Raw genomic sequence first — 70,650 nt, forward strand, 5'->3', positions numbered from 1 at the left:
TGCAAGATCTCACCTCGTGGAGCATCACTGATCTTGAGGAAGGTGAGGAATGAGCCCAGAACTACACGGCAGGACCTGGTCAATGACCTGAATAGAGCTGGGACCACAGTCTCAAAGAAACAATCAGTAACACTCTACGCCGTCAAGGATTAAAATCCTGCAGTGCACGCAAGGTGCCCTTCCTCAAGCCAACGCATGTCAAAGCCCATCTGAAGTTTGCAAATGACCATCTGAATGATCCAGAGGAGGAATGGGAGAAGGTCATGTGGTCTGATGAGACAAAAATAGAACTTTTTGGTTTAAACTCCACTCGTCATGTTTGGAGGAAGAAGAAGGATGAGTACAACCCCAAGAACACCATCCCAACCGTGAAGCATGGAGGTGGAAACATCATTCTTTGGGGATGCTTTTCTGCAAAGGGGACAGGACGACTGCACCGTATTGAGGGGAGGATGGATGGGGCCATGTGTCGCGAGATATTGGCCAACAACCTCCTTCCCTCAGTAAGAGCATTGAAGATGGGTTGTGGCTGGGTCTTCCAGCATGACAACGACCCAAAACACACAGCCAGGGCAACTAAGGAGTGGCTCCGTAGGAACATCTTAAGGTCCTGGAGTGGCCTAGCCAGTCTCCAGACCTGAATCCAATAGAAAATCTTTGGAGGGAGCTTAAAGTCCGTGTGGCCCAGCGACAGCAACGAAACCTGAAGGCTCTGGAGAAGATCTGTATGGAGGAGTGGGCCAAAATCCCTGCTGCAGTGTGTGCAAACCTTGTCAAGAACTACAGGAAACGTCTCATCTCTGTAATTGCAAACAAAGGTTTCTGTACCAAATATTAAGTTTCTTTTTCTGGTGTATCAAATACTTATTTCACACAATAAAATGGAAATTAATTATTAAAAATCATACAATGTATTTTTCTGGATTTTTGTTTTAGATTCCATCACTCACAGCTGAAGTGTACATATGATAAAAATTACAGACCTCTACATGCTTTGTAAGTAGGAAAACCTGCAAAATCTGCAGTGTATCAAATACTTGTTCTCCCACTGTATCCAGTTACAGAATGATATCGGTTTTTAATGCAGTGACGCCTGAGGGATCAAAGGTCACGGGCATTCAGTGTTGGTTTTCTGCCTTGCCTATACTTGCAGAGATTTCTCCAGATTCTCTGAATCTTTTGATGATATTATGGGCCGTAAATGATGAAATCCCAAATTCCTTGCAATTGCACGTTGAGAAACGTTGTTCTTAAACTGTTGGACTATTTGCTCACGCAGCTGTTCACAAAGTGGTGAACCTCACCCCATCCTTGCTTGTGAACGACTGAGCCTTTCAGGGATGCTCCCTTTATACCCAATCATGACACTCACCTGTTTCCAATTAACCTGTTCACCTGTGGAATGTTCCAAACAGGTGTTTTTTGTTGTCCCTGTCCCAAACTTCTTTGGAACGTGTTGAAGGCATCAAATTCAAAATGAGTGAATATTTGCAAAAAACAATAAAGTTTATCCGTTTGAACATTAAATATCTTGTCTTTGTAGTGTATTCAATTGAATATAGGGTGAAAAGGATTTGCAAATCATTGTATTCTGTTTTTATTTATGTTTTACACAACGTCCCAACTTCATTGGAATTGGGGTTGCATGTAAAACAGGGAATGTAAACATTACAGAGTGTGGCTAACGACTCCGGCAGATCTGACTATGACATCTTAACTAAAAGGAGAGAACCAGAAGGACACACAGACACGGCAGCACTCTGAAACAGCTTGGCATCCCGCCGCTCCACCGTCTGCAAACCTGAGTGACCGCGTGTGAGCAGCGACAGAGCAGCAGTGACAGCACCAGCGTCTCAGTTTACTATAATTCCCTGTGTCCATGGACCCCTGGATCTGCTGCCTTTAACTAAGGGGGGACATTAACTACCAAAAGCTAAACTGAACAGGTGAGTTTTCAGCCTAGATTTGAAGATTGAGACTGTGTCTGAGTCCCAAACATTTTCTGGGAGATCATTCCAGAGTTTGGGGGCTTTATAAGAAAAGGCTCTTCCCCCAGCTGCAGCCCTGTGAATTCTGGGAACTGTCAGAATTATTGATAAAACATGTCCTTGAGTTATCATTAATAAAAGCTTTGTAGCAATCATTAATTTAGAAATTATTAAAATAAAGGATAAAGTCATTTTTGACTGAGCCAGATAGGCCCAGGCAGGCTTAGTTAGGCCTAATGCTTCCGTGAGAGGGTGTCCATGCCAGGCACTGCTTAGAAAGCCTTGAGAAATAAGTGGACACCTACATGTAAGAAATACTGCCTGTTCAGTAAAAACAAGCTAGATTTTAGTGAGGAGATAGATAAGCAGTGAGCAGGAACAGGTCATAACTCTTAAATAATTAAAAATTCCCATTATGGAGAGTTGTGAAAAATGGTCCTTGTCGACAAAGCATATAGGTGTCAAAAAGTCAATTAATACAGTGAATGTAATGATAGCCAATGGGATTGTCAGAGAGGGAGGAGTGAAGAAATCACCCCAGGGAGGGGCAATAAGCATATTTGAAAAACATTGTAAAAACTGATGTATTTTGTTGGATTTTTGCATTTTTGGCAATCGGATGCCAACTTGGAACTTGGAACTTAATAAAAGCCTTTTCTTCAAAAGAACCAACAGCTGAAACTTGTTTTTTCATCTTCTCCATTCTTGCAAGAAAACCTTTTAAACTTTTTGGCTGAATTACTTTTTGTACTTTGCAAGAACGTTTTTAATGTTTTGATTCAATTACCTTTTTTACATTAGAAAACAGATTCAATTAAATTAGAATATTAATCTAAAAAATAGTAGTGCATTACAGTAGTCTAGCCTGGAAGTAATAAAGGCCTGTACTAGTCTTTCTGCATCATGCAGGGATAGGGCATTTCTTATCTTGGCAAAGTTGCGAAGATGTAAAAAAGTTGTCCTAGTGATGCTGCCTATGTGTTGATCACCTCAGAAAAATACACAATTTGCAGGTGGTTGTGTGCAGTTTGCTTCAGAAAATTGAACATCAATTTCAGACTTAATGTGACATTTGCATTATATCTGCTCATTAACATCCATCCTGCCCCCATTTTATTAACCTGTAATTTGCACAATACAAAAGCTCATGGTCTTTGTCTTTTATAAGAGAAAAAAATGCTAGCTTTTATGCAGTCTGATCATGTTATTTAATTTAATATCTTTTTAAATATGAAGTTATATTTACTTGTAAAATAAACTTTAGCACAATTTTCTGTTGCTATGTGTTGCTTAATAATTCTTCATATGAAGTGATTGACCATATTCAGGAAACTGACCTCTGGAGTAGTAATCGTATTTCGGTGAGCATCCATATATGTAAGATGCTGATTCATTTGCTGAAGACAGGCTGAACAAGGGAGGCTATAGGCAAGATATTGTGTGCTGTTATGGCTCTATGGGCAAAGAGAACATGAGAACCTGAGAAACTAGTTTATCTCCATGTTGTGGAACTCTTTACTCCAACTTTAATCAGGCATCATATTTGGCAAAAATAGCAAAACCAGATCAGTTTAAATTGCTCAAATGTGGTGAGTTTTAAGAGTAAGTAAAGAGTTTCTAAGAGCAATTTGTATTATTCCTCAACTATGTCTTCAAAACGTCCTGCTGAATAGATTACTTAACATCCTTAAGGGCTCCTGTGGGCCTGTAAATTCATTCTCTTTAGTTTCTCAACTTAAATATTTATACTTTCAAATATTATCAAATACTTTATACAAATAAGTGTCTATTAAGTCTTGTTCCATTTTATTTTTGGTTTGTGCTATTTTTAAAAATAATAATAAAAAGACATCTAGAGTTCGAAAGGGGTTAAGATATGTAACGCACACAATACAAATACATATACACACACACACATACACACGCACACACACACACACACACACTATCAAAGTCACCAGGCAAGAATCACCCTGGACAGGTCGGCAGTCCATCACGAGGCACATTACAAACACAGAAATGGCCTGTTGTTGTCAGATGACATTGAAGCTGTCAGCTTAATCACATTTTACTTAGATATATCAGCTCACTTTGGTCCTTTTTATTAATGTGTTATAACTGCTTATTAATGATGTTTTTTAAAAAGTGTTTATAATCTAGCTAATAACCACAAACAAACAAATGTTAAAACACGCATGAACCCTTCATTTTAAAGTCGTACCAAAACACATTACCTAAAATCTGTTTATTCAGAACACAGACATTCAAATATACACTACTCAGATTAGCACTTTACTGACTGACTATTATTTTGTTTTACTGTACCAAGACAACAACACTACTACTTCTATAGCTACTACTAATGATACCAATATGCTAAAAAACACTGCATTAATATCTGTTAGCCAGTTATTCCTCAGTCTGCAATCATCAGCGCAGAAAGGAGAGAAAGTCTTCTAAACTTTATAAAGTTCAGTTTTGTTGGTAATAAATGACTTTAGAGTTCACATCTTCAGTCTTCTGCTGTGGTTCATCTCTGATGAAAGTGTCTGCTGCAAAGTATGAAGCTTCCCCACATGCAGGCTGCAGAAAAACACTGACTTTATTACTCTGTATTTCACTGATTCTTTACATAAAGAGATATTTTTAGCCTCATGATGGAGTTTATCAGAAAAGATGTACAAAGTGAATGAATTACCTGATACGCATGAGCTTCAGCAGCATCTTCAACAAATAACAAGTAAATCATTCAAACATGCAGCATTACACCATTACAGTTCACTGCATTCATACACTAACGTTAGATATTAATAATGATATCAGTTTCAGAGGTTAAACCTACCTTTATGATGACTGCTGTGTTTTCTGCACATAAACAAAGCCACACTCAGAGCGATGATGTTCGACACCACTAACACCACAATGGTTGGGTCCAAAGCACATTTCTCTATAATAAGGAAGAAAAATCATCTTTATGATTTTGTCAAAATTTATGACTCTGATATACCAATAAATACATAAATAATTAATTATAATAATTAAAAATGAGCTCAGAAAAAAAGCTAATAATATTTATATATTATAATATAGATTTCTAAATTGTAAAACAGTTTTTGAAGGCGGTTATGGAGACACAGTGTTTCTCAACACTGCTACACAGCAAAATAAATAAATAAATAAATAAATAAATAAAAACGAGCTTCTTATTGTTTCAGAAAAAGCATCATAATAATATGAATGGATCTAGAATTCTACATTCTAAAATAAATTTTATGGAGACCCAGTTTTTCTCAGCACTGCTACACAACAGAAGTGGGAAAATCTTTAGCTTCACAAAACTGCATAAATCCACATCCTGTGTCATTTGTATCATTAGGAAAAGAGAACAAAGTTTCCAAATGTGACTGTGTGACATATTCTAAGAAAATTACATGGTCAGAACAAACACACTGTACACAGACGCATACAGGCAGAGGGTATGTTTGTAACCAAACCTTCACCGTAAACCTACTGAATTAAATTTGTGTTTACAAAATATAAAATACTTGCTCTTACCTTCAAAGTCCAGTTTAGTTCCATTCCCAAAGATGATCTCTCCACAAATGAGCACAGCACAGTAGTAAGTTCCAGCATCAGAGAGGCTGAGGTTTCTCTTGGGGAGTTTGTAGACGCAGCTCTGTGTAGGAGAATCAGTCTCAGAGCTTTTCTTACACTCATCACTCCTGTTTCCATGAGTGTAAATGATTCCTGGATGGGATTCTCCTGATCCATGTCTGAACCAGTACACACTGTGATCTCCTGCAGACACATCTGTGAGTATTGAACACTGCAAAGTTGTATCTCCTCCCAGTTCAACAGCATCTGATACAGGAGGCTGGAGAACAGCAGAGAGACTAGAAGATGAACCTGAAGAGAGAAACGAAGTGATTATTGATTGAAATGCAGTTGTAGATTTGAGGTTTACAGTGTAGAAGGATTTGTAGCATACTGTTGTAGACTAGCACCTACCTTTGAGGACTAATACTGTGCAGTCTAATAATGTAGCTTCTGTATAATATGCAAATGCACAGTAATATGTAGCTGAATCAGATGGTTCTGCATTTGAGATCCTCAGATTAAAAGCGTCTTTTGTTCTTGCTGAATTAAAGCGGCCACTCTTGTCAAAATCATTGTGATATTTAATTTGTAAATTGCCAAAAGCAGAAACAATGAGAAGAGGCTTTTCTCCTGGAGTCTGTTTGAACCATGCAATCATTCCGGTGTCAGCAGATGAAAAAAAACAATTCAGATGAATATTTTCTCCCCATTGAAGGTACTTCAGTCCATTTAAACACTGAGAGTCAGTCTTCGATGTGCCACCTAACAGACAAAACAATAAGAAAGAGGTAAACTGTACTGCTACTTTAAAAAATCATGAAGAGCTGTAAAGTATGACGAAGTTAGTTAAGTAAACAAATTGAACTTCATTACAAGCATAAAACATTAAAAACATGAAGAAAAGCTTAAACAGTACCTGAAGCTGTTGAGAGGAAAACAAATGCATAAAATGGAATCATTGCCAAACTCTTCAAGTTATGCATCCCCTGAAAAATCGCAATACATCTACTTATAATACTAACATGTGCAATGTTGTGTTGCTGAAATGTAACTAATTCTGAGTTCTCACTCAAGTAAGAGAGTAAGAGAATTTGTAAATATGTGTGTAAAACTTATAGAAGAGCAGCTTTATAACTTTGTGCTGAGAGCTGATTGGCTTCTATAACAGTAGGAGGTAAAATCAGGCCCCACCTACCTGCCCCGCCCAGAAATGTGGAACTTAATATGTAAATCATCATAAATGAACTCTAGTTTTGAATTTTAAATAAGTATATCTTCAAACATCTATTGACATTAGATTCATATATTAAAATAAACATAGTAGTAAAGAAAACTGCCACAACAAAAATATAATTTTGGTAATTTGAATTTTGCTGAAGGTTGATTGTTTAAATGAAGCTGAGGCCCACCAGAAATTTCCTTTCTATGTTCTAAATGGACTGAACTGTATAACACAACAGCATTTCCATAACTCTTAAATAAAGTAATATAACAACATTCTACATAACAATGAATTTCATTTCAGTACATATTTCCAGTTTGAGGATGACACTGTAAACCTGCAGAGCTCAAAAACTACAGAATCCTCTTGTTCTGGTCTCCAGGGGTGGGCATTGGGTCTGAATGGTTCCACGTAGAACTACATACGGCCAAGGATTTTATATGGGATTATATATGTGATTCTTAGATAAGATAAGTGGACTATTGCACATGAGGTACTGTTTTATATCACAAATGGGATGGTGAGGAGAGCTGCTGGAACTTGGAAATAAGTTTACGTATTCATATGTATTTGTAAACTTTTTGTGCAAGGCTTTTCCCAACACAAGGCTTATCTGTTCAGGCATTTGAGCACATCATGTGCTTCTAAGTAAAATGCAACTTTGAAGCCTGATTTCTTTAAAAGCAACAGCACATTACTATTATGACATTATTTTTAATGTAATGTTAAGTCAAATGTTTAGTTTTCTGACTTTCCTCCTGTGAACTACATCCCATATATGACTGTACATTTAGCAGAGATGTAGATGGAACATATTTACTGCAGGAGAGGATGAACTGCTGAAACTTCCAACCACATCAAAAGATTAAACAGAACTTTAACAGCTTCTTTAAAAAAATGGAAACTCTGAAGTGAGATGTGTCTGAACAGCCCGTCTTGCTCTCCTATATACATACCTTACCTAACCATAAACAAACATTTTAGACTCTAAGTAGCTACCAAACATTCACTGGGCGTCTGACTAGTGAAGCCTTAAGATTAATAATTGAATTACAAGCCATCTCAACCTGTGAAGTTTCATCTGAACTAACCTTTAACTGAAACGTTTCATTGACATGCTGCAATGCAGTCATAGTTAATGTGTTTTAGTGTATTTTAAGATTAGTTAGTTTTAGTGTATTTTAAGATTAATTAGTTTATTACTGTTTCTATTTAAAACTTCTAAGAAGTGTTAAAAAGCAATTTGTCCAGATGCAGTAAACTGACCCCTAGAATAGAAGCAGTGTGATGGTGAGGGGTGGAATTCTCCATACAGACCTCTCCACTTTGTAGGAGACAGGTTGTCCAGGGGGCGCTGTAGAGATGTGATTACACAGCTGCTCTGACAAATATCATCATCAAATTGCAGGTTCAGTTGCTCATTGGTTCTCTGTCCCAGAGACGCTGAGCATAACCTGCACATTGAACCTTGCTACTGCCTCTAATGTCAAAACTATGCATGACGTTCACCAGATGACTTTTAAACTAGTTAGCTTCTTATGGGCCGTGTCTACTATAATGTAAAAGAAAGGTTCCAAACCCTGGTCCTGGAGATAACCTGCCCTACACCTTTTGTGTTTTTCTGCTAGAACATACCCTCCTTGGCTTAGGAAGGGCTTGTTGACATCGAGATTATTTGGATCAGGTGTATTTGCATCAGAGGAAGTGCTAAAGTGTGCAGGGTAGGGGCTGCTCCAGGACCAGGGTTGGGAACCCCTGATGTAAAATATTGTAATAAGACAGTGAATAATGACAAGGTGAAGTATGGATTAACCAAACTGGTGCTTTATTTGCTGGTGCTTTATCTAGTTAAGTTGTTCGGCATGGAGGTCCAGCAAAACAGGCTGTGGAACTTGAAGTCAAAGAAGGAAGTCACATTATGAAATGAAGTAAAGCGCAGCTCTGCATGTGTTAAACAGCAGCAGTCCGGGGGGTGGTCTCTTCCTCATATGCAGAAGAGCAGGGGTAGGTGTGGTCACAGTGTTGGGAGGAGTTTTGGTTGAAAAGACAAATGCATTTACACTTTTTAAAACTCAGACCGCAGTCTAAAGCAGTTTAAGTTAGATTTCAATTTTTTTATGTGTATTGAATGCATTTACACCTGCATTTTAATGTATACACCAATCAGGCATAACATCATGACCATCTCCTCGTTTTGTACAGTCATTGTCCATTTTATCAGCTACACTTACTATATAGGTGCACTTTATAGTTCTACTATTACAGACTATAGTCCATCTGTTTCTCTGATACTTTGTTAGCCCCCTTTACCCTGTTCTTCAATAGTCAGGTCCCCCACTGACCATCACATAGCAGGTACTATTTGGGTTATGGATCATTCTCAGTCAGTAACACTGACATTGTGGTGGTGTGTGTTGTGCTGGATCAGACACAGCAGTGCTGCTGGAGTTTCTGGGGGTCCTAACCACTGAAGAACAGAGTAAAAGGGGGCTAACAAAGTATCAGAGAAACAGATGGACTATAGTCTGTAATAGTAGAACTATGAAGTGCACCTATAGAGTAAGTGTAGCTGATAAAATGGACAATGACTGTAAAAAACGAGGAGATGGTCATGATGTTATGCCTGATTGGTGTATATCTCTGACATGATTGATATAATTTTGACGGTAAAAAAAAAAACAGCGTCAAAAAGCAATTGATTCTGTCCACATTCTCAATTTTTTGCTTCGAAAAGTTTAAAGTCATATTTAATGTTAATGATAAAGGTTGGTTTAATAATAAACATCACAGAACTAAAAATAGGCTGATGAATTTCACACTAATGTCAGTCACAGAAGACAGAAAGTACATACCTGATATTATGTAGCACTGACGTACAATTACAATTGGAAATTGACAAGAAATATGTAACATGTGGATAAACAAGGTACAAAACTTTAATCCTCAAATACTTTGTCTTTGGTTGGAAACTTAAAGAAGACTGGATCGCACGGCATCAAACCAAATACCCAAATATCCTCAGTTGATATTTTATGAGTAATCCGCAGTAAAAGGTGAGAGAATTATTTTCTGTTCAGTTGTTCAGTTTTATTGGGGAAATTTGATCTGAGAGTAAACTTCAGTGTCTTTAGGCTTCTGTTGTCTTCTAGTTCTTCTGGATGACGGTGGTTTATTAGTGAAACTCAGTGCTGCGTAGTTCAAAGCTTCATCACATTCACCCTGAATAAGGAAAAAGTGTTTTACAGGTTTTACTGCAAACTAACTGAGCAAAATAAAAGTTTAGCAGAAGAGTTTAGAAGATGTATGTTAATATAATCTTGAACTTTCTTTTACAAATCAAGACTTGGGAGTTTAATTTCGCATTAGAATTTAGCAAAACAGAAAATGAGTAAATCACCTGATTTGCTTGGACTGCATGACCTTCAGCAGCATCTTCAAGAAAAGATAAATGAAACTCAGTCAAAGCCATTTTGTACATTAATGGCTTTAAAATATTTTTAAAATTCAAATATGTTATCAATAGAAATTAAATAATCATATCAATTTCAGAGGTAAATCCTACCTTCATGATGGCTTTGGTGTAATTTTCTATACAGAAATAAAACCACAATTATGGAGATGATGTTTGATGCTGTTAAAGCAAGAATGGCTGGGTCCAAAACACTTTTCTCTACAATAGGAAAGCAGATCTTATTAATATCTTTGTAATGAATGCAATGCAGAAAAAAATGTACAAAGCATAAAAATACTTAAACGTAATTGTGATGTATCTAGAATCCATAATCAAATAAATGACTATGAATTGAGGACAATTAGTGGGCAAATCCATGATTTTTAAAAATCAAGCAATATTTTGGGTTATTTATAATCTCAGTATGTAGTTTTTATTACTGATTACATGTTGTTGTCAGGGATATTGCATTTTCATTGCAAGTGAGGGAGTACATGCAAGTGAAGAAAAGCATTGCTGCATTTAAGATGTATTCCCTCATGTAATTGTTAATTATTGTGGTTAATTATTCCACAAAACATCCACATTTAGAGCGCATGAAAAAATGTACCATCTAAAGAAGCATCATCTCATACAAGAAACTGTTTCTACTTAGTAGTTCATAAAATACTAATATCACTTCGTTCAGAAAGACTGAGTTGTTGATGAGATGCTAGATGTCTGTAAATATTCCGATACTTTTAAAACACTAATTGAAGAGAACCAGAATAGGAAGTCTTAGTTTTGTGCAGTTGTAATTGCCATTGTAACGTTCCTGCATGCATTTTGTAGCCACAGTGTGTTGACAGGGTGTCAGGATGTAAACTTCATTTTTGGCGGTTCAGAAAAGCTTAAAAAACTGCTGTAAATTGCGTGTAATGAATAATATGATCCATGATACCTACAGATATAACTGTGACCTGCTTTCACAAAGTGCATTAACTGTGAGCTAAATATGAATGAAATGTGCAGTTAATGTAACAGAATCCCGAAATGAAGCGCTGACCTGTCCTGCTTTATAAATACAATTTTAGCAACTCTTATTGAACTATAATCATTTTCTGTATTTTTAACATAGCATTAATGTAAAGTCTTTTAAAGAGTTTTTCTAAAATACATTTGTACCATTACAAAAACAGAATACTGTTTCTCTTATTTGAGTTGTTTTTGAAGCTACTTTAAAGGATTCAAAAGATCTGCACTCACGTATAAAGTCCAGTTTAGTTCCGTCTCCAAAGATGATCTCTCCACACATGAGCACAGCACAGTAGTAAGTTCCAGCATCAGAGAGGCTGAGGTTTCTCTTGGGGAGTTTGTAGACGCAGCTCTGTGTAGGAGAATCAGTCTCAGAGCTTTTCTTACACTCATCACTCCTGTTTCCATGAGTGTAAATGATTCCTGGATGAGATTCTCCTGATCCATGTCTGAACCAGTACACACTGTGATCTCCTGCAGACGCATCTGTGAGTATTGAACACTGCAAAGTTGTATCTCCTCCCAGTTCAACAGGATCTGATACAGGAGGCTGGAGAACAGCAGAGAGACTTGAAGATGAACCTAAAGAGAGAAAAAAGTGATTATTGATTGAGATGCAGATGTAGATTTAAGGTTTACAGTGTAGAAGGATTTGTAGTATACTGTAGACTAGCACCTACCTTTGAGGACTAATACTGTGCAGTCTAATACTGTAGCATCTGCATAATATGTAAATACACAGTAATATGTAGCTGAATCAGATGGTTCTGCATTTGAGATACTCAGATTAAAACTGTTTTTCTCTCTAAATGCATTAAAGCGGCCACTTTTGTCAAAATCATTATAATATTTAACTTGTAAAGTGTCAAAAGCAGAAGCAATGAGAAGAGACTTTTCTCCTGGAGTCTGTTTGAACCATGCCGTCGCTGCTGGATCAACGGGTGAAAAAAAGCAATTCAGATTAATATTTTTCCCACGATGAATGTACTTCAGTCCATTTACACATGGGGCATCATTTGAGGTGCCACCTAAAAGGACAAACAAACAAAAAATATTCATCTGTATTGTTATTTAAAATCTCTGCGCTTGCCAAGTAAGATATTAAAGTCCAGTAATGTTGAAAAATAAAGAACCTTAAACAGTACCTAATGCTGTTGAGACAAAAACAAGTGCATACAATTGAATCATTGCCAAACTCCTGCAAAGAAAAAACATATCAATTCTGTTATATTGTAGAAACACTTCTGATAATGACAAAAATATACATACACATACAGCTCACTTACAATTTTCGAAGGCTAAAAGTAACCGTTTGAGATGTCGTTTGCATGCAAAACTTATACAACAGCAGCTTTATAACTCTGGGCTGAAAGCTGATTGGCTCTCAGAAAAGGAGGTAGAATCAGGCCTCATCCACTCACATCAATGTGTAGAAATGTAGAACTTAATATGCAAATCACTACAAATGAACTGTCTCAAGATTTGAATGTTAAATATTTTGCGGTTGTGTGTCACACTTTCTGTATGTGCTGCAGTTTGTTTGTTACAGCTTCTCTTCAAACATTTCTATTAATAGTATGTCACAACACACAGCAGTGTAGAAAACTGAAGGCTTATTTACCGACTGCTAAAGGCTCCTAAAGGCAGATATTAAATACTGCTGAGGCCCACCAGATGGTTCTTTGCAATATTTTACTTGGCTTGAGCAGTATAACACACAATCAAATCCATATCTCCTAAAAGACATCATAGAACCTTCTATATAACATTGAATTGTGTTTCAGTATATAATTCCAGTTTGAGGATGACACTGTAAACACTGATCCTGCAGGTACAGCTGTGGGGAAATTATACAGATGTGCTTAGAGCTCAAAAAAGACACAACTGATTGTTCTGGTCTCCAGGGGTGGGCTGTGGGTTGGAATTGTTCCAGGGTTCCAGAATTACACTAAGCCATGACATTTTTACCTCAGCTTACTTTTACGTTTGTAAACTTTTCCCTGAGGTTCAGGAAGCCTAGCTTTGCTTTTGCCTAAAAGGCTTTTCCCTTCATATAAACTTCCTACTGTGATCTATAATCGTATGTCTGAGTGTATATAGAGCAGAGACCACAGTGTAGATGGCACATATGTCCTGCAGTAGAGGATGAACTGCTGAAACTTCCAACCACATCAAAAGATTAAACAGAACCTTAACAACTATTCTTTTAAAAAAACTCCAAAGTCTGAAGTGAGATGTGGCTGAACAGCCCGTCCTGCTCTCATTACTGCACGTATAAACTAACCATACACTTACATTTTAGATTCTTAGTAGTTACTAAATATTTCACTGTAGTGACCGACTAGTGAAGCCTTAAGATTAATAACTAAACGTTGTCATGTGAAAGTTGAATATGTGAAAACTTTCATCTGAACTAATCTTTAACTGAAGCCTTTTCATTAACATGCTGCACTTCATATTCAATGAAACACAATTCTATTTAGTTTAGTTGTAATGTATATGTCAACATAAATTAGTTTATTCATTTATTTATTTATTATTTAAACCTCTTATACGTGATAAAAGCAGATTCTCCAGATGCAGGAAACTGACCTCTAGAATAGAAGCCGTGTGATGGTGAGGGTGGAATCACCCATACAGGCAGGATGAAGCTCCACTTTGTAGAAGACTGGCTGATTAGGGGGCGCTGTAGGGATATGATTTTGTGGCTGCTCTGAGAAATCACAGGTGTGCAGGGCAGTGTCTGCTCCAGGACCAGGGCAGGGAATGCTTGATGTAATACATTGTGGCAAAACAATGTTTAAGGAGGTGAAGTATAGATCAACCAAACTGGTGCTTTATTTATTGGTGTCTTATTAAGCTTTATTTAAGTTAAATATCTAGACATGCTGGTCCAGCAAAACAGACTGCAGAAGTCATAAGAGAAACTCATATCAGGACCTGAATTAAAAGAGCAGCTCTGTATGTGTTAAATGGCAGCAGTCCAGGGGGTGGTCTCTTTCTCATTTTCAGAAGAGCAGGGGGAGGTGTTGTCACAGTGTTGGGAGGGGTTCAGTTGTCTCACAACTCGGAGATGACAGCCTTTATACTTCTTTTATAACTGACATGTTTTGAAGTATAGATAGATAGATAGATAGATAGATAGATAGATAGATAGATAGATAGATAGATAGATAGATAGATAGATAGATAGATAGATAGATAGATAGATAGGAACAAAACCTCAGATCTCCAAAATGGTAACTTTATAGGACAAGGAAAATATTTGTCTAAACTGAAGAAAAAAATCGTCAAAAACAGAAAAAACTAAAAATGGAGATACTGGGTTTTCTTCCGATAACAGCGATATATATATATATATATATATATATATATATAATGCTCCAAACAAGTAAAAAAGAGGAAATACAATTAAGGAAATAAATCTATATCTATAAGGAATAGATCTAGTATCCCAAATCAAATAAAACTAATTGGCTACATCATAGACCTCAAATGTTTATGTGAAGTGATGTGAAGACAAAACAAAATGTTTGTTCCACAAAATCAGGGGAGTTCCCTCCTACTTTCTGAAATCAATCAACATTTTTGGGCTGCTAATAAAGGCACCACTCCTGTATTATTGATGACACATTATCACTGATTTTGCATTGCCTCTGTAGGTGAGGGTGGCCGTACAAGTGAAGACACGCACCACATACACAGAATTGCACCAGAACTTTCTCATTGTATGCGGTTCTTACATACATTAACAGTATATTCCCATTTGGAGCACTGGCTTGTCAAAAAATCCACCATCTACAGCAGACCATTCAGTTGTCGGAAATGCTTTAAGTTACCTTTAATGTTAATAAGAATGAAGGGTGATTAAATGCAAATCACAGAAAAGCAAAGGGGCCAATTAATTTATCATTAATTACATTCTCATTATCATCAACCCAAATGTCCAACTACCATCAGGTGATGTTATGAGTAAACATCAGCAAAGTGTCAGAAGATTCGTTTCAGTTCAGTAATTCAGCTTATTGGGGATGTTTGATCTGCGAGTAAACTGCAGTGTCTTTCAGCTTCTGTTGTCTTCTAGATGGTTTATTAGTGAAACTCATCAGTGCTGCGTAGTTCAAAGCTTCATCCCATTCACCCTGAAAAACAAAACAGTGTTTAACACGTTTAACTGCAAAAGTGGAGGTTTTACTATTCAACAGTTGAAAGTTTTCAAAGATAATTATTCACCTGATTATTCACCTGATTTACTTGGACTGTGTGACCTTTAGCAGCATCTTCAAGAAACAAGAAAGAAACAAAGTAAATCATTCACAGCTATTAGATCATGGAGATTATAATGAACTTAATCATTAATTAACAATGAAAACTGAACAATCATATCAGTTTTTTACCTTTCTGATGACTGTTGTGTAATTTTCTGTACAGAAATAAAACCACAGCCATGGAGATGATGTTTAATGCTGCTAAACCAAGAATGACTGGCACCAAAACACCTTTTTCTATAGTAAGAAAGCAGATCATTGTAATTTAATCAATTTTTTTTTCTTGAATGTGGTGTTGAAAAAATGTACTGAGCATTAAAAGTAATTTAAGAAAATATAATAATCTAGTATCCCAAATCAAATAAAACTAAATGGCCACATCATAGACCTCAAACGTTTATGTGAAGTGATGTGAAGACAAAACAACATTTTTGTTCCACAAAACTGGGGGAGTTAGCATGCCCCTCCTACTTTCTGAAATCAATCAATCATTTTTGAGCCACTAATAAAGTTACAAATCCTACATTACTGATGACACACTGTTATCACTGATTTTGCATTATTGTTGTAAGTGAGGGGGGCATACAAGTGAAGAAGTGTGCCACATACACAGAATTGCACCAAAGATTTATCAACGTATGCAGTTCTGACATTAATATTCTACAAAATATTCCCATTTGGAGCACTGGCTAGTCAAGAAAGTCTACCATCTACAGCAGACCATTCAGTTACCTCCTAAAGAGGAACTGTCTCTAAGTATTAGTTTAGAAAATATTATAATCGCTTATTTATCACTTATAATAAAGTTCTGTCCTGCTCTGCTTTTCCATCCATCCATCCATTTTCTAAGCCGCTTCTCCGTCAGGGTCACGGGGGGATGCTGGAGCCTATCCCAGCAGTCTTCAGGTGGAAGGAAGGATACACCCTGGACAGGTCACCAGTCCATCACAGGGCAGACAGACACAGACAGTCACTCACACCTATGGGCAATTTAGCACGTCCAATTGGCCTGACTGCATGTCTTTGGACTGTGGGAGGAAACCCACGCAGACACAGGGAGAACATGCAAACTCCACACAGAGAGGACCCTACCCACCACGCCATCGTGCCGCCTGCTCTGCCTGCTCGGAAATTTTTCATCATTTATAAATTGTTTTCTGTATTTTTACCACGAAGTCTACCACAACATTACTGTAATATACTATGGAATATACACTATATTTCCAAATGTATTCACTCACCCATCCAAACCATTAAAATCAGGTGTTCCAATCACTTCCATGGCCACAGGTGTATAAAACCAAGCACCTAGGCCTGCAGACTGCTTCTACAAACATTAGAGAAAGAATGGGTCGCTCTCAGGAGCTCAGTGAATTCCAGCGTGGTACCATGATAAGATGCCACCTGTGCAGCAAGTCCAGTTGTGAAATTTCCTCTCTACTAAATATTCCACAGTCAACTGTCAGTGGTATTATAACAAAGTGGAAGTGATTGGGAACAACAGTAATTCAGCCACTAACTGGTAGGCCACGAAAAAGGATAGAGCATGGTCAGTGGATGCTGAGGCGCGTACTGCGCAGAGGTTGCCGACTTGTGGGCCAACGTCATTTTAAACCCTATGGATTAAGAATTTGATGTCACTCAACTGCATATGCATCTGAAGGCAGACAAGCGAATATGTTTGGCAATATAATGTATGTGGTTAAGAACAAAAATGATAAAAATAATTTCAATGTGTTTCAATGACAGACAACAGAACAAACCTGTCTTTGCAGTGGGAAGCTGATTTTTACTTGCTCTTCTAACTAATTCTATACTGAATATATATCACAGAGCACAGGACACTATTCTTCGTCCCCTTACATTGTCCCGTCTCTTACCAGAACAACTTTTACACACAACGCTTCGTAAATCTACATCGACATCAATTGTATTCTGTATGCGGTAATTCATTTTCAATAGAAATTACGTTTTCTCAGACATTTTCCAAAAAAGATTCGTATATGTTTTTTTATCTTGATGCTGTTTTAGGGGATTGGAAGTATCTGTTCTTACCTTCAAAGTCCAGTTTAGTTCCATTCCCAAAGATGATCTCTCCACACATGAGCACAGCACAGTAGTAAGTTCCAGCATCAGAGAGGCTGAGGATTCTCTTGGGGAGTTTGTAGACGCAGCTCTGTGTAGGAGAATCAGTCTCAGAGCTTTTCTCACACTCATCACTCCTGTTTCCATGAGTGTAAATGATTCTTGGATGGGATTCTCCTGATCCATGTCTGAACCAGTACACACTGTGTTCTCCTGCAGACACATCTGTGAGTATTGAACACTGCAAAGTTGTATCTCCTCCCAGTTCAACAGGATCTGATACAGGAGGCTGGAGAACAGCAGAGACACTTAAAGATGAACCTAAAAAGATGAAAGTAATTGATGATTGATGCTGAATGAGATGTACATTAATGTTTGAATTGTAGAAAAATGTAGATTTCAAAATGATGTTACTTAAAAGTGGATCATAGTAGACTAACACCTACCTTTGAGGACTAAGACTGTGCAGCCTAATAATGCAACTTCTGTGTAATACATAACAGAACAGTAATATGTGGCTGAATCAGATGGTTCTGCATTTGAGATATTCAGAGTAAAACTGCTTTGTTCTCTCGCTGCAATAAAGCGTCCACTCTTGTCAAAATCATTGTGATATTGTGGAGTAGAATCAAGAGCAGAAGCAATGAGAAGAGCTTTTTCTCCTGGAGTCTGTTTGAACCAGGCAATCGCTGTCACATAGGAATTTGAAGAAGCACAAGTTATACTAATATTTTCCCCACTCTGAATAACCTTCAGCCCATCTAGACAGGAAGAAATGTCTACATTTGATGTACATCCTAAAAAATAAATAAAATAAAGTTAGAATCTTTACTGTTATGCATCTGTGTCCTTTTCAAGTAAACCACAGAAAATGAACTTAAATAACAAACAAACAAATAACAAAACACATTTAAGCAGTACCTAATGCGGTAGAGAGCAAAACTCTTACAAAAAGTTGAATCATTGCCAAATTTCACCTGATGAAAAACATAAAAAGTATTAGTTTTAGGATTAGGATTCAGTTATATGTTCAGTTTTATACATACATATATATTGATTTGTTTTTTTCACTTACAGTTTTTGTAGGAAGTAGTCATTTGAGATGCATGCATCACTCTGTACTTAAACCTCTTCAAGAGCAGCTTTATAACTCTCTGCTGAAAGCTAACGGGCTCCCATAACAGGAAGTTGAACTGGGACCTGTCCATTCACATCAGTGTGTAAAAATAGAGCTTATTGTGCAAATCACTACTGTTGGGTTACACACCTGGCTTATCCAAACAAACCACTCAAATCAATTTGGAAATGAAATTTTTGTTACATTTGGCAATCATTTCATTTCACTGCTTCAGGGTTTCAATAACAAAAACAACAATACAAACAGGATATCAAAACCTCTTAGAAAAAAGGCTATTGGATGCCAAAAGTAGACCCATCTTCAAAATGACAGCAACAGCTATGATAGTGTTTTACTGCTGCACCATAGATAGTGTTCTGACTGGATTCATCAAAGTGTGGTTTGGCAACCTATCAAGGATCTTAGACTTCTGCATAAACACCGTTACAACAACTTCAAAAGGTATCTGCACTGCATTGTTCTCCACTCTCTCCTAAACATTTTCATAGCTTCACAGTGTACACCACCTGCTTTAAAACCAGCTTCTGTCCACAGGCCATGAGGACTCTACTGCTGTGTAGTTTATAGTATCACTCTGGTTTTTGAATAATGTCTTCCAGACTGACCTTATATATATTGAGTTCTATATATATTGAGTTTAATTGTATCTATTACACGATATAGTATTGTACTGTTTTATACTACTCCCTTTAAAATGTGTTTCTTCAAGGTTATTTAGGAAAAAAAAGTACTATATAAAACCATGAAATTTCAAAGAACCCTTCACATAATTAAAGGGTTATTTGCAATTTCAAACTTGTTCTCGCCATTGAACAGCAGAGTAAAACTGGGTTAAAAGTATGCATAGAAACAGATGGACTACAGTCTGTAACTGTAGTCCTACAAACTGCATATGGTAAGACCAAATGCTAAAGTGGGCAGTGAATGTAGAGACAAGGAGGTGTACTGAATAAAGTGCCCAATGAGTGTATATTGTTGGAAAAAGAATGAAAAAAAAAAATTTTTTCTGACTTATTGACATTTTAAGCATTTTATTTCCAATTGTAAAATGTAGCAAGTAAACAGATTATACAGCTTTGTTAATCTCAGAAAAATTGCAAAGCTCTGCAACACTTTGTTTCTTATTACTTTTTAATGTTAAAAGCTGCTCCATTGTGTTCTAATTCATATTTTATTTGAAATACTGAGTTTAACTGTTTACAAATTGACTGATAACCCTAACTCTAACCCTATTGACCCAGCTGAAATGTGTATAAATACAACATTACAACATTACTAACAATATCTCATTTTAGGTAATAGTTTAGTTTAGAAGTAGTTTAGTTAATAGTTAATAAATGCAAACAAAACTTTTTTATGGGAACACATACTATGTCAGATTTTTTTCTTTGAATTTTCTCATGGAAATCTGTGATGTGACTGGTCATGCAATGATACATATTATAGTTTGATTTAGTCATGATCTTAAACTTTTGAAAAAGGACATAAAATTCAGTCCAGTGCTCAATCAGAATGATTAGCATTTGTAACAAAAACGAAAAATTATGATGGGTTACTATGAAGCATTGGTTGCATTCAATTCAATTCAAATCAACTTTATTGTCATTATACAATACAGGGTAGTACAGTATAACAGAACACTATCGGGTGTTACTACTTTTCCAATGCAGTAATAAAAGATAAATAGCAAACAGTGCAAAGACAAAAGACAGTAAAAGACTAGACAAAATGTGCAGTCAGATATTCAAGTGTATCAAATATATAGACAGAAATGTGCTGGTGAATTGCAGTACAGTACAGTAAATGCAGAAGTACTAGTGGTGCAAAAAGAGATGTAAACAGTGATCTATATATAAAGTGTACAGTGCAGGTAGAGAGTAGATTGTATCACCTGATTGTTTTAATTTAAAAAAATGTAATATTAATGTTATAATTACTACAAATGCAAATAAAACTACATATGTTTGACACGTTGAAATAAGTTCAATTCAGTAAGTATATTGTGGCCTTCTGCATTACCCCCTTCTTGTGTTTTGTGTAGGGGTAGTGCTGGGCTGGGCATTTCTCTGTCTCTTCAAAATAAAAGAGCATTAACCTGTATGCACAATCTTTCCATGTCTTCTGCGCCCTCCACTACACTGGTGTCAGAAGTGGGATGTGGACACCAGGTTTGATGAAATCTTGTAACACTTTAACAAACTCAAAGGTGTGCGGCGAAGAAGAGAGGAAGCTTAAAGCACTTAAAGCAGTTTAAGCACTGTTAGTGTTTCTAGCCCCTTTTTCCTCTGTAACAGCACTCTTCAATCCTAATCTAACTTTTGGTTTATAATTTGATTATTTAACTATCCTAATTTCTAATTGATTTAATAATTTACTCTCTTTCATTTATTGTTTTAATTATGATTTTAATGTTGTTTTTAATTATGGAGCTCTTTCTCTTTCTCACCTGGAGAAGCCTGGGGGCACTGTAAGAATCATGTTCTTTGATTTCTCCAGTGCTTTCAACACCATACAGCCTGGGCTCCTGAAGGACAAGCTGGAACAGGCAGGGGTGGGCCATCACTTAACACACTGGATCCTGGACTACCTCACCAACCATCCACAGTATGTGAGGACAAGGGACTGTGTGTCTGACATGGTGGTCAGTAACACAGGGGCCCCACAGGGGACAGTGTTAGCACTGTTCCTCTTCACCCTGTACACTGCAGACTTCATGTACAACTCACCAAACTGCCACCTACAGAAGTTCTCTGATGACTCAGCGATCGTCGGCCGCATCACAAATGAGGACGACGGAGAGTACAGAGAACTGATTCAGGACTTTGTGGACTGGTGTCTGCGGAATCACCTACAGATCAATGCGACAACACAGCTGCACCTAACAGGAAGGGACAGAGCAGACTCTACCTGCTCAGGAGACTGAGGTCATTTGGAGTGCAGGGGCCACTCCTGAGGACCTTTTTTGACACAGTGGTGGCATCAGCCATCTTCTGTGGAGTGGTCTGCTGGGGCGGCAGCATCTCCACTGCAGACAGGAAGAAACTGAACAAACTGATCCGGAGGGCCGGCTCGGTCCTAGGGACTCCTCTAGACCCAGTGCAGGCGGTGGGAGAAAGGAGGATGCTGAACAAGCTAGCATCCATGCTGGAGAACGACTCCCACCCCATGCGTGAGACTCTGGTAGCACTGGGCAGGTCCTTTAGTGACCGGCTCCTTCACCCCAAGTGTGTGAAGGAGCGCTATCGCAGGTCCTTCCTTCCTGCTGCTGTGAGACTGTACAACCAGCACTGCTCCCAGTAGACCACATACAATACAATATACACTTACATTCAGAATGCGAACATTTTTCATTGTGCAATATGCTAAGTGCAATACAGATTCCTATGCAACTCTTATTTTATTTTATTATTATCCTTATTTTGTTGTAAATAGTCTAGATATTTAGCTTTAATTTTTATTATTTATAATGTTGATAAGGTTTACACTGTTTCCCGTTTCTACTACTGAGTGCCTTACTCCTGTTACTCTGCTGCTGCTGTAATACTGTGAATTTCCCCGCTGTGGGACTAATAAAGGATTATCTTATCTTATCTTACCTTAATTATCCTAGTCATGGCAGGGGGCCTGAGCCAAGTGCTCGCTGCAGAGCTGAGGCAGAGAGCCAGACCTCCCTGGCAGTGTGGCCTTTGTTCCCCATGGGAGAAGCTGCCAGCAGGGTGTGCTGTGTGCTGTCGAGTTAACAGCTTTCGTGAGTGAAGTGCCAGTGCCTGTGGATGGATCCCCAACTGCCGTGGACTGCAATAGCACCAGGTGCAACAGACTCTGGATACACCAGAAGATGCTGTGTATCATGTGTGGGAGAAGCCAGTGCCTGAGAAGTGTGACAGCTGCTGGTGCATCTGAAAGGGCTTTCTGATGTTCTTAACATTATAAAGCAGCATTCCAATAGAAATAGCTACAGAGCCTTAGCAAAGACCTTAAACTTCCCTGTCAATGAAACATGTCAAAAAAACAAGTGCATCTAAAACTTGCTCACAATCATTTAGACAAATCAGAACTCTTTTGAAAAAATGTTATTTGGTCAGACAAAATACAGTTAAAGCCCACTAGACATTTCTTTGCTACAGTCTATATGGATTGAGCACTGCAACACAAAAGTAATTTTCAGGATGGCACTGTAAACACAGGACCTGTCAATCCAATTGTGATTAAAGTATGTAAGAGAGGGGTTGCAGCTCATAAACTACAGAAACAAATATTTTGATCTCTGAGGGGTTCTGTGTGGTTCCAGGGTTCCTGAACTATGGATTACACAAAGGATCACATACACCATTTATACAAGAAGAATTTTTAGTGGTTATTTTTCAGCTTAACTCTGAAGGATTCAGGACATCTACCTTTGCTTTTGTTTGCAAGACTTTTTCCAACAAATGGCATGTATCTTATCTGTCAAGTGTTTGTCTTTTGAATCATGTTCCAGTAAAATGCAACTTTTTACCCAGTCTAGCAACAGCACTTTACTATCATGATTTCCTGAAAAAGAGTTGCTGTGAATGTCTTCTTCTCTTTCTTTCTGCCTGTGAACTATATCCTATATATGAGTGTATACTTAGCAGTGACCGCAATGATGTCACATATGCAGTCGAGGGTGGACTGCTTAAACGTCCAACCACATCAAAAGATTAAACAGAACTTTTACAGCTTTTTAAAAACGGAAATAAACAACAAAACCTTCTAACTCCAAAGTTAGATCAGTCTGAATGTCCCTTCCTCACTCTCATTCATACCTTACACGTTAGATTACAGTAGTTAACTCCAAGACTAATAACTGAATTATAGGTGATCTATAGGTTCAACCTGTGAATACTTTCATCCGAACTAGTCTTTGGCTCAAACCTTTTCCTTGACATGCTGCACAGCTTCATATTAAAACAAATGCAATAACATTCAACTTCAAATGTAACATTATTTACTGATTTTCTGTTTCTATTTAAAACGTCTAAGAAGTGATAAAAGCATGTTGTCCAGATACATCAAACTGACTCCTAGAAAAGAAGCAGTGTGATGGTGAGGGTGGAATTCTCCATACAGACAGAATGCTTCTCCACTTTGTAGAAGATGGGCTGAACAGGGGGCGCTTTAGGGATGTGATTACATAGGTGTTGTGGCCCCAGCTGCTTTGAGAAATCATGTCATTACCTTGCAGGTTCAGATGCCCATTGATTCTCTGCCTCAGAGGAGCTGAGGAATGCTGCCAACAAGAGAGATACTGTTCACATGGGAAATCAATCAAATTTGCATGCTATTTACAAGAAGAGCCACATCTACTACAATGTAATGTATAGTGCAATGGTAACCAGTGACAAGGTGGAGTAAAATGTTATTCAAGTAGTGTGGCATGCAGGTCCAGCAAAACACTCTTTTGAAGTTAAGGTCATAGGAGAAACAGGTAATGAACTGAAAGCGCAGCTCTGCATGTGTTAAACGGCAGCAGTCCAGGGGGTGGTCTCTTTCTCATCTTCAGAAGAGCGGGGGAGGTGTCATCACAGTGTTGGGAGGAGCTTCGGTTGTCAAACTTGGCTTAGAACAACAAATGCATTTACACTTTAATAATTCAGACCATGTCCTTTTTAGAAACTAACGCTGCAAAGCGCTTTTTCGAAACGTGAAGTTTTCTTTAATGTTTAGAAGAACGCTTGGTGAGAAATATAAACATGTTGATTTACAGTACAAAATGTTCCAGACATTAGTTTAAGAATAGACAATGTAACACACACATAAACAAGTTATAAAGCGTTCGTAAGCAAAACATTTTGCATTGTGCTCTGACTGTCTTTGGCTAGAAACTAAACTGAGACTGGATCACGCTGCATCAAAACAAGGAACCAAATATCATGAGTTGATATTTTATGAGTAATCCGCAGTAAAAGGTGAGAGGATTATTAACTGTTCAGTTATTCCGTTTTATTGTGGAAATTTGATCTGAGAGTAAACTTCAGTGTCTTTAGGCTTCTGTTGTCTTCTAGTTCTTCTGGATGACGGTGGTTTATTAGTGAAACTCAGTGCTGCGTAGTTCAAAGTTTCATCACATTCACCCTGAAGAAGGAAAAAGTGTTTAACAGGTTTTACTGCAAACTAACTGAGCAAAATAAAAGTTTAGCCGAAGAGTTTAGAAGATCCCCCAACCAGCACATTAAACACAGTGAGCAAAATCACATTTCACAGTATTTTGTGGTGCAAGATGTGATTGATTGTATATAAGAGTAATTCTAAACTTTATATGGACATTTACTATTGATATAAACTCTAAAATTTACATGTATCGTTTATCTTAAAACTTGTTTTACTGTCTGACAGTTGAGATTTTACAAAGACTGTGTTTAGCAGAAAGGTTAGAAAATGAATTAATCACCTGATTCACTTGGATTGTGTTACCTTCAGCAGCTCCTTCAACAAATAATAACAGGAACAAAGAAAATCATTTTTGAGTCTTTGCAAAAATACATACCTGTGTCATATTCATTTCTGAGGCAAAACCTACCTTTATGATGTCTGATGTGGAATTTTCTACACAGAAATAAAACCACAATCATGGAGATGATGTTAAATGCTGCAAAACCAAGAACGACTGGGACCACAACGCTGTTTCCTATAATAAGAAAATAAATCTGATGCAGTAAAAATGCATTTGTATCTTGTTTCCCAAATCAAATGAGTGTAAACAGGTACATCACAGACCACAAATGTTTAGTTGAACTTTGTTTTATACAATTTGGAAGAAGCAGAAGCGCCTCCAACTTTTTTTTAAATCAATCAATCATTTTTGGCACATATCCTATATTATTAATGACATTATTATTAGGGATATTGCATTGTTATTGTAAGTAAGGGTTACCATGTGAGTGAAGACATGTGCCACATGCACAAAGTTATACCAGAAGTTTCAACGTGAGTGTGTAGCAGCGCTTAGCGGCTAACTTTACTACCTTTTATGTGCAACATTACATGACTGTTAGATTAATTATTCTAAAAGATGTTCACATTTGGTGAGATGGCTTGTGAGAAAGAGTTTCTCACCATTCAGTTACTTCATATGAGGAACTGTGTCTACCTATAAGTTCACAAAATACCAGCATCACTATATTGAGTTGGTAAAGAGCTGTCAACTGAAAATGAATATAGCCAGATTAGATAGTTTGTGTGTGTGTGTGTGTGTGTGTGTGTGTGTGTGTGTGTTTGTGTAGATATTGTGAGCATTGTCATGCGTTTGTGTGCATTTGATAGCTACAGTGTGTTTGAGGGGGTGTCGAGTTGACAACCTTAAAAAAAGCTTATAAACTGCTAACAGTAAATGTTTAAAAGTGAATTCGGTTGGGAACAATGCGATCTGGAATACCTACAAATATATCTGTGTTCTGACCTACTTTTAGAAAGTGCCTTAAACATGACCTAAATGTGAATTAAATGTGCAAGAAATGCCATAGAATCCTGAAATAACCTGCCCTGGCCTGCCGTGTTTTTATGATTTTTTTTTCAAAGCTTGTTTTGCTGTAATTAATGGGCCTCATTTGCTACTATATTCCTGAGCCTTTCCTTACACTTGTTCTTGTGAAAGGTCATAAGAAAAAGTCTACATCAGATTTATGTTCCTAAACTGCAGAATTGTTTGCACGATTGTGCTCTTAAGTGAGTTAAGATTCTGATCTTACCCAAGTAAGATACCAATTGCATAATTTTCAATAGAAATGACATTTTCTTTGATGTTTTCAGAAAAATAGATTATTAAAGTAGGTTTAAAATATCTGCTCTTACCTTCAAAGTCCAGTTTAGTTCCACTCCCAAAGATGATCTCTCCACACATGAGCACAGCACAGTAGTAAGTTCCAGCATCAGAGAGGCTGAGGTTTCTCTTGGGGAGTTTGTAGACGCAGCTCTGTGTAGGAGAATCAGTCTCAGAGCTTTTCTTACACTCATCACTCCTGTTTCCATGAGTGTAAATGATTCCTGGATGGGATTCTCCTGATCCATGTCTGAACCAGTACACACTGTGATCTCCTGCAGACACATCTGTGAGTATTGAACACTGCAAAGTTGTATCTCCTCCCAGTTCAACAGGATCTGATACAGGAGGCTGGAGAACAGCAGAGAGACTTGATGAACCTAAAGAGAGGAAAAATGTTGAGTTGTGTTACAAAATGAATGATATTTAATAAAAGCAGACTGTAGTAAATTAGCACCTACCTTTGAGGACTAAAACTGTGCAGTCTAATAAGGCCACACTCGCATAATATGCAACAGCACAGTAATATGTAGCTGAATCAGATGGTTCTGCATTTGAGATACTCAGATTAAAACTGCTTCTATCTCTCAATGCATTAAAGTGGCCTCTTTTGTTAGTGTTGTCATGATATGTGACTTTTCCAGAATGAAAAGCAGAAGCAATGAGAAGAGGCTTTTCTCCTGGAACCTGTTTGAACCATGTAGTCGCGGATGCATCAGCCGATGAAAAAAAGCAGGTCAAATGAATATTTCCCCCGTTAGGAATGGACTTCAGTCCATTAAGACATGGAATGTCAATCTCTGAAGTGCCACCTGAAAGAAAAAGGGGAAGCTGTTTTTTTGGAAAGTTCTGAAAATGAATGACAATTAGGTCGTGTAGCAGTCTGTACATTTTAAAGAAGCAGTACAAATAAACGTGAATGTGTTACTGTTGGAAAAAAGATAAAACAGTACCTAAAGCTGAGAGCAGGACAAGTACACAAAGATGAATCATTGCCAAACTCTTCAAGCAATGGACACCCTAAAATATCAGTTACACTTTACAACCTAATAAAGCATTAATAACTAATTATTAAAACCCAAATAAATATGGTTGCAAAGCAATGCAAGTTCATTTTGTGAGGTCACTTACACTTTTTGAAGAACAAAGGTAAACGTCTGAGATGTAGATAACCCACGCACCACTCTGTACTTAAAACTTCCACAAGAGCAGCTTTATAATTCTGTGCTAACAGCTGATTGGCTCCAAAAACAGGAAATAGAATTGGGCCCCAGCCATTCACATCAAGACTTTAGTGCTCTACATTCAAATGACTGCTCCTGAGTTATAAACCTGGTTTTGTCAAAGCAGTCTTGAGAAATATGATTCTAGCTTATCTTAAAGCTTCACTAAAACAATCTACATCACTTAGAAAACATATAAAAAAACAAACTGGAAGAAAAGTTGAATAAAGTTGTGATTTAATTATAGTTACTGAATTTTTACTAAATACTGAATGAACTACTGAATATGTACTTCGTATTTTGTGAGTGCACAATGGCAGGACTTTCATAGGCCTCATTGGTGTTTTAACAGCAGGGTTTTTAGTGCTGTGGTGATGCGTGCATCTGTGATAGGTCAGTTACTGAGGTGAACTCTCCACAGGAGGCAGTGCTTCACTAGAAATAGTGATGAAGAGTAATGAAGCTTATTGAACCCAAGTTCACTCACAAAGTCAGTAGTGCAGTTTGTGGGCAAAAGGGCAGCAGCCCACTCTGGGGTCTAATTGAGCCTGTTCATGATTTTTCACACAAAAGTAAATTCCTGAAAGAAGTACTAAACCTTTCAACAAAGCAATGGGTTGCATTTCCAACTTATGTACACATACATGGTCTGGGCAATTATGTTTTCACTGTGATTTATTAAACTCGGAGCAAGGAATTTCTGCCAGTTTTGCACTGGATTTTCTCTGCTTCTTAAAACCAGCTGTAAATCAGCCGTAACATAGTAAAGGTGTGTTGTTAGGACACATCATTTAACAACAGCAATGGTCACGGTGGTTAGATGGAGACACAGGCTTTAAACACATGCTGAAAGAATATTTACCAGCAGAATAACACTGTTCATTTCATGTCCCTGCTATACGCTGTGTTTGCCTGCTTACTTCTTCATAGTAATACACTATATCTGCCTTCACATGCATATAAACATGAGGGACATCCGATGTTAAATCCATTGGGTATTAATATGATGTTGGTCCACCCTTTGCAGATGTAACAGCTTCAACTCTTCTGGGAAGGCTTTCCACAAGGTTTAAGTGTTTGTTTCAGAGTGCTGTCATTGTACATGGTCTAGCACTTTGTGGCTGAGTTGCTGTCGTTCCTAATCACTTCCACTTTGTTATAATACCACTGATAGTTGACTGTGGAATATTTAGTAGAGAGGAAATTTCACAACTGGACTTGTTACACATTTGGCATCATATCACGGTACCACGCTGGAACTCACTGAGCTCCTGAGAGCGACCCATTCTTTCACTAATGTTTGTAGAAGCAGTCTGCAGGCCTAGGTGCTTGGTTTTATACACCTGTGGCCAGGGGAGTGATTGGAACACCTGGATTCAATGATTTGGATGGGCGAGTGAATTGACAATATAGTCCATGTCCTCGTGGGTTTTTATTCTCTTTTTTTGGGTAAGCCATTGTTGATCTCAGGATCAATTCCTTTCTTTGTTCATTGTTGTGTTGTTGTTTTGCTATCCAGTGTTGACGAGTGGATGATGGGCTCCCCTGGTTCCTCTCAAAGTTTCTTAGGATGTTTTTCCTTGTTACTGTCGCACTCAGCTTGCTCACTTGGGGCTTAGTGCCAAATTATTATGTCTGCTTACTGACAATGCCCACTACAAAATATGTATTGAATTGAGTATTTAAGTTTTCAGATACCTTTATTTGGCTGCAGGTGTGTTCTTAATCCATGTCAGTGTCTTCCAAGTTCTGTATTTGTGTTGCTGCACAATAAGCTAGTCAGTTATTAAGTCGGCTTTCTCTTCCTCACTGAAATTACACAAACTTGTTGACAGTTTAATTTCACTACACTTTTTAAACTGTCACCTAAGATCAAATCAAATCAAATCTAATTTATTTGTATAGCACTTTTTACAACTGTTGTCTCAAAGCCGCTACACGGATTTCCAGAGAAGACAAGTTTTAACATGAATGTAAAAACCCCCAGGTGAGCAAGCCAGGGGCAACAGTGGCAAGGAAAAACTCCCTCAGAGCTGAGGAAGAAACCATCCTCCTCTGGTCAAACTTCAATGTAGTTTTCCCGGCAGCTAGTCCAAGGCAGATGGTGGTAGCTGGGGCGTGGGCAGCTAGTCTGAAGTGGGTTGCAGGAGAGCTCGACAGTCAGTCATCCTTCAGTGTCAGGCCAGACATGTGAGTGGTCGTATACTCGGAAAAAAGGCAGGAAGATGGAATTGGTTTTATTCTGTTTGTTTGTACAACCCCAATTCCAATGAAGTTGGGACGTTGTGTAAAACATAAATAAAAACAGAATACGATGATTTGCAAATCCTTTTCAACCTATATTCAATTGAATACAAAGACAAGATCTTTAATGTTCAAAGAGATAAACTTTATAGTTTTTTGCAAATATTCACTCATTTTGAATTTGATGCCTGCAACACGGGTTACAGTGTTACATCACCTTTCCTTTTGACAACACTCAATAAGCGTTTGGGAACTGAGGACACTAATTGTTGAAGCTTTGTAGGTGGAATTCTTTCCCATTCTTGCTTGATATACAACTTCAGTTGCTCAACAGTCCGGGGTCTCCGTTGTCCTATTTTGCGCTTCATAATGCGCCACACATTTTCAATGGGAGACAGGTCTGGACTGCAGGCAGGCCAGTCTAGTACCCGCACTCTTTTACTACGAAGCCACGCTGTTGTAACACGTGCAGAATGTGGCTTGGCATTGTCTTGCTGAAATAAGCAGGACGTCCCTGAAAAAGACGTTGTTTGGATGGCAACATATGTTGCTCCAAAACCTGTATGTACCTTTCAGCATTAATGGTGCCTTCACAGATGTGCAGGTTACCCATGCCATGGGCGCCTACACACCCCCACACCATCAGAGATGCTGGCTTTTCAACTTTGCGCTGATAACAATCTGGACAGTCCTTCTCCTCTTTGGCATTTATGGGTGTTGTTGATATGTGGCTTTAGCTTTGCATGGCAGAGTTTTAACTTGCACTTGTAGATGGAGCGACGAACTGTGTTCACTCACAATGGTTTTCTGAAGTGTTCCTGAGCCCATGTGGTAATATCCATTACAGAGTGATGTCGGTTTTTAATGCAGTGACGCCTGAGGGATCAAAGGTCACAGGCATTCAGTGTTGGTTTTCCGCCTTGCCGATTACTTGCAGAGATTTCTCCAGATTCTCTGAATCTTTTGATGATATTATGGGCTGTAAATGATGAAATCCCAAAATTCCTTGCAATTGCACATTGAGAAACGTTGTTCTTAAACTGTTGGACTATTTGCTCACGCAGCTGTTCACAAAGTGATGAACCTCCCCACATCCTTGCTTGTGAACGACTGAGCCTTTCAGGGATGCTCCCTTTATACCCAATCATGACACTCACCTGTTTCCAATTAACCTGTTCACCTGTGGAATGTTCCAAACAGGTGTTTTTTGTTGTCCCTGTCCCAACTTCTTTGGAACGTGTTGAAGGCATCAAATTCAAAATGAGTGAATATTTGCAAAAAACAATAAAGTTTATACGTTTGAACATTAAATATCTTGTCTTTGTAATGAGTTCAATTGAATATAGGTTGAAAAGGATTTGCAAATCATCGTATTCTGTTTTTATTTATGTTTTACACAACGTCCCAACTTCATTGGAATTGGGGTTGCACATAAAGGGAATGTGAACATTTCCAGAGTTTGGCTAATGATTCCGGCAGATCTGACTATAACAGCTTAACTAAAAGGAGAGAACCAGAAGGACACACAGACACGAGAGCACTCTGAAATAGCTTGGCATCCCGCCGCTCCACCGTCCACAAACCTGCGTGACCGCATGTGAGCAGCGGGACGACAGCAACAGCGTCTCAGTTTACTATAATTCCCTGTGTCCATGGACCCCTGGATCTGCTGCCTTTAACTAAGGGGAGACATTAACTACCAAAAGCTAAACTGAACAGGTGAGTTTTCAGCCTAGATTTGAAGATTGAGACTGTGTCTGAGTCCCAAACATTTTCTGGAAGATCATTCCAGAGTTTGGGGGCTTTATAAGAAAAGGCTCTTCCCCCAGCTGCAGCCCTGTGAATTCTGGGAACTGTCAGAATTATTGATAAAACATGTCCTTGAGTTATCAATAATAAAAGCTTTGTGAGCAGGAACAGGTCATAACTCTTAAATAATTAAAAATTCCCATTATGGAGAGTTGTAAAAAATGGTCCTTCTCGCACAAATTTATTAATAAATAACAAATAAATTAACAAATAAATTTAATATACTGAATTCTAATGATAGCCAATGGGATTGTCAGAGAGGAGAAGTGAAGAAATCACCCCAGGGAGGGGCAATAAGCATATTTGAAAAACATTATAAAAACTGATGTATTTTGTTTTGGATCCGGATGCCAACTTGGAACTTTTTCTTCAAAAGAACCAACAGCTGAAACTTGTTTTTTCATCTTCTCCATTCTTGCAAGAAAACCATCTAAACTTTTTGGCTGAATTACTTTTTATACTTTGCAAAAACGTTTTTAAAAACGTTTTTGGTTCAATTACCTTTTTTACATTAGAAAACAGATTAAATTAATTTAGAATATTAATCTAAAAAATAGTAGTGCGTTACAGTAGTCTAGCCTGGAAGTAATAAAGGCCTGTACTAGTCTTTCTGCATCATGCAGGGATAGGGCATTTCTTATCTTGGCAAAGTTGCGAAGATGTAAAAAAGTTGTCCTAGTGATGCTGCCTATGTGTTGATCACCTCAGAAAAATACACAATTTGCAGGTGGTTGTGTGCAGTTTGCTTCAGAAAATACATCAATTTCAGACTTAATGTGACATTTGCATTATATCTGCTCATTAACATCCATCCTGCCCCCATTTTATTAACCTGTAATTTGCACAATAAAAAAGCTCATGGTCTTTGTCTTTTATAAGAGAAAAAAATGCTAGCTTTTATGCAGTCTGATCATGTTATTTAATTTAATATCTTTTTAAATATGAAGTTATATTTACTTGTAAAATAAACTTTAGCACAATTTTCTGTTGCTATGTGTTGCTTAATAATTCTTCATATGAAGTGATTGACCATATTCAGGAAACTGACCTCTGGAGTAGTAATCGTATTTCGGTGAGCATCCATATATGTAAGATGCTGATTCATTTGCTGAAGACAGGCTGAACAAGGGAGGCTATAGGCAAGATATTGTGTGCTGTTATGGCTCTATGGGCAAAGAGAACAAGAGAACCTGAGAAACTAGTTTATCTCCATGTTGTGGAACTCTTTACTCCAACTTTTATCAGGCATCATATTTGGCAAAAATAGAAACACCAGATCAGTTTAAATTGCTCAAATGTGGTGAGTTTTAAGAGTAATTAAAGAGTTTCTAAGAGCAATTTGTATTATTCCTCAACTATGTCTTCAAAAGGTCCTGCTGAATAGATTACTTAACATCCTTAAGGGCTCCTGTGGGCCTGTAAATTCATTCCACTTTAGTTTCTCAACTTAAATATTTATACTTTCAAATATTATCAAATACTTTATACAAATAAGTGTCTATTAAGTCTTGTTCCATTTTATTTTCGGTTTGTGCTATTTTTAAAAATAATAATAAAAAGACATCTAGAGTTCGAAAGGGGTTAAGATATGTAACGCACACAATACAAATACATATACACACACACACATACACACGCACACACACACACACACACACTATCAAAGTCACCAGGCAAGAATCACCCTGGACAGGTCGGCAGTCCATCACGAGGCACATTACAAACACAGAAATGGCCTGTTGTTGTCTTATAGTGAACACTTCTTGTTCAGATGACATTGAAGCTGTCAGCTTAATAACATTTTACTTAGATATATCAGCTCACTTTGGTCCTTTTTATTAATGTGTTATAACTGCTTATTAATGATGTTTTTAAAAAAGTGTTTATAATCTAGCTAATAACCACAAACAAACAAATGTTAAAACACGCATGAACCCTTCATTTTAAAGTCGTACCAAAACACATTACCTAAAAATCTCTTTTATTCAGAACACACACATTCAAATATACACTACTCAGATTAGCACTTTACTGACTCACTATTATTTTGTTTTACTGTACCAAGACAACAACACTACTACTTCTATAGCTACTACTAATGATACCAATATGCTAAAAAACACTGCATTAATATCTGTTAGCCAGTTATTCCTCAGTCTGCAATCATCAGCGCAGAAAGGAGAGAAAGTCTTCTAAACTTTATAAAGTTCAGTTTTGTTGGTAATAAATGACTTTAGAGTTCACATCTTCAGTCTTCTGCTGTGGTTCATCTCTGATGAAAGTGTCTGCTGCAAAGTATGAAGCTTCCCCACATGCAGGCTGCAGAAAAACACTGACTTTATTACTCTGTATTTCACTGATTCTTTACATAAAGAGATATTTTTAGCCTCATGATGGAGTTTATCAGAAAAGATGTACAAAGTGAATGAATTACCTGATACGCATGAGCTTCAGCAGCATCTTCAACAAATAACAAGTAAATCATTCAAACATGCAGTATTACACCATTACAGTTCACTGCATTCATACACTAACGTTAGATATTAATAATGATATCAGTTTCAGAGGTTAAACCTACCTTTATGATGACTGCTGTGTTTTCTGCACATAAACAAAGCCACACTCAGAGCGATGATGTTCGACACCACTAACACCACAATGGTTGGGACCAAAGCACATTTCTCTATAATAAGGAAGAAAAATCATCTTTATGATTTTGTCAAAATTTATGACTTTGATATACCAATAAATAAATAAATAATTATAATAAAATAATTATAATAATTAAAAATGAGCTCGTTATTGTTTCAGAAAAAAAAGCTAATAATATAACTGGATTATAATATAGATTTCTAAATTGTAAAACAGTTTTTGAAGGCGGTTATGAAGACACAGTGTTTCTCAACACTGCTACACAGCAAAATAAATACATAAATAAATAAATAAATAAAAATGAGCTTCTTATTGTTTCAGAAAAAGCATCATAATAATATGAATGGATCTAGAATTCTACATTCTAAAATAAATTTTATGGAGACCCAGTTTTTCTCAGCACTGCTACACAACAGAAGTGGGAAAATCTTTTAGCTTAAAACATCTGCTCTTACCTTCAAAGTCCAGTTTAGTTCCTTTCCCAAAGATGATCTCTCCACACATGAGCACAGCACAGTAGTAAGTTCCAGCATCAGAGAGGCTGAGGTTTCTCTTGGGGAGTTTGTAGACGCAGCTCTGTGTAGGAGAATCAGTCTCAGAGCTTTTCTTACACTCATCACTCCTGTTTCCATGAGTGTAAATGATTCCTGGATGAGATTCTCCTGATCCATGTCTGAACCAGTACACACTGTGATCTCCTGCAGACACATCTGTGAGTATTGAACACTGCAAAGTTGTATCTCCTCCCAGTTCAACAGGATCTGATACAGGAGGCTGGAGAACAGCAGAGAGACTTGATGAACCTAAAGAGAGGAAAAATGTTGAGTTGTGTTACAAAATGAATGATATTTAATAAAAGCAGACTGTAGTAAATTAGCACCTACCTTTGAGGACTAAAACTGTGCAGTCTAATAAGGCCACACTCGCATAATATGCAACAGCACAGTAATATGTAGCTGAATCAGATGGTTCTGCATTTGAGATACTCAGATTAAAACTGCTTCTATCTCTCAATGCATTAAAGTGGCCTCTTTTGTTAGCGTTGTTATGATATGTGACTTTTCCAGAATGAAAAGCAGAAGCAATGAGAAGAGGCTTTTCTCCTGGAACCTGTTTGAACCATGTAGTCGCGGATGCATCAGCCGATGAAAAAAAGCAGGTCAAATGAATATTTCCCCCGTTAGGAATGGACTTCAGTCCATTAAGACATGGAATGTCAATCTCTGAAGTGCCACCTGAAAGAAAAAGGCGAAGCTGTTTTTTTGGAAAGTTCTGAAAATGAATGACAATTAGGTCGTGTAGCAGTCTGTACATTTTAAAGAAGCAGTACAAATAAACGTGAATGTGTTACTGTTGGAAAAAAGATAAAACAGTACCTAAAGCTGAGAGCAGGACAAGTACACAAAGATGAATCATTGCCAAACTCTTCAAGCAATGGACACCCTAAAATATCAGTTACACTTTACAACCTAATAAAGCATTAATAACTAATTATTAAAACCCAAATAAATATGGTTGCAAAGCAATGCAAGTTCATTTTGTGAGGTCACTTACACTTTTTGAAGAACAAAGGTAAACGTCTGAGATGTAGATAACCCACGCACCACTCTGTACTTAAAACTTCCACAAGAGCAGCTTTATAATTCTGTGCTAACAGCTGATTGGCTCCAAAAACAGGAAATAGAATTGGGCCCCAGCCATTCACATCAAGACTTTAGTGCTCTACATTCAAATGACTGCTCCTGAGTTATAAACCTGGTTTTGTCAAAGCAGTCTTGAGAAATATGATTCTAGCTTATCTTAAAGCTTCACTAAAACAATCTACATCACTTAGAAAACATATAAAAAAACAAACTGGAAGAAAAGTTGAATAAAGTTGTGATTTAATTATAGTTACTGAATTTTTACTAAATACTGAATGAACTACTGAATATGTACTTCGTATTTTGTGAGTGCACAATGGCAGGACTTTCATAGGCCTCATTGGTGTTTTAACAGCAGGGTTTTTAGTGCTGTGGTGATGCGTGCATCTGTGATAGGTCAGTTACTGAGGTGAACTCTCCACAGGAGGCAGTGCTTCACTAGAAATAGTGACGAAGAGTGATGAAGCTTATTGAACCCAAGTTCACTCACAAAGTCAGTAGTGCAGTTTGTGGGCAAAAGGGCAGCAGCCCACTCTGGGGTCTAATTGAGCCTGTTCATGATTTTTCACACAAAAGTAAATTCCTGAAAGAAGTACTAAACCTTTCAACAAAGCAATGGGTTGCATTTCCAACTTATGTACACATACATGGTCTGGGCAATTATGTTTTCACTGTGATTTATTAAACTCGGAGCAAGGAATTTCTGCCAGTTTTGCACTGGATTTTCTCTGCTTCTTAAAACCAGCTGTAAATCAGCCGTAACATAGTAAAGGTGTGTTGTTAGGACACATCATTTAACAACAGCAATGGTCACGGTGGTTAGATGGAGACACAGGCTTTAAACACATGCTGAAAGAATATTTACCAGCAGAATAACACTGTTCATTTCATGTCCCTGCTATACGCTGTGTTTGCCTGCTTACTTGTTCATAGTAATACACTATATCTGCCTTCACATGCATATAAACATGAGGGACATCCGATGTTAAATCCATTGGGTATTAATATGATGTTGGTCCACCCTTTGCAGATGTAACAGCTTCAACTCTTCTGGGAAGGCTTTCCACAAGGTTTAAGTGTTTGTTTCAGAGTGCTGTCATTGTACATGGTCTAGCACTTTGTGGCTGAGTTGCTGTCGTTCCTAATCACTTCCACTTTGTTATAATACCACTGATAGTTGACTGTGGAATATTTAGTAGAGAGGAAATTTCACAACTGGACTTGTTACACATTTGGCATCATATCACGGTACCACGCTGGAACTCACTGAGCTCCTGAGAGCGACCCATTCTTTCACTAATGTTTGTAGAAGCAGTCTGCAGGCCTAGGTGCTTGGTTTTATACACCTGTGGCCAGGGGAGTGATTGGAACACCTGGATTCAATGATTTGGATGGGCGAGTGAATTGACAATATAGTCCATGTCCTCGTGGGTTTTTATTCTCTTTTTTTGGGTAAGCCATTGTTGATCTCAGGATCAATTCCTTTCTTTGTTCATTGTTGTGTTGTTGTTTTGCTATCCAGTGTTGACGAGTGGATGATGGGCTCCCCTGGTTCCTCTCAAAGTTTCTTAGGATGTTTTTCCTTGTTACTGTCGCACTCAGCTTGCTCACTTGGGGCTTAGTGCCAAATTATTATGTCTGCTTACTGACAATGCCCACTACAAAATATGTATTGAATTGAGTATTTAAGTTTTCAGATACCTTTATTTGGCTGCAGGTGTGTTCTTAATCCATGTCAGTGTCTTCCAAGTTCTGTATTTGTGTTGCTGCACAATAAGCTAGTCAGTTATTAAGTCGGCTTTCTCTTCCTCACTGAAATTACACAAACTTGTTGACAGTTTAATTTCACTACACTTTTTAAACTGTCACCTAAGATCAAATCAAATCAAATCTAATTTATTTGTATAGCACTTTTTACAACTGTTGTCTCAAAGCCGCTACACGGATTTCCAGAGAAGACAAGTTTTAACATGAATGTAAAAACCCCCAGGTGAGCAAGCCAGGGGCAACAGTGGCAAGGAAAAACTCCCTCAGAGCTGAGGAAGAAACCATCCTCCTCTGGTCAAACTTCAATGTAGTTTTCCCGGCAGCTAGTCCAAGGCAGATGGTGGTAGCTGGGGCGTGGGCAGCTAGTCTGAAGTGGGTTGCAGGAGAGCTCGACAGTCAGTCATCCTTCAGTGTCAGGCCAGACATGTGAGTGGTCGTATACTCGGAAAAAAGGCAGGAAGATGGAATTGGTTTTATTCTGTTTGTTTGTACAACCCCAATTCCAATGAAGTTGGGACGTTGTGTAAAACATAAATAAAAACAGAATACGATGATTTGCAAATCCTTTTCAACCTATATTCAATTGAATACAAAGACAAGATCTTTAATGTTCAAAGAGATAAACTTTATAGTTTTTTGCAAATATTCACTCATTTTGAATTTGATGCCTGCAACACGGGTTACAGTGTTACATCACCTTTCCTTTTGACAACACTCAATAAGCGTTTGGGAACTGAGGACACTAATTGTTGAAGCTTTGTAGGTGGAATTCTTTCCCATTCTTGCTTGATATACAACTTCAGTTGCTCAACAGTCCGGGGTCTCCGTTGTCCTATTTTGCGCTTCATAATGCGCCACACATTTTCAATGGGAGACAGGTCTGGACTGCAGGCAGGCCAGTCTAGTACCCGCACTCTTTTACTACGAAGCCACGCTGTTGTAACACGTGCAGAATGTGGCTTGGCATTGTCTTGCTGAAATAAGCAGGACGTCCCTGAAAAAGACGTTGTTTGGATGGCAACATATGTTGCTCCAAAACCTGTATGTACCTTTCAGCATTAATGGTGCCTTCACAGATGTGCAGGTTACCCATGCCATGGGCGCCTACACACCCCCACACCATCAGAGATGCTGGCTTTTCAACTTTGCGCTGATAACAATCTGGACAGTCCTTCTCCTCTTTGGCATTTATGGGTGTTGTTGATATGTGGCTTTAGCTTTGCATGGCAGAGTTTTAACTTGCACTTGTAGATGGAGCGACGAACTGTGTTCACTCACAATGGTTTTCTGAAGTGTTCCTGAGCCCATGTGGTAATATCCATTACAGAGTGATGTCGGTTTTTAATGCAGTGACGCCTGAGGGATCAAAGGTCACAGGCATTCAGTGTTGGTTTTCCGCCTTGCCGATTACTTGCAGAGATTTCTCCAGATTCTCTGAATCTTTTGATGATATTATGGGCTGTAAATGATGAAATCCCAAAATTCCTTGCAATTGCACATTGAGAAACGTTGTTCTTAAACTGTTGGACTATTTGCTCACGCAGCTGTTCACAAAGTGATGAACCTCCCCACATCCTTGCTTGTGAACGACTGAGCCTTTCAGGGATGCTCCCTTTATACCCAATCATGACACTCACCTGTTTCCAATTAACCTGTTCACCTGTGGAATGTTCCAAACAGGTGTTTTTTGTTGTCCCTGTCCCAACTTCTTTGGAACGTGTTGAAGGCATCAAATTCAAAATGAGTGAATATTTGCAAAAAACAATAAAGTTTATACGTTTGAACATTAAATATCTTGTCTTTGTAATGAGTTCAATTGAATATAGGTTGAAAAGGATTTGCAAATCATCGTATTCTGTTTTTATTTATGTTTTACACAACGTCCCAACTTCATTGGAATTGGGGTTGCACATAAAGGGAATGTGAACATTTCCAGAGTTTGGCTAATGATTCCGGCAGATCTGACTATAACAGCTTAACTAAAAGGAGAGAACCAGAAGGACACACAGACACGAGAGCACTCTGAAATAGCTTGGCATCCCGCCGCTCCACCGTCCACAAACCTGCGTGACCGCATGTGAGCAGCGGGACGACAGCAACAGCGTCTCAGTTTACTATAATTCCCTGTGTCCATGGACCCCTGGATCTGCTGCCTTTAACTAAGGGGAGACATTAACTACCAAAAGCTAAACTGAACAGGTGAGTTTTCAGCCTAGATTTGAAGATTGAGACTGTGTCTGAGTCCCAAACATTTTCTGGAAGATCATTCCAGAGTTTGGGGGCTTTATAAGAAAAGGCTCTTCCCCCAGCTGCAGCCCTGTGAATTCTGGGAACTGTCAGAATTATTGATAAAACATGTCCTTGAGTTATCAATAATAAAAGCTTTGTGAGCAGGAACAGGTCATAACTCTTAAATAATTAAAAATTCCCATTATGGAGAGTTGTAAAAAATGGTCCTTCTCGCACAAATTTATTAATAAATAACAAATAAATTAACAAATAAATTTAATATACTGAATTCTAATGATAGCCAATGGGATTGTCAGAGAGGAGAAGTGAAGAAATCACCCCAGGGAGGGGCAATAAGCATATTTGAAAAACATTATAAAAACTGATGTATTTTGTTTTGGATCCGGATGCCAACTTGGAACTTTTTCTTCAAAAGAACCAACAGCTGAAACTTGTTTTTTCATCTTCTCCATTCTTGCAAGAAAACCATTTAAACTTTTTGGCTGAATTACTTTTTATACTTTGCAAAAACGTTTTTAAAAACGTTTTTGGTTCAATTACCTTTTTTACATTAGAAAACAGATTAAATTAATTTAGAATATTAATCTAAAAAATAGTAGTGCGTTACAGTAGTCTAGCCTGGAAGTAATAAAGGCCTGTACTAGTCTTTCTGCATCATGCAGGGATAGGGCATTTCTTATCTTGGCAAAGTTGCGAAGATGTAAAAAAGTTGTCCTAGTGATGCTGCCTATGTGTTGATCACCTCAGAAAAATACACAATTTGCAGGTGGTTGTGTGCAGTTTGCTTCAGAAAATACATCAATTTCAGACTTAATGTGACATTTGCATTATATCTGCTCATTAACATCCATCCTGCCCCCATTTTATTAACCTGTAATTTGCACAATAAAAAAGCTCATGGTCTTTGTCTTTTATAAGAGAAAAAAATGCTAGCTTTTATGCAGTCTGATCATGTTATTTAATTTAATATCTTTTTAAATATGAAGTTATATTTACTTGTAAAATAAACTTTAGCACAATTTTCTGTTGCTATGTGTTGCTTAATAATTCTTCATATGAAGTGATTGACCATATTCAGGAAACTGACCTCTGGAGTAGTAATCGTATTTCGGTGAGCATCCATATATGTAAGATGCTGATTCATTTGCTGAAGACAGGCTGAACAAGGGAGGCTATAGGCAAGATATTGTGTGCTGTTATGGCTCTATGGGCAAAGAGAACAAGAGAACCTGAGAAACTAGTTTATCTCCATGTTGTGGAACTCTTTACTCCAACTTTTATCAGGCATCATATTTGGCAAAAATAGAAACACCAGATCAGTTTAAATTGCTCAAATGTGGTGAGTTTTAAGAGTAATTAAAGAGTTTCTAAGAGCAATTTGTATTATTCCTCAACTATGTCTTCAAAAGGTCCTGCTGAATAGATTACTTAACATCCTTAAGGGCTCCTGTGGGCCTGTAAATTCATTCCACTTTAGTTTCTCAACTTAAATATTTATACTTTCAAATATTATCAAATACTTTATACAAATAAGTGTCTATTAAGTCTTGTTCCATTTTATTTTCGGTTTGTGCTATTTTTAAAAATAATAATAAAAAGACATCTAGAGTTCGAAAGGGGTTAAGATATGTAACGCACACAATACAAATACATATACACACACACACATACACACGCACACACACACACACACACACTATCAAAGTCACCAGGCAAGAATCACCCTGGACAGGTCGGCAGTCCATCACGAGGCACATTACAAACACAGAAATGGCCTGTTGTTGTCTTATAGTGAACACTTCTTGTTCAGATGACATTGAAGCTGTCAGCTTAATAACATTTTACTTAGATATATCAGCTCACTTTGGTCCTTTTTATTAATGTGTTATAACTGCTTATTAATGATGTTTTTAAAAAAGTGTTTATAATCTAGCTAATAACCACAAACAAACAAATGTTAAAACACGCATGAACCCTTCATTTTAAAGTCGTACCAAAACACATTACCTAAAAATCTCTTTTATTCAGAACACACACATTCAAATATACACTACTCAGATTAGCACTTTACTGACTCACTATTATTTTGTTTTACTGTACCAAGACAACAACACTACTACTTCTATAGCTACTACTAATGATACCAATATGCTAAAAAACACTGCATTAATATCTGTTAGCCAGTTATTCCTCAGTCTGCAATCATCAGCGCAGAAAGGAGAGAAAGTCTTCTAAACTTTATAAAGTTCAGTTTTGTTGGTAATAAATGACTTTAGAGTTCACATCTTCAGTCTTCTGCTGTGGTTCATCTCTGATGAAAGTGTCTGCTGCAAAGTATGAAGCTTCCCCACATGCAGGCTGCAGAAAAACACTGACTTTATTACTCTGTATTTCACTGATTCTTTACATAAAGAGATATTTTTAGCCTCATGATGGAGTTTATCAGAAAAGATGTACAAAGTGAATGAATTACCTGATACGCATGAGCTTCAGCAGCATCTTCAACAAATAACAAGTAAATCATTCAAACATGCAGTATTACACCATTACAGTTCACTGCATTCATACACTAACGTTAGATATTAATAATGATATCAGTTTCAGAGGTTAAACCTACCTTTATGATGACTGCTGTGTTTTCTGCACATAAACAAAGCCACACTCAGAGCGATGATGTTCGACACCACTAACACCACAATGGTTGGGACCAAAGCACATTTCTCTATAATAAGGAAGAAAAATCATCTTTATGATTTTGTCAAAATTTATGACTTTGATATACCAATAAATAAATAAATAATTATAATAAAATAATTATAATAATTAAAAATGAGCTCGTTATTGTTTCAGAAAAAAAAGCTAATAATATAACTGGATTATAATATAGATTTCTAAATTGTAAAACAGTTTTTGAAGGCGGTTATGAAGACACAGTGTTTCTCAACACTGCTACACAGCAAAATAAATACATAAATAAATAAATAAATAAAAATGAGCTTCTTATTGTTTCAGAAAAAGCATCATAATAATATGAATGGATCTAGAATTCTACATTCTAAAATAAATTTTATGGAGACCCAGTTTTTCTCAGCACTGCTACACAACAGAAGTGGGAAAATCTTTTAGCTTAAAACATCTGCTCTTACCTTCAAAGTCCAGTTTAGTTCCTTTCCCAAAGATGATCTCTCCACACATGAGCACAGCACAGTAGTAAGTTCCAGCATCAGAGAGGCTGAGGTTTCTCTTGGGGAGTTTGTAGACGCAGCTCTGTGTAGGAGAATCAGTCTCAGAGCTTTTCTTACACTCATCACTCCTGTTTCCATGAGTGTAAATGATTCCTGGATGAGATTCTCCTGATCCATGTCTGAACCAGTACACACTGTGATCTCCTGCAGACACATCTGTGAGTATTGAACACTGCAAAGTTGTATCTCCTCCCAGTTCAACAGGATCTGATACAGGAGGCTGGAGAACAGCAGAGAGACTTGATGAACCTAAAGAGAGGAAAAATGTTGAGTTGTGTTACAAAATGAATGATATTTAATAAAAGCAGACTGTAGTAAAGTAGCACCTACCTTTGAGGACTAAAACTGTGCAGTCTAATAAGGCCACACTCGCATAATATGCAACAGCACAGTAATATGTAGCTGAATCAGATGGTTCTGCATTTGAGATACTCAGATTAAAACTGCTTCTATCTCTCAATGCATTAAAGTGGCCTCTTTTGTTAGCGTTGTTATGATATGTGACTTTTCCAGAATGAAAAGCAGAAGCAATGAGAAGAGGCTTTTCTCCTGGAACCTGTTTGAACCATGTAGTCGCGGATGCATCAGCCGATGAAAAAAAGCAGGTCAAATGAATATTTCCCCCGTTAGGAATGGACTTCAGTCCATTAAGACATGGAATGTCAATCTCTGAAGTGCCACCTGAAAGAAAAAGGCGAAGCTGTTTTTTTGGAAAGTTCTGAAAATGAATGACAATTAGGTCGTGTAGCAGTCTGTACATTTTAAAGAAGCAGTACAAATAAACGTGAATGTGTTACTGTTGGAAAAAAGATAAAACAGTACCTAAAGCTGAGAGCAGGACAAGTACACAAAGATGAATCATTGCCAAACTCTTCAAGCAATGGACACCCTAAAATATCAGTTACACTTTACAACCTAATAAAGCATTAATAACTAATTATTAAAACCCAAATAAATATGGTTGCAAAGCAATGCAAGTTCATTTTGTGAGGTCACTTACACTTTTTGAAGAACAAAGGTAAACGTCTGAGATGTAGATAACCCACGCACCACTCTGTACTTAAAACTTCCACAAGAGCAGCTTTATAATTCTGTGCTAACAGCTGATTGGCTCCAAAAACAGGAAATAGAATTGGGCCCCAGCCATTCACATCAAGACTTTAGTGCTCTACATTCAAATGACTGCTCCTGAGTTATAAACCTGGTTTTGTCAAAGCAGTCTTGAGAAATATGATTCTAGCTTATCTTAAAGCTTCACTAAAACAATCTAAATCACTTAGAAAACATACAAAAAAACAAACTGGAAGAAAAGTTGAATAAAGTTGTGATTTAATTATAGTTACTGAATTTTTACTAAATACTGAATGAACTACTGAATATGTACTTCGTATTTTGTGAGTGCACAATGGCAGGACTTTCATAGGCCTCATTGGTGTTTTAACAGCAGGGTTTTTAGTGCTGTGGTGATGCGTGCATCTGTGATAGGTCAGTTACTGAGGGGAACTCTCCACAGGAGGCAGTGCTTCACTAGAAATAGTGACGAAGAGTGATGAAGCTTATTGAACCCAAGTTCACTCACAAAGTCAGTAGTGCAGTTTGTGGGCAAAACAATAATAAAAAGTTATTCCCCTATATCTAATGCTGTTGAGAGAAAAAAAGTGCATAAAATCGAATCATTGCAAAATTCTCAAAAAGTAAGCTCCTGAAAAAAGAAAGAAAAGATTATTTATTCTTTCATACAAACATTTCTATTGATAATAATAATAACAATAATAATTATTATTACTATTGTTATTATTATTATTATTACAGAACGTTTGCTCTGAGAGCACTTACAGTTTTTGAAAGACAAAAGTGACCTTTCACAATGTAGTTCATATGCATGCAAAACCTGTACAGGAGCAGCTTTAAAACTATATGTTGAAAGCTGGGGGCAGTTGTGGGCTGGAGGTTAGGGAACTGGTCCTGTGACCGGAAGGTTGCCGGTTTGATCCCCAGCACTGACAGTCCATGACTGAGGTATCCTTGAGCAAGACACCTATCCCCCAATTGCTCCCCGGGCGCTGTGGATAGGGCTGCCCACCACTCCGGGCAAGTGTGCTCACTGCCCCCTAGTGTGTGTGTATTCACTAGTGTGTATGTGGTGTTTCACTTCATGGGTGGGTTAAATGCGGAGGTGGATTTTCCCCGGTTGTAGGATTAAAAAAGTATCACTTAAATAATAAGAAATAGAATCAGGCCCCAACCACTCACACCAAGAACAATGTGCAAATGCAGAACTTAAAATGCTACTTAATAAATTGATATGCACTTAAAAAATGTGTTACTGTTCTTTTCAAACATGTGTACTAGTATATGAACATAAACATGAAACAGCACAAAACAAATACAAAACACACACAATAAACAACTGCAGGTTTATTTTTGTACTGGTAAATATTCAACACTGCTGTGGCCCACCAGACATTTCTTTGCTATATTGTACTTGGAAGGTGTTTTATAACACAGCAGCAATTTTCATAACTCCTAAAATAAGTAACAAACCTTCTACATAACAATGATGTTTTTCAGTATATAATTCCAGTTTGAGGATGACACTGTAAACACTGGACCTGCAGGTGCAGCTGTGGATGAAGTATACGAGTGTGCTTAGAGCTCATAAACTACAGAACCCTATTTTCTGGTCTCCAGGGATGGGCAGAGGGTTCCAGGGTCCTAGAACTACACCAGGCCAGGATTATATATGATTTTTTTTCACATAATAATACGTTTTTGTTTCTGTATAATTCTAGGCTTGCTTTTGATTATGAAGCATTTCTCATCACAAGGCGTCCACCTTAAGACTGTCTATATGTATCACACTTTCAATGTCTAATTTCTATAAGCCAGCAGCACTTTACTATAATGGTTTTATGATGCTTTCTTTCTTTTTTTCCTGTGAACTTTCTTAGTATTTAGCAGTGACCACAGTCTAAATGACACCCATACTGCAGTAGAGGATGGACTGCAGAAACTTCCAACCACATCAAACGATTAAACAGAACTTTAACAGCTTTTAAAAAACAACAGCAACCATCTCCAAAGAGACAGTCACATAAACAAGACAGTCCACTGCATATACTGGCTTGACTTGACTCAACTTTACCTGACTTTTTTGGGTTTCCATTAGGCAAACCTGGTTCCTGATATTATTTTTGATTTTGCTTCAGTCAAGATTCCAAGCAAGCTAAACCGATACCAAGGGGTGATGTGGAAAAACTGTAGACAACTGATTAGGCAGAGACAATAAGCACTATCACCCTAAACTCTTATGCTAATGTTAGCTACCAGGTGAGCGTAACAAGCGTTGCATGTCGTATTTCCCAAACTCTCCTGTTTTTGATTTTGGAAGTCTTTTGTCTTGCTGCCATCAGTCTCTTCGGAGCAAAATGTGTCTTGTCACGTCACTGCAGTTTTATGTTGGATCTCCATGTGGCCCAACCACATTGAGGGGGTAATATATCTGCAGTGGAAATTGAAGTAGCTGGTATCAAAATCAAGTAGAGGCAAGTAGGGCTGAGTTGAGCCACCATGTAATGGAAAACTAGCTACAGTATACTGCTCAAATAGAAAAATCACAACCTGACTCAAAGACTTTATTAACATTTGGTCGTTTCTCATGACTTGTATATTGCGTGTATGCACATTAGATATTAACCACATGTATTTACATGTGGTAGAGAGCTGTGTTACCAGTTAGTTGGCCTGGAATCTACTTGTTGTACTGTGCATAATTTGCAAATCAGCTTAAACCAGGACAGCCAACATTGCTGTTGCCTCCAAAATCACAAATATAGGGCGCTGTATATTTTCAGTGTTTACATGAAGCTGTTTAGACTCATTAGTCTCTCTTATGAGGCATATCCAACATAATGCATTGTAGCAAGACATCAAATAACAATAAGCTGAATTAAGCAAACTGGTGCTTTATTTATGGGTCCTTATCTAGCTTTATTTAAGCTAAGTAGCTTGACATGCAGGGTTAACAGAACAGGCTGTTAAACCTGAAGTTATAGGAGAAACTCTTATGGGGAACTGAACTGAAAGAGAAGCTCTGTGTGTGTGAAATGGCAGTAGTCCAGTGGGTGGGCCGAAGAGCAGAAGATATATGCAGAAGTGTAGGGGGAGGTGTTATCACAGTTTTGGGAGGGGTTCTGTTTGTCAAAAGTGGTGTAGAGAGACTCAGACTTATAACTCAGAACACGTACTGAAGTGGTTATAGCATTTTAAATGTACCTTGGATACATTTAAACCTGCTTTATATGTATATATATATATATATATATATATATATATATATATATATATATACCCCTTAAAAAGAAGCTGGGTCAAAAAGATTAAAAAATTTTTTTTAATGATTGAAGTTGTCTTTAAAGAGAAAGGGGGTGATTTAATAGGAGCCACAGACAAAAAACAGTATCATTAATGATGATCATAGAGGTTAGAAAGTGTATACCCTAAATTACACTGTATTGAAGTACATACAAATAAATACTAAATGTTCCAGTCATTAACCCCTTAAATTTACTAGGCTGAAACTCTGAAGTTTACACTTTGAACTGAAATCCATGTAGTTACTGAATAATAAGTCTTAGTATGTACTAAGCCTGGGATTTTAAAGGAGTTCATATAAGATTGGAAACTGTAGCATGCAGACAAACAAGTCACATACTTTCATACCCAAAAACTTTTTTAGGCATTTTAACTGCCTTTCCCAAAAAAAGTAAATGAAAAGTGGGTCACGCTACATCAAACCAAATACCATCAGCTGATGAAAAGTTCATTTCGACATTATGAGCAATCAGCGAGACTCCGCACCACTTGAGAATCTTCCTCAGCTCAATAGTGCAATCTTACAGTCACTGACAATGCAGTTACCACACATAAACTAAGAAAGTGAATTGAAATGTGTCTCTTACTTTAGAAACTATAGAAAGATACATAATTATTAGAATAATTTATGAGGCCTCCATCAGAAAAGCTACATTACACAACACTGGGTGAAAGGATTCTGTAGCTTTTCAGTTCAGTAATTCAGCTTATTGGGGATATTTGATCTGAGAGTAAACCTCAGTGTCTTTAAGCTTCTGTTGTCTTCTAGTTCCTCTGGATGACGGTGGTTTCTTAGTGAAACTCAGTGCTGCATAGTTCAAAGCTTCCTCACATTCAACCTGAAGAAGGAAACAGTGTTTAACATGTTTAACTACAAATCTAGAGGAACAAAATGTGAGTTTATCAGATGAGTTAGAAGACCCAGCAACCAGCACATTAACCATAGTGAGCAAAATCACATTTCACAGTATTTTGTGTGATGCAGGGAGATACTAATTGAAAGTAAGATAGATTCTAAAGTTCTGACAGAGCCCTTCTGTTTCACTTTATAAGAGTTTATAGATTATAAACTCTACTGTTTATATGCATTATACATTTATTTTCAAACTTGCTTGACACTCTGAGATCTGGACTTTTCATAGACTGGATTTAGAAGAAAATGAATTAATCACCTGATTAACTTGGACTGTTTGACCTTCAGCAGCATCTTCAACGAATAATAAAAGCATTAATGTAGCACAGTAAATCACATGTAAAATGTCAAAAATGCATTAACAATGAAAGTTAAACTTATAACTTATAACAACTTACTTGTATGATGACTGTCATGTAATTTTCTACACAGAAATAAAATCACAGCCACAGAAACGGTGTTAGATGCTACTAAACCAATAACGACTGGGACCAAAACACTGTTCCCTGCAATAAGAAAGTAGGTCTTGTAATGTAAAGTAAAATGTGATGAATGTGATGCAGAAAAAGACATACTAATCATAAAAATGCATAATGATAAAATATATTTTTATATATTATTTTATCTTGAATCTCAAATTAAAATACATTTGAAATGGCTACATGACAGATTGCAAATGTCTGCGGTGTGTTGTCAGTCCCTCATTTGCGTCAATTATTCCAATTATCAAGCGATAATTTTGGGCTGCATAGGTTGTATAAGTAATATTTCTATTTTGTTATTGATGCCATATGATTTTTCCATTAAATCCCCCACACCAACAGTTAATCACAGACCAACTGCCACCTCAACAGCTTTTGCCAAGCCACAATCTTCCTAAACAAGGACCCTTCTCTCATCCCTCTGCTTTAAACTGATGCACATGCATTTCATTACACGTGTTGCAATGTGCATAACTACTGCATACATCATGTCATAATCCTTCTGAATAAGAACTTGCACTTAATGCACCATATATATATATATATATATCAACCTGGTCTTATGGAATATACTGCTGGTTCATGTGTGGGAAAAGCAGGTAGCTAATGCCGCCTCTAACACAGCTTCAGGTCCGTAGCTGTAGCTGGGGCTGTTCTCCTATAATGTTAGTTTGGTGGATAAAGCAGATTGTGTACTTGCTGGCTACCAAGCAGAGGTTCCCATAACCTTTTGCCTGAAGATCTAGTGGGACGAGGGTACTGTCTACTGATTTAGGGGCAATTTATCTAGCTAGCCTCCTTCAATTACATGTCCTGCAGTATGTATACCCGAGATGTCAGCTGAGCTGATAATGGTATGTAGCTTTAGCTAGCTTTGGTAACTTATTTGTTTATATATATATATATATATATATATATATATATATATATATATATATACACACAATCTTTGTAAATCTGGTGCATGGTGAACGAAGATTTAGTTATCAGTGCATGTGAGGGTGGCCAAGTGAGTGATGACATGCACTACATGCACAGAACTGTATCAAAAAAGTCTCATCTATCTAGCACGTATGAGAACACTGGACACTATTCTTGTCAGTAGAATTATATTGATTTTTTAATATAAATTTTTGAGTCATAAGATATGCTGGTAGCTCTAGACAGTATGACAGCTCTCAGTGTGGACATATTTCCTCTATCTTGTTTTAATCTAAACTACTGCACGTAGGCTTTAATACCCCAACACTGCTCTCCCCTGTTCATACCTGGTCATAGGGCTACTTTACAAGTAGATTTTAACAGATTGTAAATATCTGTTCTTACCTAACTAATGTTCTATACTGAATATATATCACAGAGCACAGGACACTATTCTTCGTCCCCTTACATTGTCCCGTCTCTTAACAGAACAACTTTTACACACAACGCTTCGTAAATCTACATCGACATCAATTGTATTCTGTATGCGATAATTCATTTTCAATAGAAATTACTTTTTCTCAGACATTTTCCAAAAAAGATTCGTATATGTTTTTTTTTCTTGAGGCTGTTTTAGGGGATTGTAATTATCTGCTCTTACCTGCAAAGTCCAGTTTAGTTCCATTCCCAAAGATGATCTCTCCACACATGAGCACAGCACAGTAGTAAGTTCCAGTATCAGAGAGGCTGAGGTTTCTCTTGGGGAGTTTGTAGACACAGCTCTGTGTAGGAGAATCAGTCTCAGAGCTTTTCTCACACTCATCTCTCCTGTTTCCATGAGTGTAAATGATTCCTGGATGAGATTCTCCTGATCCATGTCTGATCCAGTACACACTGTGATCTCCTGCAGGTGTATCTGTGAGTATTGAACACTGCAAAGTTGTATCTCCTCCCAGTTCAACAGGATCTGATACAGGAGGCTGGAGAACAGCAGAGAGACTTGAAGACGAACCTAAAGAGAGAAAAATGTTCAGAATGAGTGAAGCAATTCGCAATTTACCAAAAATGTTATTTTCTAAAAGCAGGCTGTAGCAGATTAACACCTACCTTTTAGGACTAAAATTGCGCAGTCCATTAAGCTAATATCTGTATAATACGCAACAGCACAGTAATACGTAGCTGAATCAGATGGTTCTGCATTTGAGATGCTCAGATTAAAACTGCTTTTTTCTCTTACTGCATTAAAGCGGCTGCTCTTGTTAAAGCCATTATGATATGTAACTGATGCAGAACGAAAAACAGAAGCAACGAGAAGAGGCTTTTCTCCTGGAGTCTGTATGAACCACGCAGTCGCTGATGCATCAGCCGATGAAAAAAAGCAAGTCAGATCAACAGTTCCCCCTGTATGAAAGTACTTCAGTCCATTAATACATGGAATGTCAATCTTTGAGGTGCTACCTGAAAGAAAAAAGAGGGAAACATTGTAATTTGAAGTGTAGTACAGTCGTCCATAAGTTTTATAGAATCAATAATAAACAAGAATCAATGTGCTAGTGTTGAAAAAAAAAGATAAACATTACCTAATGCTCGTAGCAAAGCAAGCACACAAAATAACTGAAACATTTCCAGGCTCTTCAAGTAATGTATGCCCTGGAAATAAATCACATGAACTTTCAACACAAACTAGTAGTGTATTAGTAATTAATGAATACATCCCAAATAAATATAGCTGCAGATCTATGTCTCTGGAATGAAGTTTATTATGTGAGATCACTTACAGTTTTTGAAGGACAGAAGTAAACGTCTGAGATGTAGGTAACGCATGCATCACTCTGTACTTAAAACATCTACAAGAGCTGCTTTGTAATACTGACAACTGACAGCTGATAGGCTCCTATAACAGGAAGTTGGGCCTCAACCACTCACATTATTGAGCATAAATGTAGAGCTCAATATTCAAAATGTTACTGCTGGGTTACAAACCTGGTTTAGCCAAAGCAATATCAAGATGCAAAAAAATTAATAAAAATACATATTACAGGTTAAAAAATTGTTCAAAAGGTTAAAAAAAAGAATCACATTATTAGAATAAACCTGAACTTTACTTACAGTTATTGATTTTTATCTGAATTACTGAATATTTAGTATTTAATTCACATTCTTTAAGTGCACGATGACAGAACATAAGATTAAATACTGCCACAACTTAAATACAGACATTTGTTTCCAGTAAATAACTTAGCTTAAGCAAAATATCTTTACATATCTGTGCACAGACATTTTGAGAGCCAGGCTCGAGGCTAAAAGGCCAAGCTGAACCTGACTTCATTTTATTGAGTTTATCTTATATAGCAGACATTCTTATCCAGAGACAGGCAATTTAACTAGATTTCATAGCAAAGTAAACATGGTGTTAAAATTGTTTCTCAAAGTGACTTAATGTACTGCCTTTTGTGCAAAATATTGGATTTTCCATGTAAGGACTTGACCCCAATCTCTAACAACAGAGCTATGGTGTTAATCACTACACTAATTACTTTTAATGAATGTGTTATAACTCTCCCAGGACCCTGAGGGAGAAGCGGCTTAGACGTGTGTGTGTGTGTGTGTGTGTGTGTTATAACTCTTCTTAAGCTGGTAGTCTCTTTAGGAGGTCCGTATTGCTCCGTATAGAGTGCAATGCCTAGCACAGTCTTCCTCCGTGTCCTGTGAAGCCACTGCATCTTTTCAAACTGCTGTTCATGCAACGCCATGGGACAGCTGAACACACTCGGAACACACTCGGAGGAAAGTGCCAACCACGAGTCATATTATGTCAGTCTGCCCTGACTAGCATCATGTTAGGTGATGGGGAAGTGGGGAGTCATCACACCCAGAGAGGACAATAGGACTCCCGGCCATAGATGACTGTAGCATTACCAGGGATCGAATTCTCGAATTCCTGATGAGAGGGCCAACACTTAAACAGTTGTGTCCCTTGGGAGCTCTGGGGTCTTGGTCTTTGAAGAACACAGCAAAAGGGGGCCAACAGACTATGCATAGAAACAGATGGATTCAGTGTGTAATTGGAGAACTACAAAGGGCACTTATGTGGTAAAGGAACTGACAAAATGGACAATAACTGTAGATTCAAGGAAGTGTACTTAATAAAGTGGCCAGTCAGTTTGTGGTCTGGTTGATTACATATTCCCTTAGATTTACTAAAGTTTGAGAAATTAATGGCTCCCAAATTTTGCAGTGGATTCTTCCTGTCTTTTTTTAAAACCAGCCATAAATTAGCTGTAATTTTCCAAAGGCATCGACGACAACAGCAGCTAGCTGGAGTTACAGGCCTCAAACACATGCTGAAAGATTATTTACCAAAAGAATAACACTGTTTCTTCCCTGTGATCCCTACACTAACTATTAATCAGGCTTAGGCACCTGCTTGGTTACTTACCTTTTCATGATAATATGTCCTCATTAATCCATTTGTTTCACAGATTTCATTTGATTTTATTTTAGGTAAGCCTCTATAGGCTTCTAGCATTCCGTGGTAATTGATTATGCTAATTACTGCTAGAACTACCACGGTATCCTAGTCCTGGCAAAGAAATGCCACTCCTGTTTTCCATTTCTAACTACTGACTAAAACATGGTGAGGCTACAGTTCATATTCACAGTCCATGATGTAGTGGAGTGGTGTAGTTTTTTTTTTTTAATCAGTAAATTGCTCCCACTCACTGAACATTAAAACCTGCTTGGCTCAGTCATGGACTGTTGGCCCTGGGGATCGAACCGGCAACCTTCCGGTCACAAGGCCAGATCCCTAACCTCCAGCCCACGACTGCCCCTGCTTTCACTGAATGCTTGTGTCTAATGATTAGGCTCAGTGTCTTTCTTTATCCAAGTCTTATCGTTGTGTTATTGTTTTGCTATCCAGTGTTGACCAGAGGAGGATGGGTCCCCCTTTGAGTCTTGGCTCCTCTTAAGGTTTCTTCCTCTTGCTCTTAGGGGCTTGGACTGGATTGTAATAGACAATGCCCATGTGCTATACTACAGAGCCCCCACTGGTGACAAGGTATAAATTAAAATGATGCATAGCCACAACTTAATTAAGTCATGGTCACAACTTAGTAAGCCATGGGAATGAAATCCTCATGCATGAACACTACTAGTAAGGCATGACCACACTCCCGTGCCGTAAGTGTTAATAAGGCCATGCATTATTTTTATTTATATGGGACGTCAACAGCAGAGCTCCACACTATACAAATAAAATTGAACTGAATTGAGCATTTTTGTCCTCTGGAGCCTTGATGTGGCTGCAACATGTGCTCTTCAGTCATTAATGGCACTATCACTTCCTCACTGAACTCACACAAACTTGGTGGCAACTTCACCATTTCACCACACCTTTCAAACTTGTGCATAAGAACAACTCAGCTGGTGGTCTTATGCACAGCTTGATTCAGAAGGGTCAACATCGATTTCAGGCACAATGTGACATTCATCCTGTCCCCAGTGTTTCAACCTGTGATCTTCAGAAAAGGACAGAACAACAATTTAACAATATTTTTAAATGTATTCATGACTAGGAGGGCACCGTCTTAAGGCCTGCACATTATCTGTTAGGAAAATTTTAAATTACGTCTTTTATAAGACATTAAAATGTTATATTAACCTTTTAAATATTAAGTAAAATATATTAAAAGAAATATTTAATATTACTATTAAATATTAAGTTTATTTGCTTGCAAATTGCATTTGAACATAATTTTGTCTAATACTATGTCTAGTTTAACAGATTTTCATATTACATGATAAAAGCAGATTGGCCACATTTATATTTACCCAAAAAGGGTTCTTCTATTATTACAAGCTTAGCATTGTAACAATATTTTTGGTGCTACATGAAATCATTTCAAAAACTCTTCTATATAGAGTCATATTCAACATTTTCTCCATCAATTTAAACAATAACTTCACCCTGCAAAAAACATTTAAGAATGCAAATGGTTATTTGAGTGTTAATTATTCCATAGATAACCAATGTCTTTATAAAAGAACCCCTTTTTGAAGAATGTACAACAAAGCGAACATACATGTCAGTGATTTTATTACCATACAGGCCAAACATGATTCTTTATTTCATTACTGACTGTCTAATCAATAAAGCACTGAGGTTAAGTAAAGAATAGTATCTCTTCTTTCATTAGATGCAAAAGTATCATTAAGATTAAAAAATGACACGCCAACTGGTTTTAGATGAAAGCATTGAAGACATTACAGAGTTTCAGCACATATTGGAGAACACTTAATAAAGCTTACTTGCACTTGCAGCCTCTGTACTGTCTTCTCAATAGTTACACAATTAAAGTAGATACAGTGAATCAGGCTGAAGGTGCTTCAAACACTCTGCATTATTAGCAGTTAGCCAGTTATTCGTCTGTCTGTGTCATTACAGTAGCATGGAATGGGGAAAAAGTCTTCTTAGCTTTATAAAAGTCTTCTGCTGTGGTTCACTGCCCAAAATTTTTGCTGCAAAGTACGAAGCTTCACTACATGCAGGCTGCAGAAAAACACTGACTTGATTACTCTGTATTTCACTGTGTCACTGCTGACCAGCTGATCAATCGGGAAAAGATTTACACAGAAAAGATTTATAAACCTTACATTTCATAAGGGTTAGTCTTATTTTAAAGTCGTACTAAAACACATTACCTAAAAATCTGTTTTATTCAGAACACAGACATTCAAATATACACTACTCAGATTAGCACTTTACTGACTCACTATTATTTTGTTTTACTGTACCAAGACAACAACACTACTACTTCTATAACTACTACTAATGATACCAATATGCTAAAAAACACTGCATTAATATCTGTTAGCCAGTTATTCCTCAGTCTGCAATCATCAGCGCAGAAAGGGGGGAAAGTCTTCTAAACTTTATAAAGTTCAGTTTTGTTGGTAATAAATGACTTTAGAGTTCACATCTTCAGTCTTCTGCTGTGGTTCATCTCTGATGAAAGTGTCTGCTGCAAAGTATGAAGCTTCCCCACATGCAGGCTGCAGAAAAACACTGACTTTATTACTCTGTATTTCACTGATTCTTTACATAAAGAGATATTATTAGCCTCATGATGGAGTTTATCAGAAAAGATGTACAAAGTGAATGAATTACCTGATACGCATGAGCTTCAGCAGCATCTTCAACAAATAACAAGTAAATCATTCAAACATGCAGTATTACACCATTACAGTTCACTGCATTCATACACTAACGTTAGATATTAATAATGATATCAGTTTCAGAGGTTAAACCTACCTTTATGATGACTGCTGTGTTTTCTGCACATAAACAAAGCCACACTCAGAGAGATGATGTTCGACACCACTAACACCACAATGGTTGGGTCCAAAGCACGGTTCTCTATAATAAACAAGAAAACCATAATTTCATTCAAATTTATGATGCTGAAATACATTAAAATTTCTGAAAAAATTCTATTGTTTTTCTCTACACTGTTACACAACATATGTGGGGAAAAAAAATGATAGGTTCAGAAGACTGTATAAATCCACAACGTGTCATTTGTACCATTATGATAAGAGAAAAAAGTTTCCAAATGTTGTGTGATAAATCTTCTGAGAAAAGTTTATTGTCAGAAAAAACATACTGTACACATAAGCGTACAGGTGTGTATATTTGTAATCAAAAATATTGAAGACCTTATCTTGACCATAAGCTAATTTGAATTAATTTAAAATACATAAAATATAGAACATCTTCTCTTACCTTCAAAGTCCAGTTTAGTTCCACTCCCAAAGATGATCTCTCCACACATGAGCACAGCACAGTAGTAAGTTCCAGCATCAGAGAGGCTGAGGTTTCTCTTGGGGAGTTTGTAGACGCAGCTCTGTGTAGGAGAATCAGTCTCAGAGCTTTTCTTACACTCATCACTCCTGTTTCCATGAGTGTAAATGATTCCTGGATGGGATTCTCCTGATCAATGTCTGAACCAGTACACACTGTGATCTCCTGCAGACGCATCTGTGAGTATTGAACACTGCAAAGTTGTATCTCCTCCCAGTTCAACAGGATCTGATACAGGAGGCTGGAGAACAGAAGAGAGACTTGAAGATGAACCTAAAGAGAGAAAAAAGTGATTATTGATTGAGATGCATATGTAGATTTAAGGTTTACAGTGTAGAAGGATTTGTAGTATACTGTAGACTAGCACCTACCTTTGAGGACTAATACTGTGCAGTCTAATACTGTAGCTTCTGCATAATATGTAAATACACAGTAATATGTAGCTGAATCAGATGGTTCTGCATTTGAGATACTCAGATTAAAACTGCTTTTCTCTCTAAATGCATTAAAGCGGCCACTTTTGTCAAAATCATTATAATATTTAACTTGTAATTTGCCAAAAGCAGAAGCAATGAGAAGAGGCTTTTCTCCTGGAGTCTGTTTGAACCACGCAGTCGCTGCTGGATTAACGGGTGAAAAAAAGCAATTCAGATTAATATTTTTCCCACGATGAATGTACTTCAGTCCATTTAGACATGGGGCATCATTTGAGGTGCCACCTAAAAGGAAAAACAAACAAAAAATATTCATCTGTATTGTTATTTGAAATCTCTGCGCTTGCCAAGTAAGATATTAAAGTCCAGTAATGTTGAAAAATAAAGAACCTTAAACAGTACCTAATGCTGTTGAGACAAAAACAAGTGCATACAATTGAATCATTGCCAAACTCCTGAAAAGAAAAAAATATATAAATTCTGTTAAAAGCAATTGAGATTAATATTTTTCCCGCCATGAATGTACTTCAGCCCATTTAGACATGGGACATCAACTGTCATGGTGCCACCTAAAAAGCAAGAAGTCCCAAAACAAAATAAAATAAAACCCAAAATCAGTGAAACTATACCCTTCTTTGAAAATGCATTAAATATGTACAATAATCCATAATAATAACAATAATCCATGTGTTTCCAAACAATGAAAAAAGTTTAAACAGTACTGAATGCACTTGAGAGGAAAATTAGTGCATACAATTCAAACATTGCCTAACTCTTCAAATAATGTATCTCCTGGAAAAAGAGGAAAATGATTAAGTATATAAAGCTATAATAATCAAACACTTCTGGTAACAAACAAACAAACACATTAATCAATAAATGAATAATAATAATAATAATAATCTTTGTAGCTGGAATTTAGTGAATTCTAGAAGCTTACTTACAGCTTTTGACGGACAAAAGTAGCCTTGCACAATGTAGTTGCATGCAAAACTGCTGCAGAAGCAGCTTTATAACTCTGTGCTCAAAGCTGATTGGCTCCCATAACAGGAAGTGCAATCAGGCTCCGACCACTTGCATAAACTCACAGCAAGCAGAACATGCACTTTAAATGTGTTACAGTTTTTCTTCAAACCTTTCCATTAATATATGAAACAGAGTAGAAAACTAACATAATAAACAAATTATCTCAGTAATTTCATTTTTACTGCAGGTTTATTTACTGTACTACTAAAGGCTTAGAAAGGCAAATATTCACAAGCCCATCAGACAATTCGGCTGCTATAATCTATTTGGATTCAGCCATATGATACAAAATCATCTCCATAACTCCTAAAAGAAGTAGTAAAACATACATACATAACAATGAATTGCATTTCACCATATTATTTCATAATTTCAGGATGACATTGTAAACACTGGACCTGCAAGTGAAACTCAAATTGTTCTGGTCTCCAGGGGTGGGCTGGGGGTCCAAATGGTTCCAGGGTTCCAGAACTACACTCAACCAGGTATTGAACATGAGATCACATTTTTACGTAAGATTACTTTTTGTTTCTGTTTTAGCTTTTCTCAGAGTTTCAGGAATTCTAGCCTTGCATTTGTTTATAAGGCCTTTCTCATCACAAAGGATCCACCTTATCTGTTAAGACTAATACAACGTTTTGCACAGTCTGATTTCTTTAAGGCAACAACAGCTTGGTAAACCAATATTAACATAAAACCCCAATTCCAATGAAGTTGGGACTTTGTGTAAAACATAAATAAAAACAGAATACGATGATTTGCAAATCCTTTTCAACCTATATTCAATTGAACTCACTACAAAGACAAGATATTTAATGTTCAAACAGATAAACTTTATTGTTTTTTGCAAATAATCACTGATTTTGACTTTGATGCCTGCAATACGTTCCAAAGAAGTTGGGACAGGGGCATGTTTACCACTGTGTAACATCACCTTTCCTTTTAACAACACTCAATAAGCATTTGGGAACTGAGGACACTAATTGTTGAAGCTTTGTAGGAGGAATTCTTTCCCATTCTTGCTGATGTACAACTTCAGTTGCTCAACAGTCTCTGTTGTCGTATTTTGCGCTTCATAATGTGCCACACATTTTCAATGGGAGACAGGTCTGGACTGCAGGCAGGCCAGTCTAGTACCTGCACTCTTTTACTACGAAGCCACGCTGTTGTAACATCTGCAGAATGTGGCTTGGCATTGTCTTGCTGAAATAAGCAGGACGTCCCTGAAAAAGACGTTGTTTGGATGGCAGCATATGTTGCTCCAAAACCTGTATGTACCTTTCAGCATTAATGGTGCCTTCACAGATGTGCAAGTTACCCATGCAATGGGCGCTAACACACCCCCATACCATCAGAGATGCTGGCTTTTGAACTTTGCACTGATAATAATCCGGACAGTCCTTTTCCTCTTTGGCCTGGAGGACACGACGTCCATGATTTCCAAAAACATTTTGAAATGTGGACTCGTCAGACCACAGGACACTTTTCCACTTTGCGTCAGTCCATCTCAGATGAGCTCGGGCCCAGAGAAGCTGGCGGCGTTTCTGGGTGTTGTTGATATGTGGCTTTCGCTTTGCATGGCAGAGTTTTAACTTGCACTTGTAGATGGAGCGACGAACTGTGTTCACTGACAGTGGTTTTCTGAAGTGTTCCTGAGCCCATGTGGTAATATCCATTACAGAATGATGTCGGTTTTTAATGCAGTGCCACCTGAGGGATCGAAGGTCACGAGCATTCAATGTTGGTTTTCTCCCTTGCTGCTTATTTGCAGAGATTTCTCCAGATTCTCTGAATCTTTTGATGATATTATGGACTGTAGATGATGAAATCCCTAAATTCCTTGCAATTGCACATTGAGAAACATTGTTCTTAAACTGTTGGACTATTTGCTCACGCAGCTGTTCACAAAGTGATGAACCTCCCCACATCCTTGCTTGTGAACGACTGAGCCTTTCAGGGATGCTCCCTTTACCCAATCATGACACTCACCTGTTTCCAATTAGCCTGTTCACCTGTGGAATGTTCCAAACAGGTGTTTTTTGAGCATTCCTTAACTTTCCCAGTCTTTTGTTGCCCCTGTCCCAACTTCTTTGGAAATGAGTGAATATTTGCAAAAAACAATAAAGTTTATCTGTTTGAACATTAAATATCTTGTCTTTGTAGTGTATTCAATTGAATATTGGTTGAAAGGATTTGCAAATCATCATATTCTGTTTTTATTTATGTTTTACACAACGTCCCAACTTCATTGGAATTGGGGTTGTACATAAAACAGAGAATGTTAACATTTACAGAGTGTGGCTAATGACTCCGGCAGATCTGACTATGACAGCTTAACTAAAATCCTGTAAACGTGTTCTTTACTCATAAACTGTGCCCTATGTTTGAGTATATGTTTTGCAGTGACCACAGTCTAAATGACACTAACATACTGCAGGAGAGGACACACTGCTGAAACTTCCCACCACATCAAAAGATTAAACAGAACTTCAGCTTCTTAAATACAAACCCTACATATCAGTTGTAGAGTAGTTACCAGATTGTAGTGTCTGACTAATAACACCTTAAGGTTAATAACTGAATTATACGCTATCTAGAGGTTAAATCTGTAAACACTTATTGTGACCATTGTTCATCAGAACTTCATCAGACTGATCAATGGAAACCTTTTTATTGGCATGCAGTACTGTGTTTTGTTAAAACAAATACAATTTGTGTTTTAGTTATATTTTTTTTATTATTCAATTTATTACTGATAATTTCTAAGAAGTGATAAAAGCATATTGTCCAGGTACAGGAAACTGACCCGTAGAATAGAAGCAGTGTGATGGTGAGGACTACAGAGGACAATCATAATAAAGTGTTACAGAGCAGGGGGAGGTGTCATCACAGTGTTGGGAGGAGTTGTGGTTGCCAAATGTGTCTTGTAGAAACAGATACATTTACACTTGTATAGCTCAGATCACATTCCGAAGTGGTTTAAGCAATCAGATATAAATTGATTTCAAATATGAAATTGGACATGTTTACACTTGCATTTTAATGTATATGTATGTGTATCACTGTCATGATATAATCCTGATGCTCAGGACATATGAATCAACCAGGTATGAACAAGGTAAAAAAAAAAAGAAGCTTATTCTGTGGACATTTTCTATTGGTTTACTGTCGCTGCAGACTGGCAGCGTCGCCTACAGAGCAGCGCTAGTAGCTGTTAATGAAGTGATGAAGTTTTTTGTTTGTGCTCTTTTTTATTCTGTAACTCGTTTGATTGATTGATGCGTAAAACTGAAGTTGTGAATGAATCGTGAGCGCTCGTGCTTTTCAATCTCCTTCGGATAAACGGCAAACGTCAGTGAGATATAGCTTTATTGCTACAAAGCAGGAAAACACGTCCTAATGATTTTTTCAGGCTATTTTAAATATGAGTCACCTGTCCTGTCACGTGACACACAAGTAAGATCACCACAGCTGGAGGCGGCATATTGGAAATGGCTGGAAAATCTCGTCTCGTTTGTTTACATAAAAGTCGCTGATGACAACTGATGACTTATCCGGTTCTTGATGGGTTGTCCCATTTCATAGTGGGAAGGTTTCAACCACTGCCCCTTCTAACTCAGTTTTAAGGGGGAGGGTTACACTCGAAAACAAGGGGTAGAGGTAAAAATGAGAAATGGGATTGGGCCAAAGTATTGCCTCTTGTGCATGTCTTATTGAACTTTATTGATGGTCTCTTCAACATGTCCACATCACCTCACAGAAATCCTTGTTTTTACAGTAACAAAATCTTTATTTGGCATGTTTTTAGTGTGCCTTACTGCCAACAAATTATTATTTGAAATAAACACAAACTGTATGTTAACAGCAGGGTTTCCGGGGCTGTGGTGATGTGTGTGTCTGTGATAGGTCAGAGTTACTGAGGCAAAATCTCCACAGGAAGCAGTACTGCACTAGATAGAGTGAACAAGAGTGGCAGTAGTCTCTAAAATCAGGTGTAAATTAAAGGTCGTGTTCCAAAGACATGTTGTTAAGACACGTCCTGTAGCAATGGCTGCAGTCATAGCAGTTAGAGGGAAGCACATGGCTCAAATGTGCTGAAAGAACATTTACCAGTAGAATAACACAATTCCCTGTGATCCCTGTACTGACTACTAATCAGTCCTACACACTGTACACCTGCTGTACGCTGTGCTTTGCTGCTTCCCTGTTCATAGATGTATGCCTGGATGGGTATCATGGGTTGAATTCTTATTCTCAATTTTTATATAAGCCTTGATAGCCTTTTACTGTGAGGTCTTCAGGTTGGGGCCAAAAATGATCTCCCCTACAATTTCTGCTAGCATGTCTATGAGACTGGAGTAGTGTGTTAGCGCTAAGCTAGTGGTGATTAACATGAATTCCTTGACTGTTCAACACTAAAAACAGATGTTCAGTTTTTTCACATAACTCATTCACATAATTGCTCCCACTCATTGGAAATCAAAACGTGACTGATTCCTCTTAGCTCCTAATTATGTTATTTGTTAATTTGTCACATTAGGCTTTTAACTCAGGCCTGACCCATGAAAGCTTGTTCAGCAGAATTTAAACTGCAAAGAACAGCCTTCTGTCTCTGATGCTCGTGAATATCAGCACCTTTCGTAAAAGACTTACTAAAGTTTACTTGCACTTGCATCCTCTGGGCTGTCTTCCCAATAGTTACACAATTAAAGCAATTTCTGAATTTATAGTAGAAATGGGTTCACTTTATTAGTCTTATATAATCATTATTATTTGGACCCATCATGTAAAACCACAACAACAACAAAACAACCACAATAGAAATATACCTTAAAATATGGCACTATTAGCAATTAGCCAGCTATTTCTCAGTCCTCATAATTACAGTAGCGTAAAAAGGGGAGAGAGTCTTCTAAATTTTATAAAGTTCAGTTTTGTTGGTAATAAATGACCTTCGAGTTCACATCTTCAGTCTTCTGCTGTGGTTCATCTCTGAAAGTGTCTGCTGCAAAGTATGAAGCTTCCCCACATGCAGGCTGCAGACAAACACTGACTTTATTACTCTGTATTTCACTGTTTCACTGCTGAACAGTTGATCATAATGAGACATTCTGTAGCCTCGTAGTCGAGTTTATTAGAAAAGATGTACAAAGTGAATGAATTACCTGATACGCATGAGCTTCAGCAGCATCTTCAACAAATGACAAGTAAATCATTCAAACATGCAGCATTACACCATTACAGTTCACTGCATTCATACACTAACGTTAGATATTAATAATGATATCAGTTTCAGAGGTTAAACCTACCTTTATGATGACTGCTGTGTTTTCTGCACATAAACAAAGCCACACTCAGAGCGATGATGTTCGACACCACTAACACCACAATGGTTGGGTCCAAAGCACGTTTCTCTATAATAAGGAAGAAAAATCATCTTTATAATTTTATTAAAATGTATGACTCTGATGTAAAAAAATGTTCGTTGTTCTGAATATGAAAACATACTGTTTCAGATTTATATGATCATATCATTGGATCTAGAATTCTAAAACAAACACATTTAAATGGTCATCATGGAGAAACAGTTTTTCTCAGCACTGTTACACAACAGAGGTGGAAAAATCTTTGAGGCTCTCAACACTGCATAAATCCACATCTTGTGTCATTTGTATCATAAAAATAGAATGAAAAAAAAAATGTAATTTCTAATTCTAAAATTTCTCATTCTAAATTCTAAAATTTCATGTGTGACAGACTTTCATAGAAGATTATATTGTTAGAAAAAGGGTACAGTGCATGCACAACCAATTAAATTTACCCGCAATGGATTAACAATGGTCTTAATTTGTACATGTATGAAGCAACATTACATTCATTTTCCATAGAGAACTGTACATATATTTCCTTTTTCTTTCTTGATTTTTAAACAGAAACTGGCACTACAGTGCATGGAATTAAGATGTGGTGTATGTTCCTTAGTTTCTTAGACGTTCCCTTGAGGTCTGACACTGCAGTGGTAATTTTTCTGAGAGCACAGGTTAAGATACGGCTATTTAAAGGATCTTAAAGTATGTGCTCTTACCTACAAAGTCCAGTTTAGTTCCATTCCCAATGATGATCTCTCCACACATGAGCACAGCACAGTAGTAAGTTCCAGCATCAGAGAGGCTGAGGTTTCTCTTGGGGAGTTTGTAGACGCAGCTCTGTGTAGGAGAATCAGTCTCAGAGCTTTTCTTACACTCATCACTCCTGTTTCCATGAGTGTAAATGATTCCTGGATGGGATTCTCCTGATCCATGTCTGAACCAGTACACACTGTGATCTCCTGCAGACGCATCTGTGAGTATTGAACACTGCAAAGTTGTATCTCCTCCCAGTTCAACAGGATCTGATACAGGAGGCTGGAGAACAGCAGAGAGACTTGAAGATGAACCTAAAGAGAGGAAAATGTTACTCAATATTGAATGTAATTTAATGTAAGATGCAGATTTAGGTTTACATTGTAGAAAAATATTGATTTCAAAACTAATGCTATTTTATCAAAAAATGTTTAGTAGCACCGACCTTTGAGCACTAAGACTGTCCAGCCTGATAGCGCATTGTCTGAATAAAATGCGAAAGAACAGTAATATGTAGCTGAATCAGATGGTTCTGCATTTGAGATGCTCAGATTAAAACTGCTCTTTTCTCTTACTGCATTAAAGCGGCCGCTCTTCTCAAAACCATTATGATATTTAACGTCTACAGTGTGAAAAGCAGAAGCAATGAGAAGAGGCTTTTCTCCCGGAGTCTGTTTGTACCATGCAGTAGACGCTGATGCATCAACCGATGGAAAAAAGCAATTCAGATTAATATTTTCTCCAATCTGAATGCACTTCAAGCCATTAAGACAAGGAATGTCTATCTTTGCGGTGCCACCTAAAAGAAAAAGTATTACGGTTACATTCATTAAAACATAAACACATTACTTAGAAAAAAGTACGTTAGAAAAAAGATAAAAATGGTACCTAATGCTGTTAAGAACCAAACAAATACACAAAATCTCATCGTTGCCAAACTCTTCAAGAAATATATGTTCTGAAAAAAAAGCAGTTGCACTTTACAAACACTTCAGTAAATGATTAGTGAAACAGAAGTTATGATGTGATATTCAGATTAAAAGTGTCTTTTGCTCGAAATGCATTAAATGCCACTCTTCTCAAAATTATGATATTTAGGTTTTAGAATATTTAAGTACAGTGTGAAAAGCAGAAGTAATGAGAAGAGGCTTTTCTCCTGGAGTCTCTTTGAGCCATGCAGTTGCTGCCAGATCAATGGATGAAAATGTATGAAATTTGTACAGCCATCCATTTGCTTCCAAGAAAGACAAGCAAACTTTTTAAAAGCAATAAAACAAGCAAAAAAATAAAATTTTATATATGTGGTTGTGTGTGTGTGTGTGTGTGTGTGTGTGTGTGTGTGTGTGTGTGTGTGTGTGTGTGTGTGAGTATAAATTATATTCTGCTATGTTAATCAAACACTTCTGGTGGTAATACTACTGCTACTACTATTACTACTAATAATAATAACAGCAACAACAATAATAATAACAATAATAATTCTGGAAGCTCACTTACAGGTTTTGAAGGACAAAAGTAGCCTTGCACAATGTAGTTAATATGCATGCAAAACTGCTGCAGAAGCAGCTTTATAACTCTGTGCTCAAAGCTGACTGGTTCCCATAACAGGAAGTATAATCAGCCCCCAACCACTCACATCAACTCACGAGGAGCAGAAATGTATCTAATATTTTGATATGCACTTTAAATATGTTACAGTTTTTCTTTAAACCTTTCTATTAGTATATGACTACAACTAACAGAGCAGAAAACTAACATAATAAACAAATTTTTTCTCATTAGTTTAATTTTCACTACATTATTGTAGAGCTCAGAAAGACAAATACACTATATTGCCAAAAGTATTCGCTCGTCTGCCTTCACACGCATATGAACTTGAGTTGATCTTATTCTTAATCCATAGGGTTTAATATGATGTCGGCCCACTCTTTGCAGCTATAACAGCTTCAACTCTTCTGGGAAGGCTTTCCATAAGGGTTAGCAGTGTGTTTATGGGATTTATGACCATTCTTCCAGAAGCACATTTGTGAGGTCAGACACTGATGTTGGATGAGAAGACCTGGCTCATAGTCTCCACTCTAATTCATCCCAAAGGTGTTTTATTGGGTTGAGGTCAGGACTCTGTGCACTCCAGACAAGTTCTTCCACACCAAACTCACTCATTCATGTCTTTATGGACCTTGCTTTGGACCATGCCTGAACTGTTCCCACGAAGTTGGGAGCATGAAATTGTCCAAAATCTCTTGGTCTGCTGAAGTATTAAGAATTCCTATCACTGGAACTAAGGGGCCGAGCCCAAATCCTGAAAAACAACCCCACACAATAATCCCCCCTTCACCAAACTTTACACTTGGCACAATTCAGTCAGACAAGTACCGTTCTCCTCGCAACTGACAAACACAGACTCTCTCCATCAGATTGCCAAACGGAGAAGTGTGATTCATCAGTCCAGAGAAAACATCTCCACTGCTCTAGAGTCCAGTGGTGGTGCTTTACACTGCTGCATTCGATGCTTTGCATTGTGCTTGGCAATGTAAGGCTTGAATGCAACTGCTTGTCCATGGAAACTCATTACAAGAAGCTCTCTACACTGTAGCATTTGACTCTGCAGAAATTTGGCGACCTATGTGCCTCAGCATCTTCTTCCTCTGTCATTTTACATGGCCTACCACTTTGTTGCTGAGTTGCTGTCATTGCCAAATTCGACTTTGTTGTAATACCACTGACAGCTGACTATGGAATTTTAGTAGTGAGGAAATTTCACAACTGGATTTGTTGCACGGGTGGCATCCAATCACGATACCACGCTGGAATTCACTGAGCTCCTGACAGCAACCCATTCAACCCATTCAAGGTTTGTAGAAGCAGTCTACATGCCTAGGTGCTTGGTTTTATACACCCATGACCATGGAAGTGATTGGAACACCTGAATTTATTGATTTGGATGGGTGAATACTTTTGGTAAAATGGTGTATTATATAAAGCTGAAGCCAAGTGTATAACTCAACAGCTATTATTTCTGTTTTAGCTTTTCTAGCCCTGCTTTTGTTTATAAGGCTTTTCTCATCACAAAGGATCCACCTTATCTGTTAAGACTAATACAACATTTTACACAGTCTGATTTCTTTAAGGCAACAACAGCTTGGTAAACTCAGACTGACATAAAAAAAAAAAAAAAAACTTGTGTGTTCTTTACTCTACTCGTCAACTATGTCCTATGTCCTATGTTTGAGTATACGTTTCGCAGTGACCACAGTCTAAATGACACACACATACTGCAGTAGAGGATGAACTGCATAAACTTCCAACCACATCAAAACAATAAACAGAACTTCAGCTTCTTAAAAAAAAGCGAGGAGGGTCTGAACGTCCCTTCCTCACTCTCATAAATAAATACTTTATATATCAGTTGCATAGTAGTTATCAGATATTTCCCTGTAGTGATTGACTAGTGAAACCTGAAGATTTATACCTGAATTATAAGGTTACTAGAGGTTAAACATGTGAATACTTTACTAAATTGAAACATTTTATTGACATGCTGCAATGCTTTTTGTTAAATACCTTTTAATGTTTTAGTGTTTTTTCTTTTTTCCATTATCCAGGTACAGAAACCTGACCGCAAGAATAGAAGCAGTGTAATGGTGAGGACTACAGAGGACAATCAAAATAAAGTGTAACCTGAATTCTCCATGTAGACAGGATGCTGCTTCTCTTTGTAGAAGCCGAGCCAAACAGGGGCCACTAACTATGACACTGACACTGGCAGCTGGGCACTCACATTTGAGGTCGCAGCTGCTCTGAGAAATCACATCACAGAATTGCAGGTTCAGATGCTCTTCGGTTCTCTGCACCAGACGAGACGAGCACTGACAGCTACAAAAGACAATCACATTAAATACTGTTCACAGGGAAAATCATAACCTGAACTAAAGATACTGTTAACATCTGGATGTGTCGTGTATATAGATTGTATCCAAACATATTTAGACATGGTTAAGGAATGGGTCTCCAGTCAATCCGTTGATTGCTATGTGGCTCGATGTATGTAAGTCACCTTATGACAGTTTATTGCATGTTTTACCAGTTTCGTTCTGCTCTATTCAAAACATTGCTTTTGCCTTTATATTCACCAGTTTTGTGGGCCATTCTTCATTTTCGAAGTTTACAAGAAGGCAGCTGTCTATAACATATTGTAGTAAGACGGTGAATGATGACAAGATGAAGTATACATTGATCAAATTGGTGCTTTATTTACTGATGCTTTATCAAGCTTTAGTTTAGCTATATATAATGTTCAAGTCATAAGAGCAACTCATGTCAGGAACTGAACTGAAAGAGCAGCTCTGCAAATGTTAAATGGCAGCAGGCCAGGGGTTGGTCCCTCTCCCATAAGCAGAACAGCAGGGGGAGGTGTCTTCACAGTGTTGGGAGGGGCTCTGTTTGTCAGATCTGTCTTGTAGAAACTGATGCATTTACAAATTTATAGCTCAGATCTAGTTTTGAAGCGATCAGATTTCAGATTTCAATCTGCTTCAAATATGTAATTGGTCACGTTTTCATTTGCATTTCAAAGTATATGTACATGTATCACTGATATAATCATGATATAATCCTCAAGACACATTAAGCAACCAGGTATAACCAAGGTAAAAAAAGCTTATTCTGTGCACATTTTCTGTTGGTTTACTTAGGAAAAAAAGCAAGAACTTTTCAGGAACACAGCAAGTTTTTGATATGCTTGATGCATGATGCATTATCTTTAGTGATCATGAAAAAATAGAGATGATTTAATGGAAACCACAGACAAGAAGACAGGCTGACTGGTTTCTCTTAATGACAGTCACAGAAGACAGAAACACCTGAAACTGCACTGTATTCATATACACACACATAAGTGTACAACATTCCAGAAATTAGAGTCAGGCTGAAGGATGTAGCATACAGATAAACAAGTCAAAAGCATTCATACCCAAAAACATTTAGTATCTTGCTCTGATTGTCTTGATTAATAAAAAAAGCAGGACTGGATCAAGCTGTATCAAACCAAATGTCCAAATATCATCAGGTGGTAAACAATTTCTTTTTGATATTATAAGTAATTAGTCCTTCTTCATTTGCACACTATACATACCCATGTCTTTTCTAGCCACTAATTACCACCTGCAGTTATGTTGTGATCAATATTTTGTCCTGTGAAGTCTTGAGGTTCGTGGCAGTGTTTTTATAGTTTCCTGTCTGCATGTATTCTCTATTCCTTAGCGCTACTTCTTTCTGATCACTATACAAATGATGTAGCTTTGGTCATAGATAGATAGATAGAGAGATAGATAGATAGATAGATAGATAGATAGATAGATAGATAGATAGATAGATAGATAGATAGATAGATAGATAGATAGATAGATAGATAGATAGATAGATAGATAGATAGATAGATACTTTATTGATCCCAAGGAAATTTAGCATGTGATTGTTAAGTCCTGTAATATTATGTACTTGACTGACAGTGTTGACAACACCTCTAGGAAAAGTTTTAATGAAGCCTAACATCATTTTCCAGAAGTCTTTTTGGTGATCACTGATCCCTAGACACACAATAAGGAAGTAAGCTGATAAATGTGTGTTATCTTATTTCACCAATTATAAAAAAGATACATTATTGTAATAATTTGTTAGGCATCTGTCAGAAAACATTACATTACAGAAAAAAGGATGAGAGGATTCTGTGGATTTTCAGTTCAGTCACTCAGATTTATTGGGGATGTTTGATCTGTGAGTAAACCTCAGTGTCTTTAAGCTTCTGTTGTCTTCTAGTTCCTCTGGAGGACGAAGGTTTATTCGTGAAACTCAGTGCTGCATAGTTCAAAGCTTCATCACATTCAACCTGAAGAAGGAAACAGTGTTTAACATGTTTAACTGCAAAACTAGACAGACAAAATGACCAACCAGCACATTAACCAGTGAGCAAAATCACATTTCACAGTATTTTGAGGTGCAGGGAGGTAATATTAGGAGGTAAGAGTGATTCTAAAGGTCTGACAGAGCACTTCTATTACATTTTATGATTATAAACGCTACAGTTTATGTGCGTCATATATTTATCTTCAAACTGGTTTTACATTTGGAGATCTGGACTT

At 37.4% G+C, this 70,650-nt stretch overlaps 7 protein-coding genes and 1 pseudogene across 7 annotated transcripts; all 8 read right to left on the reverse strand.

The window, feature by feature from the left end:
* Nucleotides 1-4,289: 4,289 nt before the first annotated feature.
* LOC108411036 (T cell receptor alpha chain MC.7.G5-like) lies at nt 4,290-6,625 on the reverse strand. The gene is made up of 6 exons (XM_017682396.2): nt 6,502-6,625; nt 5,997-6,347; nt 5,544-5,894; nt 4,831-4,935; nt 4,687-4,712; nt 4,290-4,571 (listed from the first exon to the last, which is right to left on the reverse strand). Exons 1-6 carry the CDS (start codon nt 6,566-6,568, stop codon nt 4,461-4,463), a joined length of 1,011 nt encoding a protein of 336 aa, XP_017537885.2. The 5' UTR covers nt 6,569-6,625; the 3' UTR covers nt 4,290-4,460.
* Nucleotides 6,626-9,553: 2,928 nt separating this feature from the next.
* LOC108411035 lies at nt 9,554-12,583 on the reverse strand. The gene is made up of 7 exons (XM_017682395.1): nt 12,559-12,583; nt 12,418-12,470; nt 11,953-12,300; nt 11,504-11,854; nt 10,370-10,477; nt 10,205-10,239; nt 9,554-10,026 (listed from the first exon to the last, which is right to left on the reverse strand). Exons 2-7 carry the CDS (start codon nt 12,458-12,460, stop codon nt 9,895-9,897), a joined length of 1,017 nt encoding a protein of 338 aa, XP_017537884.1. The 5' UTR covers nt 12,461-12,470; nt 12,559-12,583; the 3' UTR covers nt 9,554-9,894.
* Nucleotides 12,584-24,561: 11,978 nt separating this feature from the next.
* LOC119262289 lies at nt 24,562-27,714 on the reverse strand. Its single transcript, XM_037533732.1, has 7 exons — nt 27,675-27,714; nt 27,497-27,563; nt 27,005-27,355; nt 26,576-26,923; nt 25,305-25,412; nt 25,176-25,210; nt 24,562-24,859 (listed from the first exon to the last, which is right to left on the reverse strand). Exons 2-7 carry the CDS (start codon nt 27,534-27,536, stop codon nt 24,728-24,730), a joined length of 1,014 nt encoding a protein of 337 aa, XP_037389629.1. The 5' UTR covers nt 27,537-27,563; nt 27,675-27,714; the 3' UTR covers nt 24,562-24,727.
* A 6,069-nt stretch (nt 27,715-33,783) lies between these two features.
* Nucleotides 33,784-36,065, reverse strand: LOC119262398. The gene is made up of 7 exons (XM_037534242.1): nt 36,026-36,065; nt 35,848-35,914; nt 35,356-35,706; nt 34,927-35,274; nt 34,398-34,502; nt 34,254-34,279; nt 33,784-34,138 (listed from the first exon to the last, which is right to left on the reverse strand). Exons 2-7 carry the CDS (start codon nt 35,885-35,887, stop codon nt 34,028-34,030), a joined length of 981 nt encoding a protein of 326 aa, XP_037390139.1. The 5' UTR covers nt 35,888-35,914; nt 36,026-36,065; the 3' UTR covers nt 33,784-34,027.
* Nucleotides 36,066-42,134: 6,069 nt separating this feature from the next.
* Nucleotides 42,135-43,945, reverse strand: LOC108411016 (signal-regulatory protein delta-like). The gene is made up of 6 exons (XM_037543842.1): nt 43,933-43,945; nt 43,707-43,793; nt 43,278-43,625; nt 42,749-42,853; nt 42,605-42,630; nt 42,135-42,489 (listed from the first exon to the last, which is right to left on the reverse strand). The coding sequence occupies exons 1-6, from the start codon at nt 43,943-43,945 to the stop codon at nt 42,379-42,381; spliced, it is 690 nt and encodes a 229-aa protein (XP_037399739.1). The 3' UTR covers nt 42,135-42,378.
* A 4,512-nt stretch (nt 43,946-48,457) lies between these two features.
* Nucleotides 48,458-51,218, reverse strand: LOC108411034. The gene is made up of 5 exons (XM_037543847.1): nt 51,174-51,218; nt 50,728-51,078; nt 49,062-49,169; nt 48,923-48,957; nt 48,458-48,589 (listed from the first exon to the last, which is right to left on the reverse strand). The coding sequence occupies exons 1-5, from the start codon at nt 51,199-51,201 to the stop codon at nt 48,458-48,460; spliced, it is 654 nt and encodes a 217-aa protein (XP_037399744.1). The 5' UTR covers nt 51,202-51,218.
* A 4,603-nt stretch (nt 51,219-55,821) lies between these two features.
* LOC119264823 lies at nt 55,822-62,625 on the reverse strand (annotated as a pseudogene).
* A 653-nt stretch (nt 62,626-63,278) lies between these two features.
* On the reverse strand, nt 63,279-68,666 carry LOC108411033. The gene is made up of 6 exons (XM_037543855.1): nt 68,644-68,666; nt 68,292-68,386; nt 64,474-64,824; nt 63,698-63,802; nt 63,554-63,579; nt 63,279-63,424 (listed from the first exon to the last, which is right to left on the reverse strand). Exons 1-6 carry the CDS (start codon nt 68,664-68,666, stop codon nt 63,317-63,319), a joined length of 708 nt encoding a protein of 235 aa, XP_037399752.1. The 3' UTR covers nt 63,279-63,316.
* Nucleotides 68,667-70,650: the final 1,984 nt, after the last annotated feature.

The sequence above is a fragment of the Pygocentrus nattereri genome, chromosome 2, assembly GCF_015220715.1.
Source record: "Pygocentrus nattereri isolate fPygNat1 chromosome 2, fPygNat1.pri, whole genome shotgun sequence".
NCBI classification, from domain to species: domain Eukaryota; kingdom Metazoa; phylum Chordata; class Actinopteri; order Characiformes; family Serrasalmidae; genus Pygocentrus; species Pygocentrus nattereri.

Excerpts from the sequence above, each read along its gene's own strand:
- LOC108411036 (XM_017682396.2), bottom strand. The coding sequence starts at position 6,568 with ATGCATAACTTGAAGAGTTTGGCAATGATTCCATTTTATGCATTTGTT. Across the intron at positions 5,895-5,996 it reads CACAGTATTAGTCCTCAAAG|GTTCATCTTCTAGTCTCTCT; the intron begins GTAGGTGCTAGT and ends TTCTCTCTTCAG. Across the intron at positions 4,936-5,543 it reads AACTAAACTGGACTTTGAAG|AGAAATGTGCTTTGGACCCA; the intron begins GTAAGAGCAAGT and ends TCCTTATTATAG.
- LOC108411034 (XM_037543847.1), bottom strand. The coding sequence starts at position 51,201 with ATGGACTGCGCAATTTTAGTCCTAAAAG. Across the intron at positions 49,170-50,727 it reads AACTAAACTGGACTTTGCAG|GGAACAGTGTTTTGGTCCCA; the intron begins GTAAGAGCAGAT and ends TTCTTATTGCAG. Across the intron at positions 48,958-49,061 it reads ACATGACAGTCATCATACAA|ATGCTGCTGAAGGTCAAACA; the intron begins GTAAGTTGTTAT and ends TATTCGTTGAAG.
- LOC108411035 (XM_017682395.1), bottom strand. The coding sequence starts at position 12,460 with ATGATTCAATTGTATGCACTTGTTTTTGTCTCAACAGCATTAG. Across the intron at positions 12,301-12,417 it reads TTTTGTCTCAACAGCATTAG|GTGGCACCTCAAATGATGCC; the intron begins GTACTGTTTAAG and ends TTGTCCTTTTAG. Across the intron at positions 10,478-11,503 it reads AACTAAACTGGACTTTATAC|AGAAAAGTGTTTTGGACCCA; the intron begins GTGAGTGCAGAT and ends TTCCTATTGTAG.
- LOC108411016 (XM_037543842.1), bottom strand. Across the intron at positions 42,854-43,277 it reads AACTAAACTGGACTTTGAAG|AGAAATGTGCTTTGGTCCCA; the intron begins GTAAGAGCAGAT and ends TCCTTATTATAG. Across the intron at positions 42,490-42,604 it reads CTGAAGCTCATGCGTATCAG|CCTGCATGTGGGGAAGCTTC; the intron begins GTAATTCATTCA and ends GTTTTTCTGCAG.
- LOC119262398 (XM_037534242.1), bottom strand. The coding sequence starts at position 35,887 with ATGATTCATCTTTGTGTACTTGTCCTGCTCTCAGCTTTAG. Across the intron at positions 34,503-34,926 it reads AACTAAACTGGACTTTGAAG|AGAAATGTGCTTTGGTCCCA; the intron begins GTAAGAGCAGAT and ends TCCTTATTATAG. Across the intron at positions 34,280-34,397 it reads ACACAGCAGTCATCATAAAG|ATGCTGCTGAAGCTCATGCG; the intron begins GTAGGTTTAACC and ends TATTTGTTGAAG.
- LOC119262289 (XM_037533732.1), bottom strand. The coding sequence starts at position 27,536 with ATGATTCATCTTTGTGTACTTGTCCTGCTCTCAGCTTTAG. Across the intron at positions 27,356-27,496 it reads TGTCCTGCTCTCAGCTTTAG|GTGGCACTTCAGAGATTGAC; the intron begins GTACTGTTTTAT and ends TTTTTCTTTCAG. Across the intron at positions 25,413-26,575 it reads AACTAAACTGGACTTTGAAG|GAAACAGCGTTGTGGTCCCA; the intron begins GTAAGAGCAGAT and ends TTCTTATTATAG.
- LOC108411033 (XM_037543855.1), bottom strand. The coding sequence starts at position 68,666 with ATGAAGAATGGCCCACAAAACTG. Across the intron at positions 63,803-64,473 it reads AACTAAACTGGACTTTGTAG|AGAAACGTGCTTTGGACCCA; the intron begins GTAAGAGCACAT and ends TCCTTATTATAG. Across the intron at positions 63,580-63,697 it reads ACACAGCAGTCATCATAAAG|ATGCTGCTGAAGCTCATGCG; the intron begins GTAGGTTTAACC and ends CATTTGTTGAAG.